Source organism: Rhinoderma darwinii, chromosome 4 (genome assembly GCF_050947455.1).
Source record: "Rhinoderma darwinii isolate aRhiDar2 chromosome 4, aRhiDar2.hap1, whole genome shotgun sequence".
Taxonomy (NCBI): Eukaryota; Metazoa; Chordata; class Amphibia; order Anura; family Rhinodermatidae; genus Rhinoderma; species Rhinoderma darwinii.
Window position 1 is genome coordinate 52697744 of NC_134690.1, and position 72089 is coordinate 52769832.

Here is a 72089-nt window from a genome sequence, read left to right on the forward strand (position 1 = left end):
GGTTTGGAATTTTACCTTTCAAGTGGGTTTCCTGTAGCAGCAGCACAGACAAATCCTTTTTTTCAAGGGAGTGTTTGACCTGGGAGCGTTCAGTAAGGGAGTTGAAGCCCTTGACATTCAATGTCGTAACCTGAATACGCGACATAAATGCACCAGTATGAAGAGAGAAAGAAAGAAAAGATGAGAAACACAGAAAAGAGAACAATAAGAAGTAAATTTTTTCAAATGCTGTAGTAAAGATATTTGCACTGATCCACAGTGCGGTATTAGTCAGTTAAGCACTGACTGACAGAGAGGCGTGGCGGCGGACAGAAGAGTGAACGAGTGAATAAGAATATGCACCCCTCATCCCGGCACCCAAACAACAAAAATTCAAGGCAGACTGTAGCTAAACATTTTTAAAGCACAGATTTTAAACCACCTAAAGAGAAAAAGTTAAGACATTAAACCCGTACACAAACATATCTCTAGACAGACATAGAATGGATGCAAATAAAACACAATCCTAAGCAGGGCCGCAAGTCTGTCATGGAGGATTATTTGCTGGTCTCTTCTTAGTCGGACGGGGTCTGGGATTCAGCCAGACATCAGGCTTAGGCAGAGAGGGAAAAGAGGCTACATCTGTGTAAGGTTGCCAAAAGGGGATGGCGGTATGGTTGAGGTCTAGTGGAGGGCAAGCATTCTCTAGGTCTTCCGTTGAATGAACAATGGACAACCGACCTTGGAAATGATAGGATAGTCCAAAAGGGAAGAGCCATTTGTACGGTATTTTTAGAGATCGGAGACGATCCGTGACGATCCCCAGAGACCTACGTTTGGATAGGGTGGTTGGGGAAAAAAAGTCAGTTTATGACCCTCAAACATAAGGTCAGGTATATCGCGTGTCTTGCGGAGCACCGCTTCTTTGACAGGAAAAGACAGTAGCTTGCATACAATATCCCTTGGTGGTTCACCTTCTTTGGGTTTTGGACTAGAGCCCTATGAGCTCTTTCAATCTGTAGGTCTGGGGGTGAATCAGGGCTGAGGACAAAGTCCAGGATTTTCTTAGTCATGGACATGGTCTCAAGTGGAGGGAAGTTTTCCGGCATTCCCCTTATCCGCAGATTATTGCGCCTCCCCCTATTATCCTGATCTTCCACATAGGTGTGAAGAGAATTCAGATGAGTTTGACAAGCCTGAAGTGCCGAGGAGGTCGCATCTCCGTGAGTAAGAAGAGCAGTTTGGGTTTCTTCAAGTAGCTCAAATGTGGTGGACTTCCTGCTTAATATCGTAAAGTTCTCGCATTACAGGTTGTAGGGCTTTCTCGATAATCTTTTGCAAGCCTTTAGTAGAAATGGAGATCATAGAAGGTGGGTCAGGTGCCACTTCTTCCTGCATGTAACTTTCAGCATTAGAAGTGTCACGATGATCGTTAGGCAGCAATGACCGTTTAGTGGAAGATGTAGATCTTTGGGGTGAGCGTCTTTTCAGGAATTTATCCATGTCCGGTTGGGATTTCTTTTGTTTGGGAGTAGTAGGCGGGTCTCCATGTTTAGCCTGACCAATTTTCACTATCTTGCTTTGTATATGTGTCTGAGGGAGCCGGGGATGGGAAGGCCACGCTCCAATCACATTTGCTAGCAAAGATTCAACAAATACGTGGAAGTGAGATCAGCCTGAGCGAAGCAATGATCTAAGCGGTGGGAGGGTACCCCAGTGTCTAGAAGGCAAGGCAGCCATGTAGCGTATGAAGGCCTGCGTAGAGACTAGATGCGGCACTCAAGCAGGTCTAGGCAGGAAAAGATACTCCTGTGGGCAGGAAAGGGCAGGGGTTTCCCACTGTAAGGAATGCCAAGCCGAGCAGGCGTGTTAACAAGGGTCCTCTTGGGGTACCCCCCAGTTGGGAAAACGGGTGCAGTTAAACTTACCACCTAACATGCAGGACTAGAAAGCTGCACGCTGGAGGCAGGGATGGGGAGGCTGGTGTGGTACCCCTGCCACCTGGATCCCAGAAGCAGGTGAAGCCTCCTGGCTAGTGTTGAGGTCTGAAGCAGCAGTTCAGTATAGTGAGGCAATCCCCTCCAACTGCTTTTTTGTGTTGCTATGTTATGAGAGCCATAACTTTTTTATTTTTCCATCAATTTAACAATGTGAGGGCTTGTTATTTGCGGAGCGAGCTACAGTTTTTATTGAAACCATTGTAGGGTACATAAATCTTTTGATCACTTTTTGATCACTTTTTATTCCATTTTTTTGTGGGAGATGATTTGTGGATCGTTTGCATTATATAGTGCAATAATAACAACGTCTTGCAGTAAAACTGGATTTTCATAGGATTCTATTAAACGCTGTTGCAGGCAGAGCTTAATATGAGTACAAAGATGGCAGACCTGGAGGCCTTCATTTGGCCCCCAGGCTGCCATGATGACGATCTGCACCCGATGGGCTGTCAGAGGGGGCCGCCTCTCTCTTTCTAACAGCTTAGATGATGGAGCCGTGAGCCTGCTCCATACTCCCGCTTCCCGTCTATGACATAAGTGTAGGTCAAATGTCGATGGAGCCGGTTCGGATCTGAAACATGTTGCATGTTACGATATTAACAGCGCCTTCGTAAAGGGTAATTTTTCACCGTCTTGCACTCAAAATATCTTATCGCATCTCAGCATTCGATACTGATTATTCTCTGCCTGGAACACTAGTGGCTAGTAGTCCCCCGAACCAGCACTTGGACTATATAGACATCTTTTTGACTACCAGGTTGTCGTGTCCCCCAGCACAATACCGCCAGGGGAGTGTACACCTCTCACTTTCCTGCCCCTCCTATTTATCATGAGATGATTCCCGCTGTTGCGCCAATGAGGGCTTTTCTTTAAAATAATTAAGAAGTATTGGTCATGTTGCTAAAACAGTCCGTTCCCATTTATTAAAAAGTGTTTTATTAGATGTTACAGGTTTAGGACTTGCTTTATATTTTTATTCGATCGCACCTGATTTAACGGTAGGTTTATGAGAAAATACAAATGCAACAATGAACTAATGACATCTGCAAAAGTGGGAGTGATTTTCTATAAGGCACATAATTGCCATTGTAGCAGTTTTCTACTAGGGTATGCCCTTTAATGACCAGCAAATTTAATAGTGACAAATATCAAAATGCTGCTCAGATTTTGTATGACTGTGAAAATGGTGAGAAAATGCAATAACTAGAATTTGGAGGATCGGCACGTTCTCGCATTATACCGAAAGCCCATAGTTTTGAAGTGTGTAATTCATTGCCTTAAAGGGTAACTTAAACGTTTGACAAACTTCTGACATGTCATAGTGACATGTCAGAAGTTTTGATTGCTGGGTGTCCGAGCACTGAGACCCCCTCCAATCGCTAGAACGAAGCAGCTGAAGCGCTTGTGTGAGCGCTCAGACGCTTCATGTCTGTTCGGCTTTTTCCAGAAATAAATGTATCAGTGTACGGACTCAATAAAAAGTCTATGAGCCCGTACTCCGATACATCGGCTTTCCGGAAAAAGCCGAGCAGACACGAAGCAGCTGAGCGCTCACACGAGGGCTTCTGCGCCTTTGTTCTAGCGATTGGTGGGGGTCTCAGTGCTCGAACCCCCACCAATCAAAACTTCTGACATGTCACTATGACATGTCAGAAGTTTTTCAAACGTTTAGTTACCCTTTAACCCTGTGGTGGCACTGCAGCAAAATAAAGCCTTTCATAGATTACATCTGATCGCTGGGGTTCTCAGCAACATCGACAACCTCTTCATGTTCCTTCCAATCTCTTCCATTTTCGCTGGCAGACGGCTGAGGGGTGTGGCTTAGTAAGGGATGGGGGAAAATGGCTGATCTAGGACCCACACAAAAGAATTTCTCAGGCAAAACAGGAGCAAGTGGGTTGTTTTGATTTTTATATATTTAGTACCTTTAGGCTACATGTGGAAAACACACAGCAAAACCTCAGGAAAAAAAACACCTGAAGGTGATACGTTTTTCGGTGCGTTTTCTCCCATTTGATTATTTTTTCGGTGCCTTTTCATGCTGAGAAATTTTGGTGCGATTTTCCTCTGCACTAGACAAATAGAATTTGCAAGCGGAAACGCAAGATAAAATGACATGCTGCGGATTCTAAACAATACACCACAGGTCAATTTCAGTCCCGAAAAATACCGTACCGTGTACATGAGATTTCCTGGAATCTCATTGAATATGCTGGTACTGCATTACTCTGCAGAGGTACTGCATGCATATCCGCTCTGCAAAAACGCACGTAATACGCATCGTGTGCATCGATCCTTAGTGTTCCTTTATAGTAGTAGCATTTATATGGATCATATGATGTATTTCTCTTCTGTATGTGTATATTATCCAATGCTTCATGGAATCAACCATATTGGATTATCAGCAGCAAAATAACCATAATACCCTCCCATAATATATACTAATACCTGACAGCTATATAATATTGAGAAATGATGAGGAGACAGAGCTTTCGTTTTTAAACACAATTTATTTAAATAAAATTCCTAACTAAAGCTATTGATCCAGAAGAAGGCAAAAACCCTGTGCACGTTTAGCCAATTTGTGCCACAGGGGAAAATTCCTTGTTGACCCCGAGAAAAGGCGATCAGTCCGAGAACCCAGGATCAGAGCTTGTAATGCAACTAACTAACATCTTACTGATAGCTACGACATTATATGGAATAGTAAGTTATAAGAAGGTGTCCAATCCCAGATGTTCTCCACGACGTCCTGGTATCATGCAGGTCGCTCCTCCACTGATCGGACTACGGAGATCACAGCTCGGCTATGGTCACCTCTGCTAGTGAAAGAGAAAGAAAACACTGCCCTCCTATGTCACAGGAGAAGGCCAGTTCCATTATACCAGGTCCCTGATGTGGTGTAAAGCAAATGGCCGACTCCAGGAGGGCAGGGATTAGGCCTTTGGTCTGAAAGCCACTTTTTACACAATCAACTTCTTAGACTCACAATTGATGTCCTCCCTCTTTGAGTTTTTCTCCTCCTAATGGCCACATGTAACATGCAATTACCTCCTTCCCAGCTTGTATTTGCCTCACTGGTGAACATAGCATATAGCAGGTGTCTTCTGCTTGAACTATGGGAAACCATCGTTCCCTGTTATCCCACCAAAAAATAGTCATGGACCACTGAGAACTGTTCAGCCTCTATGCAGACCAAACAAGGTCCAGGGTCTAGGAGGACACAACCATGAGAGGCTATGGGATAACGTGTAAGGAATCTTAGCATGTGTGACACGGAGGAGTTATAGGAGGACATTAAACATGGGTCTTGCTAAAGTCATAATACATTCCATGTATTTACCTTGACCTGTATAATCAGTGTTTTATGACATCGGAAAGCACCAAATATAGAATTATAAATAGAATTGTCACGTTACATACAATTTTGATCAATCTCACAGTTCTCATCTTCGTCTCCTTGGAGACCACGCCCACTTTTAGTCACTTTTTAAATTTGTCAAGTGAAAAGAAAAGATACATTTTACACCAAATTTGTTGCATGTCACCGTTTGCAACTTTATTTGGTTAAGCTTACAAAATAAACTGACGTAAACTGCTCAGTAAATATGGGCCATAATGTATAACAAACCCCAAATTCTCAAATATCCCACATTTTCAGATTAAATGAACATATATATCATGTACATACCTTCAATGTTTGGAGATTGCTGGCATCATTTTCCTCCACATTACTGTTTTTCTTCTTGGTCCCAAAACCTGAAAGTAAATGACTGAACGTATCACTGTGTATATAAGCCAAAGCCGCCGGTTTTCCTGTTGTTCTTCCCCTGCCATGCGGCTCGTGCATGAAGTTCTCCTTTTCCAGTGTTCCGGATTCCGACTGGTGACTTCACAAACATCAGAAGCTTCCGCTATTCTCTGTGAGATCCTCATGGTGAAGTATCTTGTGTCTGCTTATCTTCATATCCTGGACTGAGCAGTCGCCCCCCCTAAACCCCAGTTCTTATAGAGTCACAGTCATTATGGCATCATGCAGTGAGGTAACAATGGCCTCCTGTACTTTATCTGATGATGTCACAAATATGACCAGAAGTGACATCTCCTGTTATAGTGTTAGTAATAAGTATTTACAATGTCACAGTGCAGATTGGTTAGCATTGCTGCCTTGCAGTACAGAGTCCTTAATAGTGATGAGCGAATTTACTTTTAAATCGGCCGTTCGTTTCGGACCAAATTCGTTTTGCGAATCGCAGGTCCCCCGATAGGCCTATCAGACTATTTAACGTCTTCTAGGACTGAATCTAAGTTGGTTACAGTCCTTGAAGACATCAGAGGGTCAAACAAGGCAATCAGGGTACATGGGATTTCACAAAAATAAGAACAATCACACTCAACACATACGCTGTACTACAGTAGCGACACGTCGCTACCGGCAGGTGAGATGACGTAGCTGTCCCATGTGATCACTGTGGCCTGGGATTGGCTGCAGCGATCACAGCTACGTCATCTCAATTTCCGGCAGGGACACGTCAGGAGACCAGGGAAGGTGGTGAGTATGTTTAGTTTTTTTGTTTTTTTTAATCCTCTTCTCCCCTCTTTTTTTTATATAATTGGCAAATTGGCGAAGAGCGCTCACCGGTGGCCACCATTTTGACAATTCTTGCACTGCGAACACCAAAACTTTCACATTTTGACGAATTTTAAGCTTTTGGGAAATTTGGACCTAATGTGATATGTGTCTAATAGGTTTGCTCATCTCAAGTCCTTTATTCTTTCATTAAACAGTTATTTTGGCCTTTAACTCCTTAGTGACCAGCCTATTTAGGCCTTAATTTCCAAGCTATTTTTTTCGTTTTTCCATCGTCGCATTTGAAGAGCTATAACATTTTTATTTTTGCATCGACATAGCCGAGGACTTTTTTTTGTGGAATTAGTTGTATTTTTTAATAATTAAATAATTAATTAATTATTTAACGATGGAGCAAACAAGTCATTTGTAATTTTTAATGGCACCATTTCGGATACATATAATTTTTTGATTAACTTTTATTGGAGGGGAATAGAAAAAAAAAACAGCAATTCCACCATAGTTCTATGCTGTTTAGCGTGCGGCGTAAATAATATGTTACCTTTATTCTATGGGTCAGTACGATTACGGTGATACCACATATGTATAGGTTTTTTATGTTTTATGACTTTTGCACAATAAAAACACATTTGAACTGAAATTATTTGTTTTTGCATCGTCACTTTTTAATTTTCCGTCAATTTAGTAATATGTGGGTATGTTTTTTGTGGTACTTTTTGGGGGTACATGCAGGGGCGTAGCTAGGGGGGGCAGGCGGGGCATGTGCCCCGGACGCAACTAAGGGGGAAAGTGGGGGGGTTGCCAGGACTTCACTATCCATGACAGCGCCCTACTACCTCTCTAAGAGGGGTGGCGGCGCCAATGTCACCAGCATCCCCTCCTGCACTGTAGGAGATGAATGGATGGGTACGTTCTGTGCCCGGCTATTCAGCGCCTTTCAACGACTCAAGCGATGTGGTTACTTCTTTGCACCGCTTGCATTGTTGAAAGGCGCTGATTGACAGGGCAAGTCATAGTGCCCTGCCAATCACGGCCTTTCATAGACGCAAGCGGCGCGATGCTTGCGTCCATGAAAGCCACTGATTGGCAGAGCAGAATGACTTACCATGTCAATCAGCGCCTTTCAACGACGCAAGCAGCGCGAGGATGTAACTCCAGCAGACCTGCTCAGAAGATAGCAGGTCTACATTGCCACTGGACGGCGTGGGAGCGGGAGTGTGTCAAGTTTTTTTTTTTATTCTAATAAAAATGTGAGTGATATTATCTACAGGGGGGGGCTTTATCTACAGAGGTCAGCTCTATCTACAGGGGGGCTATATACAGGGGTCAGCTCTATCTACAGAGGGGGCTATATACAGGGGTGGGCTATATGCGGAGCACTATATGGGGAGCTATATGTGAGGCACTATATACAGGGGTTGGCCATATGCAGGGGTGGGCTATATGTGGAGCACTATATGGGGAGCTGTTAGTGAGGCACTATATACGGGGGTGGGCTATATGTGGAGCACTATAGGGGAGCTGTATGTTTGGCACTATATACAGGGGTGGGCTGTATGTGGAGCACTATTTATAAGGGGAGATATATGTAGGGCACTATCTACAGGGATGGGCTATATGTTGGACACTATATGCAGGGGTAGGCTATATGTGGAGCACTATCTACAGGGAAGCTATATATGGGGCACTATCTACAAGGGGGGCTACATGTGGGGCACTATTTTCAGAGGGGGCTATATGTGGGGCAATATCTACAGTGGTGGCTATATATGGGACACTACAGGGGGGCTATATGTGGGCACTATCTACAGGGGGCTGTATGTGGGGCACTATGTACAGGGGCTCTACGGGATCACTATCTACAGGAAGTTCTATGTAGGGCACTATCTACAGGGGGCTCTATGGAGGGCACTATCTACAGGGGGCACGGTGTGTGTGTGTGTGTGTGTGTGTGTGTGTGTGTGTGTGTGTGTGTGTGTGCGTGTGCGTGTGTGGGACACAATGTATGGTGCTATTATAATTAGAGGTGCAGTGTATGGTGCTATTATATTTAGGTGTGCAGTGTCTGGCACCATGATAACTTTATCTTTGTTTATGGGTGCAGAAATGTTTGAACAGTAAGAAGCTGGAGACATGGAGTTGCAAACTGCAGAAATGGGCTGTGGCCGGGAGAAGTCATCATAGAGGTCTGGACCAGATGGGGAATAAAAGTGAAAAAGAACAACTAGAATCTGAGATCGTCACTGGTGAGTTACTTAATGTAAATGTTTATTCTGCCTCTAATCTACTGTAGTCACTGTATGATCTGCTGCAAGATGATGGGTGGTATGATTTTTTGTGTGAAACAGCCACTCCCAGCATATCGTTAACATTGTTTGGGCCAAGCTGGGAGCTGTATACAATTTAGTGCAAACCTATACTGCAGGGGTTGCAATTAATTGAGCTGTATTTGTGCTGGTGTTGTATTTATGTACTAAGCTTTGTTCTGGCACTGTATATATGTACTGAGCTTGGTTCTGGCACTGTATATATTTACTGAGCTTGGTTCTGATGCTGTATATATGTACTGAGCTTGGTTCTGGCACTGTATTTATGTACTGAGCTTGGTTCTGACACTTTATATATGTACTGATCTTGATTCTGATGCTGTATAAATGCACTGAGCTTTGTTCTGGTGCTGTATATATGTAATGAGCTTTGTTCTGGTGCTGTATATATGTAATGAGCTTTGTTCTGGTGCTGTATATATGCACTGAGCTTTGTTTTGGTGCTGTATATATGTAATGAGCTTGGTTCTGGTGTTGTATATATGTAATGAGCTTGTTCTGGTGCTGTATATATGTAATGAGCTTTGTTTTGGTGTTGTATATATGTAATGAACTTTGGTTCTGGTGTTGTATATAGAACAGTATTGCTTGTAAAATGTACAAATGGCTTTATGCTCGAGTTACATAAAAAAAATGTGACACCTCATTGATTGTTAGGGGAAACAAACATTGCGAGGGAGAAGGATATGTCGGGAAAGTGGTTCGGTGGGGGGGGCAAACTGAATCTTTGCCCCGGGTGCTAGAGAAACTAGCTACGCTTCTGGGTAAATGGGACTTATCTTTTCTTATCACCTTTTTGGGGGCCATTGGAAAAAAATAGCAATTCCGCCATCATTTTCTCTGGGTTTTTTTTACGGTGTTCCCCTTGCAGTTTAAATTTCATGTTAACTTTATTGTTTGGGTCATTACGGTCGTGGCGATCCAATATATGTGTACTTTTATTTCTTTTTTACATTTTTAATTGATAAAACCCCTTTTAAATGGAAAAAATGGTTTGTTGTTTTATTTACTGTAATCTTTATTAATAATTGTTATTTAACATTTATTACTTATTTTTTTTAGTCCCACTAGATTTTTTGATCGCAGATATAATGCTTTGGTATAGTCAGTATTGCATTTGTGGGCCGACGATGGGTGACAGAGGGAGCACCCTCCCTCTGTAAATGACTTGAATGCTGTGGTCGCTATTAACCGCAGCATTTAAGGGGTTAAACGGCCCCGATCTAAGTAAACTTCGATGGCTACCATTGGAGCAAGATCCCGGCAGTCATCAGGACTTAGACTAGGCTGCCATGAAAAAGCGGCGGCGGCCTAGTCTAAGACCCCTTAGTAGCCGCCATGAAAAGGCGTATTGGCGGTCACTAAGAGGGATGCAGTAATTATTTTATTTTTTTATCACTACGTTCCGTGGGCCATAACTTTTTAGTTTTTCTGTTGACGTAGCCATATAAGGGCTTGTTTTTTGCAAAACAAATTGTATTTTTTTATTTTATTTTTTTTATTTATTCTTTACGATATTCTTTGTGCGACAAAAATAACTATATTTTGCGGCTTGTTATAAGTATAGCGATAATTAATTTGTGTATTTTTATTTATTTTTTAATCTCTGTTGCATATTACAACATTTTAAACCTGCGCCATTCACCCTGCTGCATAAATAATATGTTACCTTTATTCTATGGGCCAGTAAGATTACGGCGATACCAAATATGTATTTTTTTCTACTATTGCAAATAAACCCCTTCCCGCCACAGCCATTTATCGGATTTTCATTTGTGCTTTTTCCTTTCCCTCCTTCCTTAATTTTCACCATATAATGTACTAGAAATGGAATGGAAAAAAAACAGTGATTCCTCCGCTGTTTTTTGGGTTTAGTTTTTACGGTGTTCACTATGCAATAAAAACGACATGTTAACTTTATTTTGTGGTACAATTACAGCAATAGCAAACCTATGTAGTTTTTTATGTTTTTCTACTTGGATAAAGAAAAAACGTATTGTTAAGAAAAAAAAATTTTGTGTTGCTATGTTATGAGAGCCATAACTTTTTTATTTTTCCATCAATGAAACAATGTGAGGGCTTGTTATTTGCGGAGCGAGCTATAGTTTTTATTGGGACCATTGTAGGGTACATAAATCTTTTGATCACTTTTTTTCCATTTTTTTGTGGGACATGAGGTGACCAAAACCAGTTATTCTGGCATTTTTGTCTTTTTACAGCGTTCACCCTGTGGATTAATTAACGTGAAATTGAAAGGACATGACCAGACGTGGCGGAATTGCTCTGGAATTCCGCTGCGGACACTCCGCAGCGGAAATCCGCAGCGTACACGTTTCTCCATTGCCTTCCACAGCTCTTCAGTAAGGTTCGTTTACACATTGCGGACAATTCCGCTGCGGAGCATAGGCTGCGGTGCGGAATTTGGTGTCCGCAGAATTTCCCCAATGACTTCAATGGAGAGTAAAAATTCCGCAATAAAGTCTGCAGATGTTATGTGTGCTGCTGAGCGTATTGGCTTTACTAACATGACATTTCTTCATTCTATCTGGACCTATGTATTTCTAGGTCTACAGCCAGACTGAGGAAGTCAATGGGGCTCCCGTAATTACGGGTGACTACGTGTGTGCACCCGTAATTACGGGAGCGTTGCTAGGCGACGTCAGTAAATAGTCACTGTCCAGGGTGCTGAAAGAGTTAAACAATCGGCAGTAACTGTTTCAGCACCCTGGACAGTGACTTCCGATCACAATATACATCAACCTGTAAAAAAAATAGAAGTTCATACTTACCGAGAACTCCCTGCTTCTTCCTCCAGTCCGGCCTCCCTGGATGACGTTTCAGTCCAAGTGACGGCTGCAGCCAATCACAGGCTGCAGCGGTCACATGGCCTGCCGCGTCATCCAGGGAGGTCGGGCTGGATGGCGAAAGAGGGACGCATCACCATGACAACGGCCGGGTAAGTATGAATTTCTTTTTACTTTTACTAGGGAAAGGACTGTAACTTCTCTCTATCCTGCACTGATAGAGAGAAGGGAAGCCCTCTTCCCCTCAATACGCAACGGCTAGTCCGCATCAACTTAATGCCCATTTTAAGCAAAGCCGCAACAGAATCTGCAACGCAGATTCTGTGCGGCATTGATGCGGACAGAGGCGGAAGAGATACGCCACGCCTGGGCATGCCCTAACAGTTCTGACTTTTACAGATGGTGGTAATACCAGCTGTGTTTTTATAATTTATTTTTTACATGGCTTTTTTTAACTTTTAATAATTTTTTATACATAAAAAAACGTTAACTGTTTTTTTACTTTTTTTTATTAGTCCCCGTAGGGGACTTGAACCAGTGATCATTGGATCGTTTGCATTATATAGTGCAATAATAACCAGGGGCGTAACTAGGAAAGACTGGGCCCCATAGCAAACTTTTGACTGGGGCCCCCCTCCCCTGGGTGTCACACAACCCCCCCCTTGTAGATAGTGCCTTTTTTACAGTCCCCCCTGTAGATAATGCCATAAAGCGCCCCCTTGTAGATAACGCCATACAGCCCCCCCTGTAGATAACGCCATACAGCCCCCCCTGTAGACTGTATGGCATTATCTACAGGGGGGACTGTGTGGTGTTATCTACAGGGGGGACTGTATGGCGTTATCTACAGGGGGGACTGTGTGGCATTATCTACAGGGGGACTGTATGGCGTTATCTACAGGGGGACTGTGTGGCGTTATCTACAGGGGGGACTGTATGGCGTTATCTACAGGGGGACTGTGTGGCGTTATCTATAGGGGGACTGTGTGGCGTTATCTACAGGGGGACTGTGTGGCGTTATCTACAGGGGGGACTGTGTGGCGTTATCTACAGGGGGACTGTGTGGCGTTATCTACAGGGGGGACTGTATGGCGTTATCTACAGGGGGGACTGTATGGCGTTATCTACAGGGGGACTGTGTGGCGTTATCTCCGGGGGGGACTGTATGGCGTTATCTACAGGGAGGACTGTGTGGCTTTATCTACAGGGGGGACTGTGTGGCGTTATCTACAGGGGGACTGTGTGGCGTTATCTACAGGGGGACTGTATGGCGTTATCCACAGGGGGGACTGTGTGGCGTTATCTACAGTGGGGACTGTGTGGCGTTATCTACAGGGGGGACTGTGTGGCTTTATCTACAGGGGGACTGTATGGCGTTATCCACAGAGGGGGCTGTATGGTGCTAACGCCATACAGCCCCCACTGTAGAGAACGCCATAGAGCCCCCCTGTAGAGAACGCCATACAGCCCCCCCCTGTAGGGAACGCCAAACAGCCCCCCCCTGTAGGTAACGCCATACAGTGCCCCCCCTGTAGGGAACGCCATACAGCGCCCCCCTGTAGGGAACGCCATACAGCGACCCCCCTGCAGGGAATGCCATACAGCGCCCCCCCCTGCCTGGACCGCCATACAGCGCCCCCCCCTGCAGGGAACACCATACAGCGCCCCCCCCCCCCTGCAGGGAACGCCATACAGCGGCCCCCCCTGCAGGGAATGCCATACAGCGCCCCCCCCTGCAGGGAACGCCATACAGCGCCCCCCCTGCAGGGAACGCCATACAGCGCCCCCCCTGCAGGGAACACCATACAGCGTCCCCCCCCTGTAGGGAACGCCATACAGCCCCCCCCCCAAAAAAATGCGACCTATAGTGTGTCCTACAAATAACATGCATCCCCTATCCACAGGATAGGGGATACTTGTGTGATCGGTGGCAGCGATAGGGAGAACGGGGGACTGAAAGTCCCCTGAAGTTCTCCATGACTAACCTCCGACTTCCGGCGTCCGTGTCGGCAGCTCAGTAAAAATGAAAGGAGCGCTGGTCACGCATGCGCACAAGCGCGACCGGCGCTCCATTCATTTCTACGGAGCTGCAGACACAGACCCCGGAAGTCCGAGGTTTGTGATGGAGAACTTCAGGGGACTTTCAGTCCCCCCGTTCTCCCTATCAATGCCAGCGATCACACATGTATCCCCTATCCTGTGGAGAGGGGATACATGTCTGTTGTTTAATGGCAGAGCGGGGAGATACCTCCCTGCTCTGCCGTAGTGTTCAGTGGCGTCCCGCTGTAGCAGCCATAGCGGCTGCTAGCGGAGCCTGCGGCCATGGTGGGGGCCCGTGCCGGCGGGCGACATGGGCCCCCTCATGTAGCGGGCCCCGTAGTAGTCGCTACGGCTGCTACGGTGGTAGTTACGCCACTGATAATAACGTATTGCAGTAAAATATGATTTTCATAGGATTCTATTAAACGCTGTCGCAGGCAGAGCTTAATAGAAGTACAAAGATGGCAGACCTGGAGGCCTTCATTTGGCCCCCAGGCTGCCATGATGACGATCTGCACCCGATGGGCTGTCAGAGGGGGCCGCCTCTCTCTTTCTAACAGCTTAGATGATGGAGCCGTGAGCCTGCTCCATACTCCCGCTTCCCGTCTATGACATAAGTATAAGTCAAATGTCGATGAAGGAGCCGGTTTGGCTCTGAAGCATGTTGCATGTTACGATATTAATAAAAGGTTAACATTTGCATGACTCCAGAGGATCATCCTTAATATCGCTAAGGAAACAGCGCCTTCGTAAAGGGTAATTTTGAACCGTCTTGCACTCAGAATATCCTAGTGCATCTCAGCATTCGATACTGATTATTCTCTGCCTGGGACACTAGTGGCTAGTAGTCCCCCGAACCAGCACTTGGACTATATAGACATCTTTTTGACTACCAGGTTGTCGTGTCCCCAGCATATACCGCCAGGGAGTGTACACCTCTCACTTTCCTGCCTCTCCTATTTATCGTGAGATGATTCCCGCTGTTGCGCCAATGTGGGCTTTTCTTTAAAGTAATTAAGAAGTATTGGTCATGTTGCTTAAACAGTCCGTTCCCTTTTATTAAAAAGTGTTTTATTAGATGTTACAGGTTTAGGACTTGCTTTATATTTTTATTCGGTCGCACCTGATTTAACGGTAGGTTTATGAGAAAATACTAATGCAACAATGAACTAATGACATCTGCAAAAGTGGGAGTGATTTTCTATAAGGAACATAATTCCCATTGTGGCAGTTATCTACTAGGGTATGGCCCTTTAACCCCTTAAGGACGCAGCCTAGTTTTGGCCTTAAGGCTCAGAGCCCATTTTTCAAATCTGACATATTTCACTTTATGTGGAAATAACGTCGGAATGCTTAAACCTATCCAAGCGATTCTGAGATTGTTTTCTCGTGAGACATTGGGCTTTATGTTAGTGGTAAAATTTGGTCGATATATTCAGTGTTTATTTGTGAAAAATTGCAAAAGTTAGAGAAAAATTTGAAAAAATAGCATTTTTCCGAATTTAAATGCATGTGCTTGTAAAACAAATGGTTATACCAGCCAAAATAGTTACTAGTTCACATTTCCCATATGTCTACTTTAGATCTGCATAGTTTTTAGAGCATTATTTTATTTTTCTAGGACGTTACAAGGCTTAGAACATGAACAGCAATTTCTCATATTTTTAAGAAAATTTCAAAAGCCTTTTTTTTAAGGTACCTGTTCAGTTCTGAAGAGGCTTTGAGGGGCCTATGCATTAGAAACCCCCATAAAACACCCCATTTTAAAAACTAGACCCCTCAAAGTATTCAAAACAGCATTTAGAACGTTTTTTAACCCTTCAGGCATTTCACAGGAATTAAAGCAAAGTGGAGGTGAAATTTGCAAATTTCATTTTTCTTGCTGAATTTCAATTTTATTCTATTTTTTTTCTGTAACAAAGAAGGTTTTACCAGAGAAACACTACTAAATATGTATTGTCCAGATTCTGCAGTTTTTAGAAATGTCCCACATGTGGCTCTAGTGCGCTCGTGGACTAAAACACAAGCCCCAGAAGCAAAGAAGCACCTAGTGCATTTTGGTGCTTCTTTTTTATTAGCATATATTTTAGGCAGCATGCCAGGTTTGGAGAGGTGTTGAGGTGCCAAAACAGTAGGAATCCCACAAAACTGACCCCATTTTGGAAACTGCACCCCTCAAGGAATTCATTTATGATTATTGTTACCATTTTGACCCCGTAGTTTTTTCACAGCGTGTATTTGAATTGGGCTGTGAAATTAAAAGAATGACAATTTTTCCAATAAGATGTCATTTTTGAAAAGAATTTCTTATTTTCACAGGGAACAAAATGCCCCATTTTGTTGCCCAATTTTTCCTGAGTGCGGCAATACCCCATTTGTGGTGATAAACTGCCGTTTGGGCCCATGGGAGGCCTCAGAAGGAAAGGAGCGCTGTGTGTTCTTAGGAGTCCAGATTTTGCTGGATTGGTTTTCGGGTGCCATGTCGCATTTGCAGAGCCTCAGAGGTATCAAAGCAATGGAAACCCACCAAAAGTGACCCCATTTTGGAAATAAAACCCCTCAAGGAATTTATTTATGGGTGTCGTGACCATTTAGACCCCACAGTTTTTTCACAGAACTTATTTGAATTGGGCTGTGAATTTAAAAAAAATACTTTTTCCCAATAAGATGTAGTTTTGGCTCAAAATGTCTTATTTTCACAACGAATAAAATACCCCATTTTGTTGCCAAGTTTGTCCTGAGTGCGGCAATACCCTATTTGTGGTGATAAACTGCCGTTTGGGCCCATGGGAGGTATTAGAAGGAAAGGAGCGCTATGTGTTCTTTGGAGCCCAGATTTTGCTGGATTGGTTTTCGGGTGCCATGTCGCATTTGCAGAGCCCCAAAGGTATCAAAGCAATGGAAACCCACCAGAAGTGACCCCATTTTGGAAACTACACCCCTCAAGGAATTCATTTATGGGTGTTGTGACCATTTAGACTCCACAGTTTTTTCACAGAATTTATTTGAATTGGGCTGTGAATTCAAAAAAATGTAATTTTTTCCAATAAGAGGTAGTTTTGGCTCAAAATTTCTTATTTTCACAAGGAATAAAATACCCCAATTTGTTGCCCAATTTGTCCTGAGTTCGGTAATACCCCATTTGTGGTGATAAACTGCCGTTTGGGCCCATGGGAGGCCTCAGAAGGAAAGGAGCGCTATGTGTTCTTTGGAGCACAGATTTTGCTGGATTGGTTTTCGGGTGCCATGTTGCATTTGCAGAGCGCCAGAGGTATCAAAGCAATGGAAACCCACCAGAAGTCACCCCATTTTGGAAACTACACCCCTCAAAGAATTTATTTATGGGTGTTGTGACCATTTAGACCCCACAGTTTTTTCACAGAATTTATTTGAATTGGGCTGTGAATTAAAAAAAATGTAATTTTTTCCAATAAGAGGTAGTTTTGGCTCAAAATTTCTTATTTTCACAAGGAATAAAATACCCCAATTTGTTGCCCAATTTGTCCTGAGTTCGGTAATACCCCATTTGTGGTGATAAACTGCCGTTTGGGCCCATGGGAGGCCTCAGAAGGAAAGGAGCGCTACGTGTTCTTTGGAGCCCAGATTTTGCTGGATTGGTTTTCGGGTGCCATGTTGCATTTGCAGAGCCCCAGAGGTATCAAAGCAATGGAAACCCACCAGAAGTCACCCCATTTTGGAAACTACACCCCTCAAAGAATTTATTTATGGGTGTTGTGACCATTTAGACCCCACAGTTTTTTCACAGAATTTATTTGAATTGGGCTGTGAATTAAAAAAAAAATATTTTTTCCAATAAGAGGTAGTTTTGGCTCAAAATTTCTTATTTTTACAAGGAATAAAATACCGCATTTTGTTGCCCAATTTGTCCTGAGTGTGGCAATACCCTATTTGTGGTGATAAACTGCCGTTTGGGCCCATGGGAGGGCTCAGAAGGAAAGGACCACCATGTGGCCTACTGGGAATTTTCTGGTGCTAAGTCATGTGTGCAGAAGCCCCTGAGGTATCAGTACAGTTGAAACCCCCGAGAAGTGACCCCATTTTAAAAACGACACCCCTTAAGGAATTCATCTAGAGGTGTAGTGAGCATTTTAACCCCACAGGTATTGTGTAAAAGATAATGCGCAGCAGATGGTGCAGATTTTCTATATATATGCCATGTCAGTGTCCGATATATTGTGCCCAGCATGTGCCACCAAAGACATACACCCCATAAACTGTAATGTGGGCTCTCCCGGGTACGGCAATACCCTACATGTGGCTGCTATTAGCTGCCTGGGCACACAGCAGGGCTCAGAGGGGAAAGATGAGGAGGGGTAAGCTGTGCGAAGTGGATCAGAGCGAATAAAACTGGGGTAAATTAAAAATAAAGGGATGGATGATAAATTTTAAAACACTCTTTCATACAGAGCTCTGGTTTTTCGGGACACGCGTCACATTGATATATTGTGTCATCCCTTATCGCCCTCTTATAGCAGACTCTGCACCTCTTTTGACTTTTTCCCTTCTTGCCAGTTTGAGGAACTTTTCCTAAAAAGTGTTGCCCTGGTACGATGCCTGTGGCCCCGCTTCCAGAAGTACTGTAAGGCTTCAGGACTTGATCTGACAAGTCCACCCGTCCCATGTACCTATTGTAGTCCAGGATGCAGTCTGGTTTGGGGGTCCCTGTACTGGTACCTCGTACAGGTACATGGGTACTGGTGTGGCATCTCCCTGGTCTTGTACTTGACACACAATTTGTTGCTGCTAGATTGTGCCCTGCTCTCACCCCTTCTGAGCGTTTGCCCTGCAGAGTCTTAGGGAGGCCTCTCAGATTTCTTCGAGCAGTGCCGCATGCCGCAGGACTTCTGGAAGCGAGGCAGTTGAAGAGTGGGACGCTGGTATAAAAATTATCCAGGTAGAGGTGGTGACCCTGGTCCAGCAGTGGGTGCACCAAATCCCACACAATTTTTGCATTAACTCCCAGTAAGGGGGGACATTCTGGGGGCTGAATACTGGTGTCCTTCCCTTTATATATCCTAAATCTGTAGGTATACCCTGATGCACTCTCGCACAGCTTATACATCTTCACGCCATACCTTGCCCTCCTACCCGGCAGGTACTGGCGGAATTGAAGCCTCCCTTTAAAATGTACCAGGGACTCATCAATAGAAATACACTTCTCGGGGGTGAATGCTAGGAAAACCGGGCACTGAAACGGTCTAATAGGGGTCTCCGTTTATACAAACGGTCAAAACTGGGGTCATCTCGGGGTGGGCACGGCTCATTATGAGTATAATGTAAGAAGCGAAGTATTGCCTCATTTATATTTTATTTTTTAATTTCCAGCTCAGTTCTGAAGTTGCTTTGAGGGGCCCATATATTAGACACCCTTATAAAACACCCCATTTCAGAAACTAGACCCCTCAAAGTATTCACAACAGCATTTAGAAAGTTTATTAACCCTTTAGGTGTTTCACAGGAATTTAGAGCAAAGTAGAGGTGACATTTAATTAATTAATTTAATTTATTAGGCACCATGTCCGGTTTGAAGAGGTCTTGTGGTGCTAAATCAGTGGAAACCCCCAAAAGTGACCCCTTTTTGGAAACTAGAGACCTTGAGGAATCCATTGTAGTTTTCTTGGGGTGCATGCGGCTTTTTGTTCAGTTTTTATTCTAATTTTAGGTGGCGTGGTGACTAAAAAAACAGCAATTTTACTATTGTTTTTTATTCTATTTTTTTTACAGCGTTCACCGTGCGCTATAAATGACATATTCACTTTATTCTGCAGGGCGATCCGATTACGGCGATACCAGATGTTTATAGTTTTTTTTTATGTCTTATGGCACTTACACAATACCTTATTCTAAGAGCCATAACTGTTTTATTTTTCCATCAATAAAGCCGTGCGAGGACTTATTTTTTGTGTAACGAACTGTAGTTTCGATCAGGACCATTTTTCGGTACATGCGACTTTTTGATCTCTTTTTATTCCATTTTTTGGGAGGTGAAGTGACCAAACAATTGTGATTCTGGTACGGTTTATTATTATTTTCTTTTACGGCGTTCACCGAGCGGGATAAATAACGACATCGTTTTGTAGTTCAGGCCGTTACGGACGCGACAATACCAATTATGTATAGTTTATTTGTATATTTATATGTTTTTATTAATAATAAATGACTGAAGGGAAAAAGGGATATTTTTACTTTTATTACTTTTAAATCTTTTATTTTCTTATTTTTACACAACTTTTTTTTAGTTTTTCCCACTTTTTTTACTTTGTCCCACTAGGGGACATGAGGGCAGGAGGCTCTGATCGCTATTCTAATACACTGCACTACATACGTAGTGCAGTGTATTAGAGCTGTCAGCTGTTCGCTGACAGCAAGCATAGTGGGTCCTGACTTTGTCGGGACCCACTAGGCTTCCGTCGATGGCGTAGCCAGAGTCCATTGTTAGGATTCTGGTTGCCATAGTAGCCATCGCGGCCCGCTATCGTGTAGCAGGCCGGCGATGGCAGCATAACCCCTAAGAAGCCGCGATCGCTATTGAATGCGGCTTCTAAGGGGTTAATCGGCGGCGACCACCGCGATCGGTCCCTGCACACTAAGCTGTGATAGCCTGCTGTCGGAAACAGCAGGTATCACAGCTCAGACACGCGCCTGGGAAAGATGGCGCCGTGTTTACTCAGGTCAGTACTATTACTGACCTGAGCGCGAACGATGTACTTAGCGCGACGTAATAGTACTGACCTGAGCGCGAAGGGGTTAATGACCAGCAAATTCAATAGTGACAAATATCAAAATGCTGCTCAGATTTTGTATGGCTGTGAAAGGGTCCAAGCACTGAGACCCCCACCAATCGCTTAAACGAAGCAGCAGAAGTGCTCATGTGAGCGCTTAGCCGATTCGTATCTGTTCGACTTTTTCCGGAAATGAATGTATCGGAGTACAGACTCGAGAAAAATGTCTATGAGCCCATACTTCGATACATCGGCATTCCGGAGAAATCCGAACAGACACAAAGCAGCTGAGCACTCACACGAGGGCTTCTGCTGCTTCATTTGAGCAATTGGGGCAGATCTCAGTGCTCGGACCCCCACCAATTTAAACTTCTGACATGTCACTAAGACAGAAGTTTTTCAAACGTTTAGTTACCCTTTAACCCTGTGGTGGCACTGCAGCGAAATAAAGCCTTTCATAGATTACATCTGATCGCTGGGTTTCTCAGCAACATCGACAACCTCTTCATGTTCCTTCCAATCTCTTCTATTTTCGCGGGCCGACGGCTGAGGGGTGTGGCTTAGTAAGGGATGGGGGAAAATGGCTGATCTAGGACCCACACAGAAGAATTTCTCAGGCAAAACAGGAGCAAGTGGATTGTTTTGATTTTTATGTATTTTTTATCTTTAGGCTACATGCACACGTTGTGTATTTTACTGTGGGAAACACACAGCAAAACCTCTGGAAAAAAACACACCTGAAGGTGATGCGGTTTTCGGTGCGTTTTCTCCCATTTGATTCGTTTTTCGGTGCCTTTTCATGCTGAGAAATTTTGGTGGGATTTTCCTCTGCACTAGACAAATAGAATTTGCAAGCGGAAACGCAAGATAAAATGACATGCTGCGGATTCTAAACAATACACCACAGGTCAATTTCAGTCCCGAAAAATACCGTACCGTGTACATGAGATTTCTTGGAATCTCATTGAATATGCTGGTACTGTATTACTCTGCAGAGGTGCTGCACGCATATCTGCTCTCCAAAAAGGCACGTAATACGCATCGCGTGCCATCGATCCTTAGTGTTCCTTTATAGTAGTAGCATTTATATGGATCATATGATGTATTTCTCTTCTGTATGTGTATATTATCCAATACTTCATGGAATCAACCATATTGGATTATCAGCAGCAAAATAAACATAATAACCTCCCATAATATAAACTAATACCTGACTGCTATATAATATTGAGAAATGACGAGGAGACAGAGCTTTCATTTTTAAACACAATTTATTTAAATAAAATTCCTAACTAAAGCTATTGATCCAGAAGAAGGCAAAAACCCTGTGCACGTTTAGCCAATTTGTGCCACAGGGGAAAATTCCTTGTTGACCCCGAGAAAAGGCGATCAGTCCGAGAACCCAGGATCAGAGCTTGTAATGCAACTAACTAGCTAACTAACTAACTAACTAACTAACTAACTAACATCTTACTGATAGCTACGACATTATATGGAATAATAAGTTATAAGATGTCCAATCCCAGATGTTCTCCACGACGTCCCGGTATCATGCAGGTCGCTCCTCCACTGATCGGACTATGGAGATCACAGCTCGGCTATGGTCATCTCTGCTGGTGAAAGAGAAAGAAAACACTGCCCTCCAATGTCACAGGAGAAGGCCAGTTCCATTATACCAGGTCCCTGATGTGGTGTAAAGCAAATGGCCGACTCCAGGAGGGCAGGGATTAGGCCTTTGGTTTGAAAGCCATTTTTTACACAATCAACTTCTTAGACTCACAATTGATGTCCTCCCTCTTTGAGTTTTTCTCCTTCTAATGGCCACAAGTAACATGCAATTACCTCCTTCCCAGCTTGGATTTGCCTCACTGGTGAACATAGCATATAGCAAGTGTCTTCTGCTTGAACTGTGGGAAACCATCGTTCCCTGTTATACCACCAAAAAATAGTCATGGACCACTGAGAACTGTTCAGCCTCTATGCAGACCAAACAAAGTCCAGGGTCTAGGAGGACACAACCATGAGAGGCTATGGGATAACGTGTAAGGAATCTTGGCATGTGTGACACGGAGGAGTTATAGGAGGACATCAAACATGGGTCTTGCTAAAGTCAAAATACATTCCATGTAGAGATGAGCGAACTTATGAAAAGTTCGGTTCGGCTGGTTCGCCGAATTTCACGAAAAAGTTCGATTCGGACCGAACTAGTTCTGACCGAACCTGTAATTTCCGTGCGCCGAGCATGGTACTGTCCAGGGTGCTGAAAGAGTTAATGGGCTGCACTAACTCTTTCAGCAACCTTGACAGAACCATGCTCGGCGCGCGGAAAATACAATTTTAATGTAATAAAAAATAAATAAAAATACGTGCATACTTACATTCATCCTGTCCGGCCTCCAGCGATGACGTTTCATCCATGTCACCGCTGCAGCCAATCACATACTGTAGTGGCGGTCACGCACGTCACGTGACCGCCTCTGCAGCCAATCACAGGCTGCCGCTGCAGCCAATCACAGGCCAATAAAAAAAAAAAATGTCTCTCTTCAGGAAACATACAGAAGTTAGGTTCATGTTTAAAGGTGGGTCATGAGAAATTCATGACCTTGTGGCTAACGCAGTATAGAAAAATGTACATATACACCAGGGGTCTCAAGCACACGGCCCGCGGGCCACATGCGGCCCTTGGGGCTGTCATCTGTGGCCCGCGTGTAGGAGGAACTACCGCTGTCGATACGACTTCTTTTATACTTCTTTACTTCAGCGAGCAGATAAAAGTAAATCTTCTTCTATGGAGCAGACAGAAATCCTGAGGTTGAGGACTTCGATCCCGCTGGAAGTCCCCCGGAGAGAGGTTGTGCCTGACCCCACGTTGCCGGCTTGGCTAGGGACACGCCGCGGTCAGTCACGGCGGGAGCTACCCGCTACTGGCAGCCTACCCTAGGGTAAGAGTCACACTCTCGGCCCACGGGTCGCGTCGTGGGAATCAGCGACTAACGTACCTACTAGCACCGTCACGGGTCCTTGCGGAGCTATCCGCTACCTTTCATGACAACCCTCTCTCTCCTCAGTCGGTGGTCCGAACGGTGGACCCCCTAGGACACAACTGAACTGGCGGGCTGACGCTAAGGTTTACACGAAGTCCAGCTAATAGTCCGATAAAGTTCCGTCAACCCGGCCGTTCCTTCTGCCTGCTCCTGTTCCAGCAAGATTCATCAACAACAATTCCATGCAAGTATTACAGGCGGTACTTTGTCAACAACAGTTCCATGCAAGGGTTGCATGCGGTGCTTTATCAACAACAGTTCCATGCAAGGGTTACATGCGGTGCTTTATCAACAACAGTTCCATGCAAGGGTTACGTGCAGTGCTTTACTCTGGAGGACACGCAGGGACACTGGCGCGGTTAATAAGCTAGCAAGTCCGCCCTGCCTTTGGGCCTAGCTCAGGATGAGTTGTTTGTCCCTTTTGGGACTAGTCTTCTGGGCGTACGGTGGCGGTAGTTAGCAAGGGACGTCACTCCAGGAAACAGTCACTGAGACGGACAAGGGCACTTTCTTTAAGACGGGACTCTAGCTCTTGGTCAGGGGTCTTAAGGTCTGGGCACGGTACCTGTGGCTATTGGCACACTCCTTGTGCTCCGGCCAGCCCTGTGGTCTTCTGAAGGGTTGTAGCAGCAACACCCGTGCTGTTCTTTTGTCCTCTGTCTCCAAGGCTGCAGTGGGGAGTCCACGTGCTGTCAGGCTCCTGCCTCCTCTCTCCCTGCGACCTTCCTTGCAGCTCACTTTCCCTGTCCGGACCCCTGTTCGGCGGTCTCTCTCTCCGGTCTGGACACCTGCTCTCTTAAACCTCTCCTCTTGTCTCTCGTCACCTCTCCGTCCTACTCCTTTTTCGTGCCACTCGCTTGCTCCGCCTCCCTCGCTTGCCGCGCTCCCTGTCATCCGGCCGTGTCCCTCCTCTTCTCTCCTCCTCCAAGTCCCGCATCGCGAGACTTCGCCCTGTTTGCCGTTGGGCGCATGCGTCATGGCTGACGGCAGTGCGGCCGTTGCCATGACGCCCAAGACGCTCCTTCGTCTGGAGCCGACTTCTGACCCGCCCGACAAGCTCGTATTCCTGCGTTGGCCCCCCAGGGAGAGGTAAGTACGAGTGCACCCTTACACTTCCCCCTTGGTTATCAAGTGCAGTCCTCTGCACTAAACTTCATAGTCTTGCAAATAGGCCGGTTGTCGGTTGCGAGTACACCTCTGGGGGTAACGCAGTCCACGATTCACTTCCGTTGCAGGTGTTTCCACGCACTCCGTTGGCTTCTCTGACCCTGTCGGTCGTGACGCCCAGGGTACGCTAAGGTCGTCTGATGGAACCACCAACCACCAATCTTCGTCAATATTTGTCGGCGGAGCACTCTGCGGTTGTTCTTGCCTTTATGACGTGACGGATTCTGGTGTCAGAAAGGTACATGGCCGCAACAGGTTGTGATGCAGCCTTCTGCTCGGTCCCTGGTCACCCTCTGGTTTCACTTCATACACAGGAAGCCCGGGGTCAGTGCGTTTTACCACCACATATGGTTTCCTCTCCCATCGGGGTTCCAGCTTATGGCCACGTGCCGCCCTGCAATTCCGCACAAGCACCCGATCCCCTGTATGAAATGCTCACTGGCGTTCTTCCATGAGGGGCAAGCTCTCCGTGGGCCGAGCTCTCTCCATTTCGCCCTTCGCGGCGCTCAACCGTCATTGATGTTCCTGTACCCATTGTGACGGTGATCGATTGACTTCCACCTCCGGCGTCTCTAACAGAAGATCCAAAGGAACTCTTGGCTTGGTCGGCCGAACATTAATTGATATGGTATATACCCGGTAGTTCGATGCACAGTGTTGTTATAGACCCATACCAGGTTGTCCACATATTCAGGCCACCGTTCCTGTCGTTCATCCCCGATGGTCTTTAGTAGGCCGAGTAAGGTGCGTTTGAATCGTTCGCAAGCCCCATTCCCTTGGGGGTGATATGGGGTCGTTCTGGATTTCCGAATTCCATGTAAGATACACAGCTCCTGGAAGAGATCAGACTCAAAATTCTGTCCTTGATCCGACAAGATGCGTCTGGGGCACCCATACGGACGGATGACATGCTTCCACAGTGCAGCCGCGGTAGTCGTCGCAGTCTGGTCCCCCGTAAGAATCACCACGGCAAATTTCGAAAAATGGTCCAAGCATACTAACGCATATCGGTGCCCTGAAGTAACTTCTTGGACTGTTAAAAAGTCTATCATCAGAAGTTCTAGGGGCTCACCCGTCACGATGGGCATGGGCCTCTCCGGCTGTTCCGTCACTTTGTGCAGGACACACTCCGTGCATTCCTTGTAGACATCTTCCATTATTCTTTCCAAGTTTGGAGCATAGAAGTGATTCCGGATGATCTGTACAGTCTTTTCCACAGCGAAATGACCTCGGTTCTCGTGCATCCACTTGCACACGGGTTTGACATCGGCGATGGGCAATACCAACTGCTATTTGTCGCGAGATTCCCGTGGGGCCCACACTCTTCTGTACAATACTCCATCATGGTGTTCCAGTCGCTCCAACTGCCGAACCAATGCTTTAGCTGGTGCTGACAACCTTCTTCACTCCGCTGCCGTGGGCCTTCCCTGCCGACGCACCCACTTGTCGATGGTTTGGATGTCCTGGTCTTGCTGCTGCCGCTTCTTCCACTCGGCCCTATCATACATCTCAGTAAGATCCTCAATCCCTTGTATTGCTGTCACTATCTGCTGCTGCTGCTGCAGTGGGGGATGAACCACACGGGGTCTCACACGGCTGTCGGGAGAGTGCATCTGCGTTGGTATGGTTCTTACAGGGCTTGTGACGAATGGTATAGTTGAATCGAGCCAGTCGGGCTATCCATCGTTGTTCCATCGCTCCCAGTTTTGCCGTTCCAAGATACGCCAGGGTATTGTTATCTGTGTAAATTTCCACTTGACTTACGACCAGGTATTCGGCAAACCGAACGGTAACAGCTCACACGATGGCCAATAACTCCAATAACTCAAGCCTGAACGAGCTGTAATTGGTTGGATTGCGTTCTGACGGTCGCAGACTACGACTACCATAGGCGATGACGCGTTCAACGTCCCCTTGCTGCTGGGCCAGGACCGCTACCAGTCCCTTCAGGCTGGCATCAGTGTACAGCCGGAATGGTTGGGCGAAGTCTGCAAAAGCGAGGATGGGTGCGGTCACCAGTCGTGCCTTCAATGCTTCGAATGCCGCTTGTTGTGGCTCCTGCCATTGTTCCACTACACTGGGGCTTCGGCTCCCCTTCTTTTGGGTGGGTTGTCCACAGAGGAGCTGATTCAGAGGACTTGCAATTTTGGAGAAGTCTCGGATGTACCTCCGATAGTAACCGACCAACCCGAGATAGGCTCGTACTTCCGTGGTGTTCTGCGGAATGGCCCACTTCTGTATGGCTTTAATCTTATCTGGGTCAGGTGCAATTCCTGTTGCATTCACGACAAGGCCTAAGTATTTGATCTGCTGGCGGCCCAGTCGGCATTTGCTGGGTTTTAGTTTGAGTCCATACCTTCCCAATCGTTCCAACACGACCTGTAGATGCCGCAGGTGTTCTGGGAAGGTCTTTGAAAAACTGACAATATCGTCCAAATAGATCAAGACTGACTCATAATTTAGATCTCCCAGACAATGCTCCATTAGCCGTTGGAAAGTACTGGGTGCATTTGTTAGCCCGAACGGCATCCGGTTGAATTCGAACAAGCCTGAGGGAGTGATGAACGCCGTCTTCTCCTTATCTGCTTCCTTCATGGGTACCTGCCAGTACCCACTTGCTAAATCGAGCATCGTGTAGTACCGAGCCTCCTGCATGGCGGTTAATGATTCTTTCACTCGGGGCAGTGGGTAGGCAACCCTATGAGTACAGGCGTTCAACTTGCGGTAATCCACACAAAACCGGAGCGACCCATCCTTCTTCCTTACCAGCACAATCGGGGCTGCCCATGGGCTCTGACTCTCTCGAATTACCTGTCTGTCTAACATCTTCTGGAGGAGCTCTTTTACCTCTCGATACAGCGCGGGGGGTTTATTGCGATATCGCTCTCTGATGGGCGGTGCCTCCCCGTGTGAATCCCGTGTTCGATGGTAGTGGTGCACCCAAAGTCCTCTTCATGCTGAGCGAAAACCCAGCCGAAGCATTGCAGAAGCGTCCTCAGTTGCTCCTCTGACTTGGTATCCGGGGCTATTCCGTCCAGTTCGAGTTGGCGCCACAGTCGATCAGTCTGCTCGTTCACGTCGGCCTCACTCCCTTCATCTCTCGACGATGTCTCTTTTAACGTTTCGGCCATGGCCGGGTCCGTCACGTCCTCGGGCCTCACCATCTCAACATTAGCTAGCACTGTGCCGGCCGGTATCTCAATCACCCCTTGGGTCGGATACAGCACTCTGACGGTCGCCATTCCTTTGGTTATCCGACACACCGTTCTTCCTACCACCCAGGGTGGCGTACTCTTGAGACTTCGCATGGGTTCCACCATGACCATGGCATCCTTTAAGCGATGATGAGTCCCTACGGAGAGGGGAATGGCGACTTCCTGTAGAGGTGGTACTTCCAGCACCGCCTTATCTGGGGCCCTCACCGACCCCACTCGACCCTGTAGCGTCTTCAAGTCAGCCTGTCGTTGGCAGATTTGATGCACCTGAAACAAAGCTTGCCGGGCGGTCCGATCGGTTGCCAGCTCCTCCCACCGGGCACCGCTCGTCTCGTTGAACATCATACCATGTATTTCCTGCAACACATTCATGCCAATTATAACAGGTATACCCGGCCTTGCAGAATTATGTACTACCACAATACCAGCACGGGGAAAATTACGATTAAATACTTCTAATTCTAACCACGTAACACCGGCAATGGGAATTGGCAGGCTATTAGCCGCCGTAAGTTCAATCCAAGGGGCTTCTAGAGTCTGTCGACCTTGGAACTGTTCATGGAACAACTGATAAGTCATGGTGGTTACCTCCGACCCAGTGTCGATAAGCCAAGGAACGTTAACCCCCCTGATCATGGCTGTAACTACGGGGCATTTTCCTGTCAAAAGTTCCACCCTTTCTTTTGGGCCCGTCGATGGAATGCCCGCAGCTTGGCCCTCAGCGGCGGGGTACCTTAGTTTAAAGGTGGCTGTTCCCGTCTTGGGTAGCGTCTCATCCTGCAATCTCTGGCGAAATGGCCCGGCTGATCACACTGCCAACAGCGTCGAGGCCCTCCTTGTGTCGATCGGGGTGGACGAGAAAGATATTCCGGTCAATCGGCCATTACTCTTAATTGAGCGACATCGGTCTTCTATTCCCGAATAGCCTTCTTGACATCCCGGGCGAATTCTGTGAACACCGCTTCTGGCCGTCCGGCCTCCCTTGCAGATGGCTCAGGTGCACCCACTTTTTGCAGGGCCATACTCGCTTCTCCCAACTCCTCTCGATGAACTTCGAGCGCTTCTCGTAACACCTCACTCATTGTGGCGGCGGGGGTTACCCGGACGAGGTCTCATGCGGCGCACCTCAGGGTCCGGCTGTCTAGCCCGGATACAAACTGGTCTCGCACTATTCGGTCCGGCTCTGTTTAGGCTGCGCACCCCGCGGGATCTTTCCGTACTAGTCGACTCCACATTCCTTGTAATCCTACAGCGAATTGCTGGAGTGATTCCCCATTCCTCTGTACCCTGGTATAAAATTTCTTCCGGAGGTCGGCGGCTGAAGTGACATCTCCATAGAGGGATTCCAATTGGCTGATGATTGCTTCTAGCGTGTCACGGTGTTCTAGCGGTAAAACCAAGACAGCTTGTCTCGCGTCCCCTTCGAGTGAGTTGAAGGCCAGGTCGGCTTGGTGGGTCACCGGTACCTGGAATAACCGGGCCGCAGTACGAACTCGTTCCGTCCAGTCCGCGATCGATACACTCTTCCCGTCAAACTTGGGAATGTTCATTAGGGCGGCCCCCATGGGATCCTGAGGTTGAGGACTTCGATCCCGCTGGAAGTCCCCCGGAGAGAGGTTGTGCCTGACCCCACGTTGCCAGCTTGGCTAGGGACACGCCGCGGTCAGTCACGGTGGGAGCTACCCGCTACTGGCAGCCTACCCTAGGGTAAGAGTCACACTCTCGGCCCACGGGTCGCGTTGTGGGAATCAGCGACTAACGTACCTACTAGCAGCACCATCACGGGTCCTTGCGGAGCTATCCGCTACCTTTCATGACAACCCTCTCTCTCCTCAGTCTGTGGTCCGAACGGTGGACCCCCTAGGACGCAACTGAACTGGCGGGCTGACGCTAAGGTTTACACGAAGTCCAGCTAATAGTCCGATAAAGTTCCGTCAACCCGGCCGTTCCTTCTGCCTGCTCCTGTTCCAGCAAGATTCATCAACAACAATTCCATGCAAGTATTACAGGCGGTACTTTGTCAACAACAGTTCCATGCAAGGGTTACATACGGTGCTTTATCAACAACAGTTCCATGCAAGGGTTACATGCGGTGCTTTATCAACAACAGTTCCATGCAAGGATTACATGCAGTGCTTTATTCTGGAGGACACGCAGGGACACTGGCATGGTTAATAAGCTAGCAAGTCTGCCTTGCCTTTGGGCCTTGCTCAGGATGAGTTGTTTGTCCCTTTTGGGACTAGTCTTCTGGGCGTACGGTGGCGGTAGTTAGCGAGGGACGTCACTCCAGGAAACAGTCACTGACTAGGACAAGGGCACTTTCTTTAAGACGGGACTCTAGCTCTTGGCCAGGGGTCTTAAGGTCTGGGCACGGTACCTGTGGCTGTTGGCACACTCCTTGTGCTCCGGCCAGTCCTCTGTTCTTCTGAAGGGTTGTAGCAGCAACACCCGTGCTGCTCTTTTGTCCTCTGTCTCCAAGGCTGCAGTGGGGAGTCCACGTGCTGTCAGGCTCCTGCCTCCTCTCTCCCGGCGACCTTCCTTGCAGCTCACTTTCCCTGTCCGGACCCCTGTTCGGCGGTCTCTCTCTCCGGTCCGGACACCTGCTCTCTTAAACCTCTCCTCTTGTCTCTCGTCACCTCTCCGTCCTACTCCTTTTTCGCCCCACTCGCTTGCTCCGCCCCCCTCGCTTGCCACGCTCCCTGTCATCCGGCCGTGTCCCTCCTCTTCTCTCCTCCTCCAAGTCCCGCAGCGCGAGACTTCGCCCTGTTTGCCGTTGGGCGCATGCGTCATGGCTGTCGGCAGTGCGGCCGTTGCCATGACGCCAAAGACGCTCCTTCGTCCGGAGCCGACTTCTGAGCGGGCCGACAAGCCCGTATTCCTGCGTTGGCCCCCCAGGGAGAGGTAAGTACGAGAGCACCCTTACACGCGGGACACAGAGCCGCTAGTATCGGCTCTGCTCTGAGACTCTGGAATTCCCTGACATCGTTGTCCACATACAAACAGCGATGTCTAGGGCTCCCCCAGAGCCGGAGTCCCGGGCAGAGCGCTAGTACAGGCTCTGCTCCGGGACTCGGTGGATTTCCCTGACATAGCTGCCCATATAAGGACAGTTTGTCAGGGTCTTCCCCAGAGCGGAGTCCCGGGCAGAGCGCTAGTATCGGCTCTGCTCCGGGACGATGCAGTATTCCCTGACATCGCTGTCCACATATGAACAGCGATGTCTGGGGCTTCGCCAGAGCCGGAGTCCCGGACAGAGCGCTAGTACAGGCTCTGCTCCGGGACTCTGTGGAATTCCCTGACATCGCTGCCCATATATGGACAGTGTGTCAGGGGCTTCCCCAGAGCAGGAGTCCCAGGCATGTCAGGAGCCCAGCCGGAGTACCAGGTTGAGCCTACTAGCGCTCTGCCCGGGACTCCGGCTCTGGGGAAGCCCCAGACACACTGTCCATATATGGGCAGCTATGTCAGGGAATTCCGTAGCGTCCCGGAGCAGAGCCGATACTAGTGCTCTGGCTGAGACTTCGCTCTGGGGAAGACCCTAAAACACTGTCCATATATGGGCAGCTATGTCAGGGAATTCCGCAGCGTCCCAGAGCAGAGCCGATACTAGTGCTCTGCCCGGGACTCCGGCTCTGGGGAAGCCCCAGACATCGCTGTTCGTATGTGGACAACGATGTCAGGGAATTCCAGAGTCTCGGATCAGAGCCAATACTAGCGGCTCTGTGTCCCGCGGGCCGCAGATGACAGCCCCAGGGGCCGCATGCGGCCCACGGGCCGCGTGCTTGAGACCCCTGATTTAAATGCTGAGAAGGAGAGAAATGGGTGCACAACACCAAAGCCATTCGTACTCACGCCAAACTCCCGCCAATTACAGGCTGCCGCGACCTCTGCAGCCAATCACAGGCTGCCGCGTCAGGAAAGAAGGACGGACTGGAGGAAGAAGAGGGACTCGTAACCAAGACAACGACCGGGTATGTATGAAATGCTTTTTATTTTATTTTTAATCAGCAGCCTCTTTTCTCTATCAGTGATTGATAGAGACAAGTGGCTGCCGATTAGTATAATATTTTTGTAATATTTTTTTCTGCCCGCCCGAGTTCGGTCAAAACGTGTTCGACCGAACCCGGTGAAGTTCGGATTTGCTGCGAACCGAACTTTTCGCGATGTTCGGACCGAAAACGGGTTCGGTTCTCCCGGTTCGCTCATCTCTAATTCCATGTATTTGCCTTGACCTGTATAATCAGTGTATTATGACATCGGAAGGCACCAAATATAGAATTATAAATAGAATTGTCACGTTACATATGATTTTGATCAATCTCACTGTTCTCATCTTCAGCCGCTCGTCCAGATCTCCTCCCTGCAATAAAATAATAAGGGCAAAATTTGTGCCATTTTAACATAGTTTACTTTAATAAATGGCACTTTTTTTGTCACTTTTTAAATTTGTCAAGTGACGAGAAAAGATAAATTTGACACCAAATTTGTTGCATGTCACCGTTTGCAACTTTATTTGGTGAAGCTTACAAAATAAACTGACATAAACTACCCAGTAAATATGGGCCATAATGTATAACAAACCCCCAAATTCTCAAATATCCCACATTTTCAGATTAAATTAACATATATATCATGTACATACCTTCAATGTTTGGAGATTGCTGGCATCATGGCGGCAGATTTTCCTCCACATTACTGTTTTTCTTCTTGGTCCTAAAACCTGAAAGTTAATGACTGAACCTCCTATCACCGTGTATATAAGCCAAAGCCGCCTGTTTTCCTGTTGTTCTTCCCCTGCCATGCGGCTCGTGCATGAAGTTCTCCTCTTCCAGTGTTCCGGATTCCGACTGGTGACTTCACACACATCAGAAGCTTCCGCTATTCTCTGTGAGATCCTCATGGTGAAGTATCTTGTGTCTGCTTATCTTCATATCCTGGACTGAGCAGTCGCCCCTCCTAAACCCCAGTTCATATAGAGTCACAGTCATTATGACATCATGCAGTGAGGTAACAATGGCCTCCTGTACTTTATCTGATGATGTCACAAATATGACCAGAAGTGACATCTCCTGATATAGTGTTAATAATAAGTATTTACAATGTCACAGTGCAGATTGGTTAGCATTGCTGCCTTGCAGTGCAGAGTCCTTAATAGCGATGAGCGAATTTTCTTTTAAATCGGCCGTTCGTTTCGGTCCAAATTCGTTTTGCGAATCGCAAGTCCCCCGATAGGCCTATCGGACTATTTAACGTCTTCTAGGACTGAATCTAAGTTTGTTACAGTCCTTGAAGACATTAGAGGGTCAAACAAGGCAATCAGGGTACATGCGATTTCACAAAAATAAAAAAAAACACAATCAACACATACGCTGTACTACAGTAGCGACACGTCGCTACCGGCAGGTGAGATGACGTAGCTGTCCCATGTGATCACTGTGGCCTGGGATTGGCCGCAGCGATCACAGCTACGTCATCTCACTTTCCGGCAGAGACACGTCAGGAGACCAGGGAAGGTGGTGAGTATGTTTAGTTTATTTAATTTTTTTTAATAATCCTTCTCTCTCCTCTTTTATTTATATAATTGGCCAATTGGTGGACAGCGCTCACCAGTGGCCACCATTTTGACAATTCTTGCGCTGCGAACACCAAAACTTTCACATTTTGACGAATTTTAAGCTTTTGGGAAATTTGGACCTAATGTGATATGTGTCTAATAGGTTTGCTCATCTCAAGTCCTTTATTCTTTCATTAAACAGTTATTTTGGGCTTTAACTCCTTAGTGACCAGCCTATTTAGGCCTTAATTTCCAAGCTATTTTTTTCGTTTTTCCATCGTCGCATTTGAAGAGCTATAACATTTTTATTTTTGCATCGACATAGCCGAGGACTTTTTTTTTTGTGGAATTAGTTGTATTTTTTAATAATGAAATAATTAATTATTTAACCATGGAGCAAACAAGACATTTGTAATTTTTAATGGCACCATTTCGGGTACATATAATTTTTTGATTAACTTTTATTGGAGGGGAATAGAAAAAAAAAACAGCAATTCCACCATTGTTCTATGCTGTTTACCGTGCGGCGTAAATAACATGTTACCTTTATTCTATGGGTCGGTACGATTACGGTGATACCACATATGTATAGGTTTTTTATGTTTTACGACTTTTGCACAATAAAAAAAACATTTGAACCGAAATTATTTGTTTTTGCATCGTCACTTTTTAATTTTTCCGTCAATTTAGTAATATGTGGGCTTGTTTTTTGTGGTACTTTTTTGGGGTACATGCAGGGGCGTAGCTAGGGGGGGCAGGCGGGGCGGGGGAAGAACTAATGTCAAATAATGGAACAAATGATAAATGGGAGATTTTCAAATCTACTTTGAGTTATTATAGTGCAAAATGTATTCCTATAGGTAACAAGTATAAACGACTCAAATTAAACCCCACATGGCTTACACCTTGTGTGAAAGGGGCAATACATGACAAAAAAAGGGCATTTAAAAAATACAAATCTGAGGGTACAGCTGTAGCCTTTGTAAAATATAAAGAGCTTAATAAAATCTGTAAAAATGTAATAAAATTAGCAAAAATACAAAATGAAAGGCAGGTGGCCAAGGATAGTAAAACAAATCCTAAAAAATTCTTCAAGCATATAAATGCAAAAAAGCCCAGGTCTGAACATGTAGGACCCCTAGATAATGGTAATGGGGAGTTGATCACAGGGGATCAAGAGAAGGCAGAGTTACTAAATGGGTTCTTTAGCTCTGTATATACAACTGAAGAAGGAGCAGCTGATGTAGCCGGTGCCAGTGCTGTTAATATATCAGTTGATATACTGAATTGGATGAATGTAGAGATGGTCCAAGCTAAAATAAATAAAATAAATGTGCACAAGGCCCCAGGACCAGATGGGTTACACCCTAGAATTCTTAAAGAGCTTAGTTCAGTTATTTCTGTCCCCCTTTTCATAATATTCAGAGAATCTCTAGTGACTGGTATAGTGCCAAGGGACTGGCGCAGGGCAAATGTGGTGCCTATTTTCAAAAAGGGCTCTAGGTCTTCACCAGGTAATTATAGACCAGTAAGCTTAACATCCATCGTGGGGAAAATGTTTGAGGGGCTATTGAGGGACTATATACAGGATTATGTGACAATAAATAGCATTATAAGTGACAGCCAGCACGGTTTTACTAAGGACAGAAGTTGTCAAACTAACCTAATCTGTTTTTATGAAGAGGTGAGCAGAAGTCTAGACAGAGGGGCCGCTGTGGATTTAGTGTTTTTGGACTTTGCAAAGGCATTTGACACTGTCCCCCATAGACGCCTAATGGGTAAATTAAGGACTATAGGTTTAGAAAATATAGTCTGTAATTGGATTGAGAATTGGCTCAAGGACCGTATCCAGAGAGTTGTGGTCAATGATTCCTACTCTGAATGGTCCCCGGTAATAAGTGGTGTACCCCAGGGTTCAGTGCTGGGACCACTATTATTCAACTTATTTATTAATGATATAGAGGATGGGATTAATAGCACTATTTCTATTTTTGCAGATGACACCAAGCTATGTAATATAGTTCAGACTATGGAAGATGTTCATGAATTACAGGCAGATTTAAACAAACTAAGTGTTTGGGCATCCACTTGGCAGATGAAGTTTGTTAGATAAATGTAAAGTTATGCATCTGGGTACCAACAACCTGCATGCATCATATGTCCTAGGGGGAGTTACACTGGCGGATTCACTTGTTGAGAAGGATCTGGGTGTACTTGTAAATCATAAACTCAATAACAGCATGCAGTGTCAATCAGCTGCTTCAAAGGCCAGCAAGATAATGTCGTGTATTAAAAGAGGCATGGACTCGCGGGACAGGGATGTAATATTACCACTTTACAAAGCATTAGTGAGGCCTCATCTAGAATATGCAGTCCAGTTCTGGGCTCCAGTTCATAGAAAGGATGCCCTGGAGTTGGAAAAAATACAAAGAAGAGCAACGAAGCTAATTAGGGGCATGGAGAATTTAAGTTATGAGGAAAGATTGAAAGAATTAAACCTATTTAGCCTTGAAAAAAGACGACTAAGGGGGGATATGAACTTATATAAATATATTAATGGCACATACAAAAAATATGGTGAAATCCTGTTCCTTGTAAAACCCCCTCAAAAAACAAGGGGGCACTCCCTCCGTCTGGAGAAAAAAAGGTTCAAGCTGCAGAGGCGACAAGGCTTCTTTACAGTGAGAACTGTGAATCTATGGAATAGTCTACCGCAGGAGCTGGTCACAGCAGGGACAGTAGATGGCTTTAAAAAAGGGTTAGATAATTTCCTAGAACAAAAAAATATTCGCTCCTATGTGTAGAAATTTTTCCTTCCCTTTTCCCTTCCCTTGGTTGAACTTGATGGACATGTGTCTTTTTTCAGCCGTACTAACTATGTAACTATGTAACTATGTAACTATGTAACTATGTAACTAAGGGGGAAAGTGGGGGGGTTGCCAGGACTTCACCGTCCATGACTGCGCCCTACTACCTCTCTAAGAGGGGTGGCGGCGCCAATGCCAACACCAGCCACCGCCACCCCTCCTGCACTGTATTAGATGAATGGATGGGTACGTTCTGTGCCCGGCCATTCAGCGCCTTTCAACGACTCAAGCGATGTGGTTACTTCCTTGCACCGCTTGCATTGTTGAAAGGCACTGATTGACAGGGCAAGTCATGGTCCCCTGCCAATCACTGCCTTTCATAGACACAAGCGGCGCGATGCTTGAGTCTATGAAAGCCGCTGATTGGCAGAGCAGAATGACTTACCATGTCAATCGGCGCCTTTCAACGACGCAAGAAGCGCGAGGATGTAACTCCAGCAGACCTGCTCAGAAGATAGCAGGTCTACATTGCCACTGGACGGCGTGGGAGCGGGAGTGTGTCAAGTTTTTTTTTTTATTCTAATAAAAATGTGAGTGATATTATCTACAGGGGGGGGCTTTATCTACAGAGGTCAGCTCTATCTACAGGGGGGCTATATACAGGGGTGGGCTATATGTGGAGCACTATATGGGGAGCTATATGTGAGGCACTATATACGGGGGTGGGTTATATGTGGAGCACTATAGGGGAGCTATATGTGTGGCACTATATACAGGGGTGGGCTATATGTGGAGCACTATTTATAAGGGGAGATATATGTAGGGCACTATCTACAGGGATGGGCTATATGTTGGACACTATATGCAGGGGTGGGCTATATGTGGAGCACTATCTACAGGGAAGCTATATATGGGGAACTATCTACAAGGGGGGCTACGTGTGGGACACTATCTACAGGGGGCTGTATGTGGGGCACTATTAGCAGGGGCTCTACGGGATCACTATCTACAGGAAGTTCTATGTAGGGCACTATCTACAGGGGTCTCTATGGAGGGCACTATCTACAGGGGGCACGGTGTGTGTGTGTGTGTGTGTGACACAGTGTATGGTGCTATTATAATTAGAGGTGCAGTGTATGGTGCTATCATAATCAGGGACAGTGTATGTTGCTATTATAATTAGAGGTGCAGTGTATGGTGCTATTATATTTAGGTGTGCAGTGTCTGGCACCATGATAACTTTATCTTTGTTTATAGGTGCAGAAATGTTTGAACAGTGAGAAGCTGGAGACATGGAGTTGCAAGCTGGAGACATGGAGTTGCAAACTGCAGAAATGGGCTGTGGCCGGGAGAAGTCACCAGATGGGAAAAAAAAGTGAAAAAGAACAACTAGAATCGGAGATCGTCACTGGTGAGTCACTTAATGTAAATGTTTATTCTGCCTCTAATCTACTGTAGTCACTGTATGATCTGCTGCAAGATGATGGGTGGTATGATTTTTTGTGTGAAACAGCCACTCCCAGCATATCGTTAACATTGTTTGGGCCAAGCTGGGAGCTGTATACAATTTAGTGCAAACCTATTCTACAGGGGTTGCAATTAATTGAGCTGTATTTGTGCTGGTATTGTATTTATGTACTAAGCTAGGTTCTGGCACTGTATATATGTACTGAGCTTGGTTCTGGCACTTTATTTATGTACTGAGCTTGGTTCTGACACTTTATATATGTACTGATCTTGATTCTGATGCTGTATATATGCACTGAGCTTTGTTCTGGTGCTGTATATATGTAATGAGGTTTGTTCTGGTGCTGTATATATGCACTGAGCTTTGTTTTGGTGCTGTATATATGTAATGAGCTTGGTTCTGGTGTTGTATATATGTAATAAGCTTGTTCTGGTGTTGTATATATGTAATGAGCTTGTTCTGGAGCTGTATATATGTAATGAGCTTTGTTCTGGTGTTGTATATAGAACTTTTGGGGGGCAATGGAAAAAAATAGCAATTCTGCCATAATTTTTTGCGTTTTTTTTTACGGTGTTCCCCTTGCAGTTTAAATTTCATATTAACTTTATTGTTTGGGTCATTACGGTCGTGGCGATCCAATATATGTGTACTTTTATTTCTTTTTTTCATTTTTAATAGATAAAACCCCTTTTAAATGGAAAAAATGGTTTATTGTTTTATTTACTGTAATCTTTATTAATCATTTTTATTTAACATTTATTACTTATTTTTTTTAGTCCCACTAGATCTTTTGATCGCAGATATAATGCTTTGGTATACTCAGTATTGCATTTGTGGGCCGACGATGGGTGACAGAGGGAGCTCCCTCCCTCTGTAAATGACTTGAATGCCGTGGTCGCTATTGACCGCAGCATTTAAGGGGTTAAACGGCCCCGATCTAAGTAAACTTCTATGGCTACCATTGGAGCAAGATCCGGCAGTCATCAGGACTTAGACTAGGCTGCCGTGAAAAAGCGGCGGCGGCCTAGCCTAAGACCCCTTAGTAACCGCCATGAAAAGGCGTATTGGCGGTCACTAAGAGGGATGCAGTAATTATTTTATTTTTTTATCACTACGTTCCGTGGGCCATAACTTTTTACATTTTCTGTCGACGTAGCCATATAAGGGCTTGTTTTTTGCAAAACAAATTGTATTTTTTAATTTTATTTTTTTGATTTATTCTTTACGATATTCTTTGTGCGACAAAAATAACTCTATTTTGCGGGTCGTTATGAGTATAGCGATAATTAGTTTGTGTAGTTTTTTTTTTATCTCTGTTGCACATTACAACATTTTAAACCTGCGCCATTCACCCTGCTGCATAAATAATATGTTACCTTTATTCTATGGGCCAGTAGGATTACGGCGATACCAAATATGTATTTTTTTTCTACTATTGCACATAAACCCCTTCCCGCGACAGCCATTTATCGGATTTTCATTTGTGCTTTTTCCTTTACCTCCTTCCTTAATTTTCACAATATAATGTACTTGAAATCTAGAAAAAAATTCTTTGTGGGTTGGAATGGAAAAAAAACAGTGATTCCTCCGCTGTTTTTTGGGTTTAGTTTTTACGGTGTTCACTATGCAATAAAAACGACATGTTAACTTTATTTTGTAGTACAATTACAGCAATAGCAAACCTATGTCGTTTTTTATGTTTTTCTACTTGGATAAAGAAAAAACGTATTAAGAAAAACATTTTTTGTGTTGCAATGTTATGAGAGCCATAACTTTTTTATTTTTCCATCAATTAAACAATGTGAGGGCTTGTTATTTGCGGAGCGAGCTATAGTTTTTATTGGGACCATTGTAGGGTACATAAATCTTTTGATCACTTTTTCTTCCATTTTCTTGTGGGACATGAGGTGACCAAAACCAGCTATTCTGGCATTTTTATCTTTTTACAGCGTTCACCCTGCGGATTAAGTAACGTGAAATTGTAAGGGCATGACCAGACGTGGCGGAATTGCTCTGGAATTCCGCTGCGGACAGTCCGCAGCGGAAATTCGCAGCGTACACGTTTCTCCATTGTCTTCCACAGCTTTTTAGTTGTGTTCGTTTATACGTTGCGGACAATTCCGCTGTGGAGAATAGGCTGCGGTGTGGAATTTGTTTACCGCAGCATACAATGGTTGTTGCGGACGTGTCGCAGACTTGTTGCGGACTCATTACGGAATTTCCCCATTGACTTCAATGGAGAGTAAAAATTCCGCAATGAAGTCCGCAGATGTTATGTGTGCTGCGGAGCGTATTGGTTTTACTAACATGACATTTCTTCATTCTAGCTGGACCTATGTATTTCTAGGTCTACAGCCAGACTGAGGAAGTCAATGGGGCTCCCGTAATTACGGGTGACTACGTGTGTGCACCCGTAATTGAGAGAGATACGCCACGCCTGGGCATGCCCTAATAGTTCTGACTTTTACAGATGGTGGTAATACCAGCTGTGTTTTTATAATTTATTTTTTACATGGCTTTTTTTTAACTTTTATTAATTTTTTGTACATAAAAAAACTTTAACCGTTTTTTACTTTTTTTTTATTAGTCCCCGTAGGGGACTTGAACCAGTGACCATTGGATCGTTTGCATGATATAGTGCAATAAAAAAGTATTGCAGTAAAACATGATTTTCATAGGATTTTAATAAACGCTGTCGCTGGCAGAGCTTAATATGAGTACAAAGATGGCAGACCTGGAGGCCTTCATTTGGCCCCCAGGCTGCCATTATGACGATCTGCACCCGATGGGCTGTCAGAGGGGGCCGCCTCTCCCTTTCTAACAGCTTAGATGATGGAGCCGTGAGCCTGCTCCATACTCCCGCTTCCCGTCTATGACATAAGTATAGGTCAAATGTCGATGAAGGAGCCGGTTTGGCTCTGAAACATGTTGCATGTTACGATATTAATAAAAGATTAACATTTGCATGAATCCAGAGGATCATCCTTAATATCGCAAAGGAAACAGCGCCTTTGTAAAGGGTAATTTTTCACCGTCTTGCACTCAAAATATCCTAGTGCATCTCAGCATTCGATACTGATTATTCTCTGCCTGGGACACTAGTGGCTAGTAGTCCCCCAAACTAGCACTTGGACTACATTGACATCTTTTTGACTACCAGGTTGTCGTGTCCCCAGCATATACCGCCAGGGGAGTGTACACCTCTCACTTTCCTGCCTCTCCTATTTATCGTGAGATGATTCCCGCTGTTGCGCCAATTAGGGCTTTTCTTTAAAGTAATTAAGAAGTATTGGTCATGTTGTGAAAACAGTCAGTTCCCTTTTATTAAAAAGTGTTTTATTAGATGTTATAGGTTTAGGACTTGCTTTATATTTTTATTCGGTCGCACCTGATTTAACGGTAGGTTTATGAGAATATACAAATGCAACAATGAACTAATGACATCTGCAAAAGTGGGAGTGATTTTCTATAAGGCACATAATTGCCATTGTAGCAGTTATCTACTAGGGTATGGCCCTTTAATGACCAGCAAATTCAATAGTGACAAATATCAAAATGCTGCTCAGATTTTGTATGGCTGTGAAAGGGTCCAAGCACTGAGACCCCCTCCAATCGCTTAAACGAAGCAGCAGAAGTGCTCATGTGAGCGCTCAGCCGATTCGTATCTGTTCGGCTTTTTCCGGAAATGAATGTATCGGAGTACAGACTCGAGAAAAATGTCTATGAGCCCGTACTTCGATACATCGGCTTTCCGGAGAAATCCGAACAGACACAAAGCAGCTGAGCACTCACACGAGGGCTTCTGCTGCTTCATTTGAGCAATTGGTGCAGATCTCAGTGCTCGGACCCCAACCAATTTAAACTTCTGACATGTCACTATGACAGAAGTTTTTCAAACGTTTAGTTACCCTTTAACCCTGTGGTGGCACTGCAGCGAAATAAAGCCTTTCATAGATTACATCTGATCGCTGGGTTTCTCAGCAACATCGACAACCTCTTCATGTTCCTTCCAATCTCTTCCATTTCCGCTGGCCGACGGCTGAGGGGTGTGGCTTAGTAAGGGATGGGGGAAAATGGCTACTCTAGGACCCACACAGAAAAATTTCTCAGGCAAAACAGGAGCAAGTGGATTGTTTTGATTTATATGTATTTTTTACCTTTAGGCTACATGCACATGTTGTGTATTTTACTGTGGGAAACACACAGCAAAACCTCTGGAAAAAAACACACCTGAAGGTGATGCGTTTTTCGGTGCGTTTTCTCCCATTTGATTCGTTTTTCGGTGCCTTTTCATGCTGAGAAATTTTGGTTGGATTTTCCTCTGCACTAGACAAATAGAATTTGCAAGCGGAAACGCAAGATAAAATTACATGCTGCGGATTCTAAACAATACACCACAGGTCAATTTCAGTCCCGAAAAATACCGTACCGTGTACATGAGATTTCTTGGAATCTCATTGAATATGCTGGTACTGTATTACTCTGCAGAGGTGCTGCACGCATATCCGCTCTCCAAAAAGGCACGTAATACGCATCGTGTGCATCGATCCTTAGTGTTCCTTTATAGTAGTAGCATTTATATGGATCATATGATGTATTTCTCTTCTGTATGTGTATATTATCCAATGCTTCATGGAATCAACCATATTGGATTATCAGCAGCAAAATAACCATAATAACCTCCCATAATATAAACTAATACCTGACTGCTATATAATATTGAGAAATGACGAGGAGACAGATCTTTCATTTTTAAACACAATTTATTTAAATAAAATTCCTAACTAAAGCTATTGATCCAGAAGAAGGCAAAAACCCTGCGCACGTTTAGCCAATTTGTGCCACAGGGGAAAATTCCTTGTTGACCCCGAGAAAAGGCGATCAGTCCGAGAACCCAGGATCAGAGCTTGTAATGCAACTAACTAACATCTTACTGATAGCTATGACATTATATGGAATAGTAAGTTATAAGAAGGTGTCCAATCCCAGATGTTCTCCACGACGTCCTGGTATCATGCAGGTCGCTCCTCCACTGATCGGACTACGGACATCACTGCTCGGCTATGGTCATCTCTGCTGGTGAAAGAGAAAGAAAACACTGCCCTCCTATGTCACAGGACAAGGCCAGTTCCATTATACGAGGTCACTGATGTGGTGTAAAGCAAATGGCCGACTCCAGGAGGGCAGGGATTAGGCCTTTGGTCTGAAAGCCACTTTTTACACAATCAACTTCTTAGACTCACAATTGATGTCCTCCGTCTTTGAGTTTTTCTCCTCCTAATGGCCACAAGTAACATGCAATTACCTCCTTCCCAGCTTGGATTTGCCTCACTGGTGAACATAGCATATAGCAGGTGTCTTCTGCTTGAACTATGGGAAACCATCGTTCCCTGTTATCCCACCAAAAAATAGTCATGGACCACTGAGAACTGTTTAGCCTCTATGCAGACCAAACAAGGTCCAGGGTCTAGTAGGACACAACCATGAGAGGCTATGGGATAACGTGTAAGGAATCTTAGCATGTGTAACACGGAGGAGTTATAGGAGGACATCAAACATGGTTCTTGCTAAAGTCATAATACATTCCATGTATTTACCTTGACCTGTATAATCAGTGTATTATGACATCGGAAGGCACCAAATATAGAATTATAAGTAGAATTGTCACGTTACATACGATTTTGATCAATCTCACAGTTCTCATCTTCGTCTCCTTGGAGACCACGCCCACTTTTTAGTCACTTTTTAAATTTGTCAAGTGACGAGAAAAGATACATTTTACACCAAATTTGTTGCATGTCACCGTTTGCAACTTTATTTGGTTAAGCTTACAAAATAAACTGACATAAACTGCTCAGTAAATATGGGCCATAATGTATAACAAACCCCCAAATTCTCAAATATCCCACATTTTCAGATTAAATGAACATATATATTATGTACATACCTTCAATGTTTGGAGATTGCTGGCATCATGGCGGCAGATTTTCCTCCACATTACTGTTTTTCTTCTTGGTCCCAAAACCTGAAAGTAAATGACTGAACCTCCTATCACCGTGTATATAAGCTAAAGCCCCCGGTTTTCCTGTTCTTCCCCTGCCATGCAGCTCGTGCATGAAGTTCTCCTCTTCTATTGTTCCGGATCCCGACTGCGGACTTCACAAACATCAGAAGCTTCCGCTATTCTCTGTGAGATCCTCATGGTGAAGTATCTTGTGTCTGTTTATCTTCATATCCTAAAGTCGCTCCACCTAAACCCCTGTTCTTATAGAGTCACAGTCATTATGACATCATGCAGTGAGGTAACAATGGCCTCCTGTATTTTATCTGATGTCACAAATATGACCAGAAGTGACATCTCCTGCTATAGTGTTAATAATAAGTATTTACAATGTCACAGTGCAGATTGGTTAGCATTGCTGCCTTGCAGTGCAGAGTCCTTAATAGAGATGAGCAAATTTTCTTTTAAATCGGCCGTTCGTTTCGGTCCAAATTCGTTTTGCGAATCGCAAGTCACCCGATAGGCCTATCAGACTATTTAACATCTTCTAGGACTGAATCTAAGTTGGTTACAGTCCTTGAAGACATCAGAGGGTCAAACAAGGCAATCAGGGTACATGCGATTTCACAAAAATAAAAACAAACACACTCAACACATACGCTGTACTACAGTAGCGACACGTCGCTACCGGCAGGTGAGATGACGTAGCTGTCCCATGTGATCACTGTGGCCTGGGATTGGCTGCAGCGATCACAGCTATGTCATCTCACTTTCCGGCAGGGACACGTCAGGAGACCAGGGAAGGTGGTGAGTATGTTTAGTTTTTTTTAATCCTCTTCTCCCCTCTTTTTTTTTATATAATTGGCAGAGAGCGCTCACCGGTGGCCACCATTTTGACAATTCTTGCACTGCGAACACCAAAACTTTCACATTTCGACGAATTTTAAGCTTTTGGAAAATTTGGACCTAATTTGATATTTGTCTAATAGGTTTGCTCATCTCAAGTCCTTTATCCTTTCAGGAAATAGTTATTTTGGGCTTTAACTCCTTAGTGACCAGCCTATTTTAGGCCTTAATTTCCAAGCAATTTTTTTCGTTTTTCCATCGTCGCATTTAAAGAGCTATAACTTTTTTATTTTTGCATCGACATCGCCGAGGACGTTTTTTTTTGCGGCATTAGTTGTATTTTTTAATGGCATAATTTCGGATACATATAATTTTTTGATTAACTTTTATTGGAGGGGAATAGAAAAAAACACAGCAATTCCGCCATTGTTCTATGCTGTTTACCATGTGGCGTAAATAATAATTACCTTTATTCTGTGGGTTGGTACGATTACGGTAATACCACATATGTATAGTTTTTTTGGTTTTTTTGGGGGGGAAAATAACATTTTATTGAGGTTTTACAGAAAGGCAAAATGCGAATTACAATATGCATAAGCGCCACAGTACATACAATATACGAGTAATTGTTAGAATTCACAATAAGAAGACACGTAAGTACAATGCGTTATCTCAATATTAAACAGAACATATTATACAAACAGAACAATAAGGAAGTATGAGCTTCCTGGCGTATGTTCACACCACTTGCACCAACGTCAAGGGGAAGGGGGTAAAGGAGGGGATAGAAAAGGAGGGAAAAGAAACGTGCAAGGAGAGAGATCTCCAAGGACATCAGGCCTAGCGGGAAAGTTTAGAAAGTAGTCCCAAACTAGAATAACAATCGTCCTTATCCAATGCAGGGGGAGTCTGCACCCCAGAGGTGTTGAAAGGAGTCATTTTTGCAGAATTCAAACCAGGGTGCCCAGATCTTTCGGTACTTGGCATGAGAGTGATACTCAAGATGCGAGAGCTCCTCCATTCTCGCCAGCTGGGCTCCCTTCCTAAGCCAATGACTTATTCGTGGCACAACCTCGGTCTTCCAATACAACGGTAATAGAGATTTGGCCGCCGCGAAGAGATGTAACCATAGCTCCCTGGGGGCCCCCCCAGGGAATGTTGGCCACAGGTTTAGGAACACTACACGAGGGGAAATGACAATAGAGGAATGAGTTATAGTATTGAGGACAGTTTGTATCTCGGCCCAAAAGGGGGAGATTTTCTCACACACCCACCACAAATGTAAATATGTTCCCGGGTCTTTATGACACCTCCAACAATCTGGGGAAATTTCGTTACACATTTTATGCAATACCCAGGGAGTCTTGTACCACCCAGATGTCAGTTTGTATGAGGATTCTTGAGGTACCAAGGGAGTTTCGAAAAACTGCCCTGGTGTCCTCGTCAGAAAAAGTAGTCTTAAGTTCCAACTCCCAAGCTTTAAGAAAAGAGGGCTGTATGGATAAATTCATCTTAATGAGATTATTATAATATAGTGTAATAAGCTTCGAGGTGGTTGCAGAAGGAGGAGGGTTGCTTCCAACCAGGATAGCGGGCGGTCTATTGGTCCCTGCCTAAACGCTCCCAGGTAACACCTTTTGAGGTGAGTGTAAGTGAGAAAATTGATAGACGAGAAACCAGGTTGAGCCTGCAATTCAGTGAGGGTAGGAACAGCCCCGTTAGTCAATATGGAATCGTACGTGCTGCAGGATGCCTTTCCAGGCAGGGAAGAACAGTCTCGAAACCTCTCAGTCTGCGACTGCACAAGGTCATGAACCGTCATCAGGGAAGACGAAATTTTGTGCAGAGATTTCATCCCCTCACCTTTCATCCATGTTTGATATGAAGCAGAGGTAAGAGAGTTGTGTGACTTAAAAAGGGCTGCATTGGGTTTGTTAAGCCACAGAAGGGAGGTAAGGGACATGCCTATGGTGGCCTCCTCCACGAGAACCCCAAGTCTAATTGAGGCATTATCAAACCACTCAGTTATCCTGGCTAATTGTACGGAGTGGTATTCGGATTCAATATCTGGAAGCCCTCTCCCCCTGAGCGTTTTGGACGAATAAGAGTGTGAAATGCTATTCTGGGTTTAATATTATTCCAAATGTATTTAGAAAACTTTTGTCTAATGGTAGCAAAAAAGGCTCTAGGGAGGGGAATCGGGAGAGTTTGGAATAGATAAAGGAGTTTGGGGAGAATAATAATTTTAAGTAAGTTGGTTCTACCAATCCATGAAATATATGGGATATGCCAAGACAGGATAGTGGCTTTAATCTCGGAGAGTAAAGGTGTGTAATTGTATTGATACCAGTGTTCAAGTGAGGGAGTTAAATTAATTCCTAGGTATTTTATACTATCTGAACGCAGTAGGAAGGGGGAGCTGAGTTTCAGAGACTTTAATAGAGCCGGAGTGCAGGAGACACATAGTCCCTCGGATTTGCTAGAATTAATTTAGAAATTGGATAAGTCACCAAAATGGATAAACATCTCTTGAAGTCGGGGTAGGGCTGTGGAGGGGTTGGTGATGAAAATAAGCAAGTCATCGGCAAATGCCGCTGTGCAATGCACTCTGTCACCAATGGCGACCCCCGACAGAAGTGGCTCCTGACGCAGACTCTGGATCAAAGTCTCAATTGTGAGGACAAAAAGGAGGGGAGAGAGTGGACAACTCTGTCTTGTTCCATTCATGATCTGGACAGGCCTCGATAGGTGGCCATTTACTCAATCCTTAGCATGTGGGGAAGTGTACAGAGGCAGGATTTTGTGAACGAAGAGTTGTTGAAAGCCGAAACGGGAAAGCGCCTTGACCATAAAGGTCCAATCCACCCGGTCGAAAGCTTTCTCTGCATCAGTAGACAACTGAACCAAAGGGATATTTCTTGACCTGGTGTACTGGATCAGATGGAGAACTTGCGTAGTGTTGTGTTTACCTTCTCTCCCCTTAACAAAACCCGTCTGCACTGGGTCAATTAGGAATGAGAGTAAGGATTGCATCCTGTTAGCTATGATTTTGGCATATAATTTAACATCCACATTCAAAAGTGATATAGGGCGATAACTACCGCATAGCGAAGGGTAATACCGAAATATGTGCTTCAAGCGCTGAAGGAGAGAAATGTTGAGAAGCGTTAAGAGAGTTACATACTCTGAGGAAGAATGGCAGCAGGACGTCTCCAAACTGTTTATAGTATGAGGCCGGAAAACCGTCAGGACCTGGAGACTTACTAGAGGGCATACTGGAGAGCGCATCACGGATTTCTTTAAGTGTAAAAGGGGATTCTAGTTGCGTTTTTTGCATAGCAGTTAAGGTACGAAGAGAGAGGGAGTCAAGGAAAGATTCAATCAGCTCAGTTCTGTCCGCTCGCTCCTTGGGCATCTCTCCAGGATGTAGGTCATACAGTGTTTGATAGAAGGAGCAAAACTCAGCCGCAATGTCATTGGTGTCCTCAAGTACAGCTCCAGTAGGAGACCTGATTTTGGGGATATAGTTCTGCTGTCTTCTCTTTTTAGCTAGATAAGCCATGAGTTTGCTCCCCTTATCACCATGCATGTAGAGTTTGTGAGCAGCAGAGGTATATGCCTTTGCCGTGCCTCTGGAAAGTAGAAGCGAGGAGAGAACCCCTTGAGCCGCAGACCGTTTATGCTGGTTTTCAAGGTCAAATATTCGGGAAAGAAGGTCATAAATTTCCCGGTTCCTCTCTCTCTTCATAAACGAACCCATGATTATAAGTACTCCTCTGATCACTGGCTTATGGGCTTCTCAGATAGTGCTAGTGGAGACATCCTGCGTATCATTCTCAGCAAAGTAGGTCTTCAGCGCCGCCTCAACTCGCTGCTTATTGCGCGACGAGTAGAGCAGAGTTTCATTAAGTCTCCAGTTATATTGCCTAGGCAAAAGGCTGTGTATGTTGAGAAACATGGACATTGGGGCATGGTCAGACAGGAGAATGTTGCCTATAGAGGGGGAATCTATTAAAGGGAGTTGGCTATCCATGATGAGCAGGTAATCTAGTCTTTGGTAAGAATGATGGGGGTGGGAGTAGAAGGTATAGTCCCTATCCGTGGGGTGGAAGAATCTCCACACATCCATCAATCTTAAAGATGTGAGGAGTCTACGTATTTTCCTCAGAGCTGAGTAGCTGTGAGCAGAGGTTCCCGTGGAGGAGTCCAGAAGGGGCTCAAGCACAATGTTGAAGTCCCCTCCCAGAAGCGTTAGGCCCTCAGAGAACTGAGAAAACTTGTCTAGAGTCGCAGATAGCCAAGGAATCTGGCCCGAGTTCAGGCGTAAATATTCCCAATGGTAGTCAGGGTGTTCGCCACTTTACCTTTTATGAAACGAAAGCGGCCTGCGCCATCAGCAATCTGGGAGACAAATTCAAAGGGAATGTCAGACCGTAGAGCTATACTGACACAGTTACGTTTGCCACTATCATTGCATGAATGGAACCATGTAGTGTAAGGTGATTTAGGAAGGTTTGGAATTTTACCTTTCAAGTGGGTTTCCTGTAGCAGCAGCACAGACGAATCCATTTTTTTAAGGGAGTGTTTGACCTGGGAGCGTTCAGTAGGGAAGTTGAAGCCCTTGACATTCAATGTCGTAACCTGAATACGCGACATAAATGCACCAGTATGAAGAGACAAAGAAAGAAAAGATGAGAAACACAGAAAAGAGAACAATAAGAAGTAATTGTTTTCAAATTCTGTAGTAAAGATATTTGCACTGATCCACACTGCAGTATTAGTCAGTTAAGCACTGACTGACAGAGAGGCGTGGCGGCGGAGAGAAGAGTGAACGAGTGAATAAGAATATGCACCCCTCATCCCGGCACCCAAACAACAAAAATTCAAGGCAGACTGTAGCTAAACATTTTTAAAGCACAGATTTTAAACCACCTAAAGAGAAAAAGTTAAGACAATAAACCTGTACACAAACATATCTCTAGACAGACATAGAATGGATGCAAATAAAACACAATCCTAAGGAGGGCCGCAAGTCTGTCATGGAGGATTATTTGCTGGTCTCTTCTTAGTCGGACGGGGTCAGGGATTCAGCCAGACATCAGGCTTAGGCAGAGAGGGAAGAGAGGCTACATCTGTGTAAGGTTGCCAAAAGGGGATGGCGGTATGGTCGAGGTCTAGTGGAGGGCAAGCATTCTCTAGGTCTTCCGCTGAATGAACAATGGACAACCGACATTGGAAATGATAGGATAGTCCAAAAGGGAAGAGCCATTTCTACGGTATTTCTAGAGATCGGTGACGATCCCAAGAGACCTACGTTTGGATAGGGTGGTCGGGGAAATATCCTGAAAAAAAGTCAGTTTATGACCCTCAAACATAAGGTCAGGTATATCGCGTGTCTTGCGGAGTACCGCTTCTTTGACAGGAAAAGACAGTAGCTTGCATACAATATCCTTTGGTGGTTCACCTTCTTTGGGTTTTGGACTAGAGCCCTATGAGCTCTTTCAATCTGTAGGTCTGGGGGTGAATCAGGGCTTAGGACAAAGTCCAGGATTTTCTTAGTCATGGACATGGTCTCATGTGGAGGGAAGTTTTCCGGCATTCCCCTTATCCGCAGATTATTGCGCCTCCCCTATTATCCTGATCTTCCAGATAGGTGTGAAGAGAATTCAGATGAGTTTGACAAGCCTGAAGTGCCAAGGAGGTCGCATCTCCATGAGTAAGAAGAGCAGTTTGGGTTTCTTCAAATAACTCAACTCTAGCTCCAATGTGGTGGACTTCCTGCTTAATATCGTCATGTTCTCGCATTACAGGTTGTAGGGCTTTCTCGATAATCTTTTTCAAGCCTTTAGTAGAAATGGAGATCATAGAAGGTGGGTCAGGTGCCACTTCTTCCTCCATGTAACTTTCAGCATCAGAAGTGTCACGATGATCGTTAGGCAGCAATGACCGTTTAGTGGAAGATGTAGATCATTGGGGGTGAGCGTCTTTTCAGGAATTTATCCATGTCCGGTTGGGATTTATTTTGTTTGGGAGTAGTAGATGGGTCTCCATGTTTAGCCTGACCAATTTTCAACATCTTGCTTTGTATATGTCTCTGAGGGAGCCGGGGATGGGAAGGCCACGCTCCAATCACATTTGCTAGCAAAGATTCAACAAATACGTGGAAGTGAGATCAGCCTGAGCGAAGCAATGATCTAAGCGGTGGGAGGGTACCCCAGTGTCTAGAAGGCAAGGCAGCCGTGTAGCATATGAAGGACTGCGTAGAGACTAGATGCGGCACTCAAGCAGGTCTAGGCAGGAAAAGATACTCCTGTGGACAGGAAAGGGCAGGGGTTGCCCACTGTAAGGAATGCCAAGCCGAGCAGGCGTGTTAACAAGGGTCCTCTTGGGGTACCCCCCAGTTGGGAAAACGGGGGCAGTTACACTTACCCCCTAATATGCAGGACTAGAAAGCTGCACGCTGGAGGCAGGGATGGGGGAGGCTGGTGTGGTACGCCACCTGTATCCCAGAAGCAGGTGAAGCCTCCTGGCTAGTGTTGAGGTCTGAAGCAGCAGTTCAGTATAGTGAGCCAATCCTCCTCCAACTGCTTTTTTGTGTTGCTATTTTATGAGAGCCATAACTTTTTTATTTTTCCATCAATTAAACAATGTGAGGGCTTATTATTTGCAGAACGAGCTATAGTTTTAATTGGTACCATTGTAGGGTAGATAAATCTTTTGATCACTTTTTTTCCATTTTTTTGTGGAAGATGAGGTGACAAAAACCAGCTATTCTGGCATTTTTGTCTTTTTACAGCATTCACCCTGCGGATTAAGTAACGTGAAATTGTAATAGTTCGGACTTTTACAGATGGTGGTAATACCAGCTGTGTTTTTATAATTTATTTTTTACATGTCTTTTTTTAAATTTTTAATAACTTTTTTGTACATAAAAAAACTTTAACCGTTTTTTTACTTTAATCCCCCTAGGGGCTTGAACCAGTGATCATTGGATCGTTTGCATGATATAGTGCAATCATAACGTATTGCAGTAAAACTTGATTTTCATAGGATTTTATTAAACGCTGTTGCAGGCAGAGCTTAATATGAGTACAAAGATGGCAGACATGGAGGCCTTCATTTGGCCCCCAGGCCGCCATGATGACGATCTGCACCCGATGGGCTGTCAGAGGGGGCCGCCTCTCTCTTTCTAACAGCTTAGATGATGGAGCCGTGAGCCTGCTCCATACTCCCGCTTCCCGTCTATGACATAAGTATAGGTCAAATGTCGATGAAGGAGCCGGTTCGGCTCTGAAACATGTTGCATGTTACGATATTAATAAAAGGTTAACATTTGCATGACTCCAGAGGATCATCCTTAATACCGCAAAGGAAACAGCGCCTTCGAAAAGGGTAATTTTTCACCGTCTTGCAGTCAGAATATCCTAGTGCATCTCAGCATTCGATACTGATTATTCTCTGCCTGGGACACTAGTGGCTAGTAGTCCCCCGAACCAGCACTTGGACTATATAGACATCTTTTTGACTACCAGGTTGTCGCGTCCCCCAACACAATACCGCCAGGGGAGTGTACACCTCTCACTTTCCTGCCTCTCCTATTTATCGTGAGATGATTCCCTCTGTTGCGCCAATGAGGGCTTTTCTTTAAAATAATTAAGAAGTATTGGTCGTGTTGCTAAAACAGTCCGTTCCCATTTATTAAAAAGTGTTTTATTGGTTGTTACAGGTTTAGGACTTGCTTTATATTTTTATTCGGTCGCACCTGATTTAACGGTAGGTTTATGAGAATATACTAATGCAACAATGCACTAATGACATCTGCAAAAGTGGGAGTGATTTTCTATAAGGAACATAATTGCCATTGTAGCAGTTTTCTACTAGGGTATGCCCTTTAATGACCAGCAAATTTAATAGTGACAAATATCAAAATGCTGCACAGATATTGTATGGCTGTGAAAATGGTGAGAAAATGCAATAACTAGAATTTGAAGGATCGGCACGTTCTCGCATTATACGGAAAGCCCATAGTTTTGAACTGTGTAAGTCATTGCATTAAAGGGTAACTTAAACGTTTGACAAACTTCTGACATGTCATAGTGACATGTCAGAAGTTTTGATTGCTGGAGGTCCAAGCACTGAGACCCCCTCCAATCGCTAGAACGAAGCAGCTGAAGCGCTTGTGTGAGCGCTCAGACGCTTCATGTCTGTTCGGCTATTTCCTGAAATAAATGTATCGGTGTACGGACTCAATAAAAAGTCTATGAGCCCGTACTCCGATACATCGGCTTTCCCGGAAAAAGCCGCACAGTCACGAAGCAGCTGAGCGCTCACACGAGGGCTTCTGCTGCTTTGTTCTAGCAATTGGTGGGGGTCTCAGTGCTCGAACCCCCACCAATCAAAACTTCTGACATGTCACTATGACATGTCAGAAGTTTTTCAAACGTTTAGTTACCCTTTAACCCTGTGGTGGCACTGCAGCGAAATAAAGCCTTTCATAGATTACATCTGATCACTGGGGTTCTCAGCAACATCGACAACCTCTTCATGTTCTTTCCAATCTCTTCCATTTTCGCTGGCCGACGGCTGAGGGGTGTGGCTTAGTAAGGGATGGGGGAAAATGGCTGATCTAGGACCCACACAGAAGAATTTCTCAGGCAAAACAGGACCAAGTGGATTGTTTTGATTTTTATGTATTTTTTATCTTTAGGCTACATGCACATGTTGTGTATTTTACTGTGGGAAACACACAGCAAAACCTCAGGAAAAAAACACACCTGAAGGTGATGCGTTTTTCAGTGCGTTTTCTCCCATATGATTAGTTTTTCGGTGCCTTTTCATGCTGAGAAATTTTGGTGCGATTTTCCTCTGCACTAGACAGATAGAATTTGCAAGCGGAAACGCAAGATAAAATGACATGCTGCGGATTCTAAACAATACACCACAGGTCAATTTCAGTCCCGAAAAATACCGTACCGTATACATGAGATTTCTTGGAATCTCATTGAATATGCTGGTACTTTATTACTCTGCACGCATGTCCGCTCTCCAAAAACGCACGTAATACGCATCGTGTGCCATCGATCCTTAGTGTTCCTTTATAGTAGTAAAATGTATATGGCTCATATGATGTATTTCTCTTCTGTATGTGTATATTATCCAATGCTTCATGGAATCAACCATATTGGATTATCAGCAGCAAAATAACCATAATAACCTCCCATAATATAAACTAATACCTGACTGCTATATAATATTGAGAAATGACGAGGAGACAGAGCTTTCATTTTTAAACACAATTTATTTAAAAAAAATTCCTAACTAAAGCTATTGATCCAGAAGAAGGCAAAAACCCTGCGCACGTTTAGCCAATTTGTGCCACAGGGGAAAATTCCTTGTTGACCCCGAGAAAAGGCGATCAGTCCGAAAACCCAAGATCAGAGCTTGTAATGCAACTAACTAACTAACATCTTACTGATAGCTACGACATTATATGGAATAGTAAGTTATAAGAAGATGTCCAATCCCAGATGTTCTCCACGACCTCCCGGTATCATGCAGGTCGCTCCTCCACTGATCGGACTATGGAGATCACAGCTCGGCTATGGTCATCTCTGCTGGTGAAAGAGAAAGAAAACACTGCCCTCCTATGTCACAGGAGAAGGCCATTTTCATTATACCAGGTCCATGATGTGGTGTAAAGCAAATGGCCGACTCCAGGAGGGCAGGGATTAGGCCTTTGGTCTGAAAGCCATTTTTTACACAATCAACTTCTTAGACTCACAATTGATGTCCTCCCTCTTTGAGTTTTTCTCCTCCTAATGGCCACAAGTAACATGCAATTACCTCCTTCCCAGCTTGGATTTGCCTCACTGGTGAACATATCATATAGCAGGTGTCTTCTGCTTGAACTGTGGGAAACCATCGTTCCCTGTTATCCCACCAAAAAATAGTCATGGACCACTGAGAAATGTTCAGCCTCTATGCAGAACAAACAAGGTCCAGGGTCTAGGAGGACACAACCATGAGAGGCTATGGGATAACGTGTAAGGAATCTTGGCATGTGTGACACGGAGGAGTTATAGGAGGACATCAAACATGGGTCTTGCTAAAGTCATAATACATTCCATGTAGAGATGAGCGAACTTATGAAAAGTTCGGTTCGGCTGGTTCGCCGGATTTCACGAAAAAGTTTGATTCGGACCGAACTAGTTCTGACCGAACCTAAAATTTCTGTGCGCCGAGCATGGTACTGTCCAGGGTGCTGAAAGAGTTAATGGGCTGCACTAACTCTTTCAGCAACCTTGACAGTACCATGCTCGGCGCGCGGAAAATAAAATTTTAATGTGATAAAAAAAAATACGTTCATACTTACATTCCTCCTGTCCGGCCTCCAGCAATGACGTTTCATCCATGTCGCCGCTGCAGCCAATCACAGGCTGTAGTGGTGGTCACGCACGTCACGTGACCGCCTCTGCAGCCAATCACAGGCTGCCGTGGCCTCTGCAGCCAATCACAGGCTGCCGCGGCCGCTGCAGCCAATCAATAAAAAGCATGCCGCGGCTGCTGCAGTCAATCACAGGCTGCCGCTGCAGCCAATCACAGGCCGAAAAAAAAAAAAATGTCTCTCTTCAGGAAACATACAGAAGTTAGGTTCATGTTTAAAGGTGGGTCATGAGATATTCATGACCTTGTGGCTAACGCAGTATTGAAACATGTACATATACACCAGGGGTCCCAAGTACGCGGGCCGCATGCGGCCCCTGGGGCTGTCATCTGCGGCCTGCGTGTAGGAGGAACTACCGCTGTCGCTATGAAATGACAGAGACACACCTTCTGGCGGGCTGACACTAAGGTTTACACAAAGTCCAGCTAATAGTCCGATAAAGTTCCGTCAACTTGGCCGTTCCTTCTGCCTGCTCCTGTTCCAGCAAGATTCTTCAACAACAATGCCATGCAAGTATTACAGGCGGTACTTTGTCAACAACAGTTCCATGCAAGAGTTACATGCGGTGCTTTATCAACAACAGTTCCATGCAAGGGTTACATGCAGTGCTTTACTCTGGAGGACACGCAGGGACACTGGCGCGGTTAATAATCTAGCAAGTCCGCCCTGCCTTTGGGCCCAGCTCAGGATGAGTTGTTTGTTCCTATTGGGACTAGTCTTCTGGGCGTACGGTGGCGGTAGTTAGCGAGGGACGTCACTCCAGGAAACAGTCACTGACTAGGGCAAGGGCACTTTCTTTAAGACAGGACTCTAGCTCTTGGTCAGGGGTCTTAAGGTCTGGGCACGGTACCTGTGGCTGTTGGCACACTCCTTGTGCTCCGGCCGGTCCTCTGTCCTTCTGAAGGGTTGTAGCAGCAACACCCATGCTGTTCTTTTGTCCTCTGTCTCCAAGGCTGCAGTGGGGAGTCCACGTTCTGTCAGGCTCCTGCCTCCTCTCTCCCGGCGACCTTCCTTGCAGCTCACTTTCCCTGTCCGGACCCCTGTTCGGCGGTCTCTCTCTCCGGTCCGGACACCTGCTCTCTTAAACCTCTCCTCTTGTCTCTCGTCACCTCTCCGTCCTACTCCTTTTTCGCGCCACTCGCTTGCTCCGTCCCCCTCGCTTGCCGCGCTCCCTGTCATCCGGCCGTGTCCCTCTTCTTCTCTCCTCCTCCAAGTCCCGCAGCGCGAGACTTCGCCCTGTTTGCCGCTGGGCGCATGCGTCATGGCTGTCAGCAGTGCGGCCGTTACCATGACGCCCAAGACGCTCCTTTGTCCGGAGCCGACTTCTGAGCCGCCCGACAAGCCCGTATTCCTGCGTTGGCCCCCCAGGGAGAGGTGAGTACGAGTGCACCATTACACTTCCCCCTTGGTTATCAAGTGCAGTCCTCTGCACTAAACTTCATAGTCTTGCAAATAGGCCGGTTGTCGGTTGCGAGTACACCTCTGGGGGTAACGCAGTCCACGATTCACTTCCGTTGCAGGTGTTTCCACGCACTCCGTTGGGTTCTCTGTCCCTGTCGATCATGACGCCCAGGGTACGCTAGGGTTGTCTGATGGAATCACGAACCTCCAATCTCCGTCAACATTTGTCGGCGGAGCACTCTGCGGTTCTTCTTGCCTTGATGACGTGACAGATTCTGGTGTCAGAAAGGTACATGGGCGCAACAGGTTGCGATGCAGCCTTCTGCTCGGTCCCTGGTCACCCTCTGGTTTCACTTTATACACAGGAAGCCCGGGGTCAACGTGTTTTACCACCAAATATGGTTTCCTCTCCCATCGGAGTTCCAGCTTACGGCCACGTGCCGCCCTGCGATTCCGCACCAGCACCCGATCCCCTGTATGAAATGCTCGCTGGCGTTCTTCCACGAGGGGCAAGCTCTCTGTGGGCCGAGCTCTCTCCATTTCGCCCTTCGCGGCCCTCAACCATCATTGATGTTCCTGTACCCATTGTGACGGTGATCGATTGACTTCCACCTCCGGCATCTCTAACAGAAGATCCAAAGGAACTCGGCTTGGTCGGCCGAACATTAATTGATATGGTGTATACCCGGTAGTTCGATGCACAGTGTTGTTATAGACCCATACCAGGTCGTCCACATATTCAGGCCACTGTTCCTGTCGTTCATGCCCGATGGTCTTTAGTAGGCCGAGTAAGGTGCGATTGAATCGTTCGCAAGCCCCATTCCCTTGGGGGTGATATGGGGTCGTTCTGGATTTCCGAATTCCATGTAAGATACACAGCTCCTGGAAGAGATCAGACTCAAAATTCGGTCCTTGATCCGACAAGATGCGTCTGGGGCACCCAAACGGAAGGATGACATGCTTCCACAGTGCAGCCGCGGTTGTCGTCGCAGCCTGGTCCCCCGTAGGAATCACCATGGCAAATTTCGAAAAATGGTCCAAGCATACTAACGCATATCGGTGCCCTTAGGTAACTTCTTGGACTGTTAAAAAGTCTATCGTCAGCAGTTCTAGGGGCTCACCCGTCACGATGGTCATGGGCCTCTCCGGCTGTTCCGTCGCTTTGTGCAGGACACACTCCGTGCATTCCTTGTAGACATCTTCCATTATTCTTTCCAAGTTTGGAGCATAGAAGTGATTCCGGATGATCTGTACAGTCTTTTCCACCGTGAAATGACCTCGGTTCTCGTGCATTTACTTGCACACGGGTTTGACGTCGGCGATGGGCAATACCAACTGCCATATGTCGCGAGATTCCCGTGGGGCCCACACTCTTCTGTACAATGCTCCATCATGGTGTTCCAGTCGCTCTAACTGCCGAACCAATGCTTTAGCTGGTGCTGACAACCTGCTTCGCTCCGCTGCCGTGGGCCTTCCCTGCCGACGCACCCACTTGTCGATGGTTTGGATGTCCTGGTCTTGCTGCTGCCGCTTCTTCCACTCGGCCCTATCATACATCTCAGTAAGATCCTCAATCCCTTGTATTGCTGTCACTACCCGCTGCTGCTGCAGTGGGGGATGAACCACACGTAATGGGGGTATCTCTATTTCTTCTTGTTCCTCGTCCACCTCTCCGACCGGGGTCTCACATGGCTGTCGGGAGAGTGCATCTGCATTGGTATGGTTCTTACCGGGCTTGTAACGAATGGTATAGTTGAATCGAGCCAGTCGGGCTATCCATCGTTGTTCCATCGCTCCCAGTTTTGCCGTTCCAAGATACGCCAGGGGATTGTTATCCGTGTAAATTTCCACTTGACTACCGACCAGATATTCGGCAAACCGTTCGGTAACAGCCCACACGATGGCCAATAACTCGAACCTGAACGAGCTGTAATTGGTTGGATTGCGTTCTGACGGTCGCAGACTACGACTACCATAGGCGATGACGCGATCCACGTCCTCTTGCTGCTGGGCCAGGACCGCTCCCAGTCCCTTCAGGCTGGCGTCAGTGTACAGCCGGAATGGCTGGGCGAAGTCTGCAAAAGCGAGGATGGGTGCGGTCACCAGTCGTGCCTTCAATGCTTCGAATGCCGCTTGTTGTGGCTCCTGCCATTGTTCCACTACACTGGGGCTTCGGCTCCCCTTCTTTTGGGTGGGTTGTCCACAGAGGAGCTGATTCAGAGGACTTGCAATTTTGGAGAAGTCTCGGATGTACCTCCGATAATAACCGACCAACCCGAGATAGGCTCGTACTTCCGTGGTGTTCTGCGGAATGGCCCACTCCTGTATGGCTTTAATCTTATCTGGGTCAGGTGCAATTCCTGTTGCATTCACGACATGGCCTAAGTATTTGATCTGCTGGCGGCCCAGTCGGCATTTGCTGGGTTTTAGTTTGAGTCCATACCTTCCCAATCGTTCCAACACGACCTGTAGATGCCGCAGGTGTTCTGGGAAGGTCTTTGAAAAAATGACAATATCGTCCAAATAGATCAAGACTGACTCATAATTTAGATCTCCCAGACAATGCTCCATTAGCCGTTGGAAAGTACTGGGCGCATTTGTTAGCCCGAACGGCATCCGGTTGAATTCGAACAAGCCTGAGGGAGTGATGAACGCCGTCTTCTCCTTATCCGCTTCCTTCATGGGTACCTGCCAGTACCCACTTGATAAATCGAGCGTCGTGTAGTACCGAGCCTCCTGCATGGCGGTTAATGATTCTTCCACTCGGGGCAGTGGGTAGGCATCCCTATGAGTACAGGCGTTCAACTTGCGGTAATCCACACAAAACCGGAGCGACCCATCCTTCTTCCTTACCAGCACAATCGGGGCTGCCCATGGGCTCTGACTCTCTTGAATCACCTGTCCGTCTAACATCTTCTGGAGGAGCTCTTTTACCTCTCGATACAGCGCGGGGGGTATACTGCGATATCGCTCTCTGATGGGCGGCGCCGCCCCCGTGTGAATCCCATGTTCGATGGTAGTGGTGCACCCAAAGTCCTCTTCATGCTGAGCGAAAACCCAGCCGAAGCATTGCAGAAGCGTCCTCAGTTGCTCCTCTGACTTGGTATCCGGGGCTAGTCCGTCCAGTTCGAGTTGGCGCCACAGTCGATCAGTCTGCTCGTTCACGTCGGCCTCACTCCCTTCATCTCTCGACGGTGTCTCTTTTAACGTTTCGGCCATGGCCGAGTCCGTCACGTCCTCGGGCCTCACCATCTCAACATTAGCTAGCACTGTGCCGGCCGGTATCTCAATCACCCCTTGGGTCGGATTCAGCACTCTGACGGTCGCCATTCCTTTGGTTATCCGACACATGGTTCTTCCTACCACCCAGGGTGGCGTACTCTTGAGACTTCGCATGGGTTCCACCATGACCATGGCATCCTTTAAGCGATGATGAGTCCCTACGGAGAGGGGAATGGCGACTTCCTGTAGAGGTGGTACTTGCAGCACCGCCTAACCTGGGGCCCTCACCGACCCCACTCGGCCCTGTAGCGTCTTCAAGTCAGCCTGTCGTTGGCAGATTTGATGCACCTGAAATAAAGCTTGCCGGGCGGTCCGATCGGTTGCCAGCTCCTCCCACCGGGCACCGCTCGTCTGGTTGAACATCATACCATGTATTTCCTGCAACACATTCATGCCAATTATAACAGGTATACCCAGCCTTGCACAATTATGTACTACCACAATACCAGCACGGGGAAAATTACGATTAAATACTTCTAATTCTAACCACGTAACACCGGCAATGGGAATTGGCAGGCTATTAGCCGCCGTAAGTTCAATCCAAGGGGCTTCTAGAGTCTGTCGACCTTGGAACTGTTCATGGAACAACTGATAAGCCATGGTGGTTACCTCCGACCCAGTGTCGATAAGGCAAGGAACGTTAACCCCCCCCCCCCGATCATGGCTGTAACTATGGGGCATTTTCCTGTCAAAAGTTCCACCCTTTCTTTTGGGCCCGTCGATGGAATGCCCGCAGCTTAGCCCTCCGCGGCGGGGTGCCTTAGTTTAAAGGTGGCTGTTGGGTAGTGTCTCATCCTGCAATCTCTGGCGAAATGACCCGGCTTATCACACTGCCAACAGCGTCGAGGCCGTCCTTGTGTCGATCGGGGTGGACGAGAAAGATGTTCCGGTCGATCGGCCATTACTCTTAATTGAGCGACATCGGTCTTCAATTCCCGAATAGCCTCCTTGACATCCCGGGTGAATTCTGTGAACACCGCTTCTGGCCGTCCGGTCTCCCTTTCAGATGGCTCGGGTGCACCCACTTTTTGCAGGGCCATACGCGCTTCTCCCAACTCCTCTCGATGAACTTCGAGCGCTTCTCGTAACACCTCACTCATCGTGGCAGCGGGGGTTACCCGGACGAGGTCTCTCGCGGCGCGCCTCAGGGTCCGGCTGTCTAGCCCGGATACAAACTGGTCTCGCACTATTCGGTCCGGCTCTGTTTAGGCTGCGCACCCCGCGGGATCTTTCCGTACTAGTCGACTCCACATTCCTTGTAATCCTACAGCGAATTGCTGGAGTGATTCCCCATTCCTCTGTACCCTGGTATAAAATTTCTTCCGGAGGTCGGCGGCTGAAGTGACATCTCCATAGAGGGATTTCAATCGGCTGATGATTGCTTCTAGCGTGTCACTGTGTTCTAGCGGTAAAACCAAGACTGCTTGTCTCGCGTCCCCTTCAAGTGAGTTGAAGGCCAGGTCGGCTTGGTGGGTCACCGGTACCTGGAATAACCGGGCCGCAGTACGAACTTGTTCCGTCCAGTCCGCGATCGATATACTCTTCCCGTCAAACTTGGGAATGTTCATTAGGGCGGCCCTCATGGGTATCATGACAGTTGGGGTCGGCGGTAATGTCCCGCTGCTGGACGGTTCCATCGCGGCGAGGTTTCGGATCCTGTCGACTACGCCAATTTATGTAGGAGGAACTACCGCTGTCGCTACGAAATGACAGAGACACACCTTCTTCTTTTATACTTCTTTACTTCAGCAAGCAGATAACAGTAAATCTTCTTCTATGGAGCAGACAGGAATCCTGAGGTTGAGGACTTCGATCCCGCTGGAAGTCCCCCGGAGAGAGGTTGTGCCTGACCCCACGTTGCCGGCTTGGCTAGGGACACGCCGCGGTCAGTCACGGCGGGAGCTACCCGCTACTGGCAGCCTACCCTAGGGTAAGAGTCACACTCTCGGCTCAGCTAATAGTCCGATAAAGTTCCGTGAACCCGGTCGTTCCTTCTGCCTGCTCCTGTTCCAGCAAGATTCATCAACAACAATTCCATGCAAGTATTACAGGCGGTACTTTGTCAACAACAGTTCCATGCAAGGGTTACATGCGGTGCTTTATCAACAACAGTTTCATGCAAGGGTTACATGCAGTGCTTTACTCTGGAGGACACGCAGGGACACTGGCGCGGTTAATAAGCTAGCAAGTCCGCCCTGACTTTGGGCCTAGCTCAGGATGAGTTGTTTGTCCCTTTAGGGACTAGTCTTCTGGGCGTACGGTGGCAGTAGTTAGCGAGGGACGTCACTCCAGGAAACAGTCACTGACTAGGACAAGGGCACTTTCTTTAAGACGGGACTCTAGATCTTGGTCAGGGGTCTTAAGGTCTGGGCACGGTACTTGTGTCTGTTGGCACACTCCTTGTGCTCCGGCCGGTCCTCTGTCCTTCTGAAGGGTTGTATCAGCAACACCCGTGCTGTACTTTTGCCCTCTGTCTCCAAGGCTGCAGTGGGGAGTCCACGTGCTGTCAGGCTCCTGCCTCCTCTCTCCCGGCGACCTTCCTTGCAGCTCACTTTCCCTGTCCATACACCTGTTCGGTGGTCTCTCTCTCCGGTCCGGACACCTGCTCTCTTAACCCTCTCCTCTTGTCTCTCGTCACCTCTCCGTCCTACTCCTTTTTCGCGCCACTCGCTTGCTCCGCTCCCTCCCTTGCCGCTCTCCCTGTCATCCGGCCGTGTCCCTCCTTTCCTCTCCTCCTCCAAGTCCCGCATCGCGAGACTTCGCTCTGTTTGCCGTTGGGCGCATGCGTCATGGCTGTCGGCAGTGCGGCCGTTGCTATGACGCCCAAGACGCTCCTTCGTCCGGAGCCGACTTCTGAGCCGCCCGACAAGCCCGTATTCCTGCGTTGGCCCCCCAGGGAGAGGTAAGTACGAGTGCACCCTTACACGCGGGACACAGAGCCGCTAGTATCGGCTCTGCTCCGAGACTCTGGAATTCCCTGACATCGTTATCCACATATGAACAGCGATGTCTGGGGCTTCCCCAGAGCCGGAGTCCCGGTCAGAGCGCTAGTACAGGCTCTGCTCCGGGACTCGGTGGAATTCACTGACATAGTTGCCCATATATGGACAGTGTGTCAGGATCTTTCCCAGAGCGGAGTCCCAGGCAGAGCGCTAGTATCGGCTCTGCTCCGGGACGCTGCGGAATTCCCTGACATCGCTGTCCACATATGAACAGCGATGTCTGGGGCTTCCCCAGATCCGGAGTCACGGACAGAGCGCTAGTACAGGCTCTGTTCCGGGACTCTGTGGATTTCCCTGAGATCGCTGCCCATATATGGACAGTGTGTCCGGATCTTCGCCAGAGCGGAGTCCCGGGCAGAGCGCTATTATCGGCTCTGCTCCGGGACTCTGGGAAAGCCTCTGACATCGCTGTCCATACATCGACAATGATGTCAGGGGCTTCCCCAGAGCAGGAGTCCCAGGCATGTCAGGAGCCCAGCTGGAGTCCCAGGAAGAGCCTACTAGCGCTCTGCCCGGGACTCCGGCTCTGGGGAAGCCCGAGACATCGCTGTTCATATGTGAACAGCGATGTCAGGGAATTCCGCAGCGTCCCGGAGCAGAGCCGATACTAGCGCTCTGCCCGGGACTCCGCTCTGGGGAAGACCCTGACACACTGTCCATATATGGGCAGCTATGTCAGGGAATTCCACCGAGTCCCGGAGCAGAGCCTGTACTAGCGCTCTGCCCGGGACTCCGGCTCTGGGGAAGCCCCAAATATCGCTGTTCGTATGTGGACAACGATGTCAGGGAATTCCAGAGTGTCGGAGCAGAACCGATACTAGCGGCTCTGTGTCCCGCGGGCCGCAGATGACAGCCCCAGGGGCCGCATGCGGCCCGTGGGCCGCGTGCTTGAGACCCCTGATTTAAACGCTGAGAAGGAGAGAAATAGGTTCACAGCACCAAAGCCATTCGTACTCCCGCCAATCACAGGCTGCCACGGCCGCTACAGCCAATCACAGGCTGCCGCAGCCGCTGCAGCCATCGCAAGCTTGTGCGGCCGCTGCAGCCAATCACAGGCTGCCGTGGCAGGAAAGAAGGTCGGACTGGAGGAAGAAGAGGGACTCGTCACCAAGACAACGACCGGGTACGTATGAAATGCTTTTTATTTTATTTTTAATCAGCAGCCTCTTTTCTCTATCAGTGATTGATAGAGACAAGTGGCTGCCGATTAGTATAATATTTTTGTAATGTTTTTTCTGCCCGCCCGGGTTCGGTCAAAACGCGATGTTCGGACCGAAACCGGGTCGGGTTGTCCCGATTCGCTCATCTCTAATTCCATGTATTTGCCTTGACCTGTATAATCAGTGTATTATGACATCGGAAGGCACCAAATATAGAATTATAAATAGAATTGTCACGTTACATATGATTTTGATCAATCTCACTGTTCTCATCTTCATCTTCAGCCGCTCGTCCAGATCTCCTCCCTGCAATAAAATAATAGGGGGAAAATTTGTGCCATTTTAACATAGTTTACTTTAATAAATGGGACTTAATCTACGTCTCCTTGGAGACCACGCGCAATTTGTTGCATGTCACCGTTTGCAACTTTATTTGGTTAAGCTTACAAAATAAACTGACATAAACTACCCAGTAAATATGGGCCATAATGTATAACAAACCCCCAAATTCTCAAATATCCCACATTTTCAGATTAAATGAACATATATATTTTGTACATACCTTCAATGTTTAGAGATTGCTGGCACCATTCTCGCCAGCTGGGCTCCCTTCCTAAGCCAATGACTTATTCGTGGCACAACCTCGGTCTTCCAATACAAAGGTAATAGAGATTTGGCCGCCGCGAAGAGATGTAACCATAGCTCCCTGGGGGCCCCCACAGGGAATGTTGGCCACAGGTTTAGGAACACTACACGAGGGGAAATGACAATAGAGGAATGCGTTATAGTATTGAGGACAGTTTGTATCTCGGCCCAAAAGGGGGAGATTTTCTCACACTCCCACCACAAATGTAAATATGTTCCCGGGTCTTTATGACACCTCCAACAATCTGGGGAAATTTCGTTACACATTTTATGCAATACCCAGGGAGTCTTGTACCACCTAGAGTTCAGTTTGTATGAGGATTCTTGAGGTACCAAGGGAGTTTCGAAAAACTGCCCTGGTGTCCTCGTCAGAAAAAGTAGTCTTAAGTTCCAACTCCCAAGCTTTAAGAAAAGAGGGCTGTATGGATAAATTCATCTTAATGAGATTATTATAATATAGTGTAATAAGCTTCAAGGTGGTTGCCGAAGGAGGAGGGTTGCTTCCAACCAGGATAGCGGGCGGTCTATTGGTCCCTGCCTAAACGCTCCCAGGTAACACCTTTTGAGGTGAGTGTAAGTGAGAAAATTGATAGACGAGAAACCAGGTTGAGCCTGCAATTCAGTGAGGGTAGGAACAGCCCCGTTAGTCAATATGGAATCGTACGTGCTGCAGGATGCCTTTCCAGGCAGGGAAGAACAGTCTCGAAACCTCTCAGTCTGCGACTGCACAAGGTCATGAACCGTCATCATGGAAGACGAAATTTTGTTCAGAGATTTCATCCCCCCACCTTTCATCCATGTTTGATATGAAGCAGAGGTAAGAGAGTTGTGTGACTTAATAAGGGCTGCATTGGGTTTGTTAAGCCACAGAAGGGAGGTAAGGGACATGCCTATGGTGGCCTCCTCCACGAGAACCCCAAGTCTAATTGAGGCATTATCAAACCACTCAGTTATCCTGGCTAATTGTACGGAGTGGTAGTCGGATTCAATATCCGGAAGCCCTATCCCCACTGAGCGTTTAGGACTAATAAGAGTGTGAAATGCTGTTCTGGGTTTAATATTATTCCTGTTAAGGATCTGCCAGGCACAGCTCCTGTATCTACGCCCATAGGTAATCAGTCTGCACCTGCTTCTATGTCTGTGAGACTGACTCCATCTTCCACCACTCAGGGTGGCAGGCTTAGGAGTGGGAGAGCCTATCACAGCCTGGCCAGACGGAGCTAGCTCCCGCCCTCTGTCTATTTATACCTGCCTTTCCTGTTCCTCCTTGCTTGTGATTCTTCTCGTTTGGTTTCCTTGCCCTGCTGCAGCTTCTTGTACTATTTGACCCTGCTTCATATTGACCCTGGCTTACTGACTACTCTCCTGCTCTGCGTTTGGTACCTCGTACACTCCTGGTTTGACTCGACTTGTTCACTACTCTCCTGCTCTGCGTTTGGTAACTCGTACACTCCTGGTTTGACTCGGCTCGTTCACCACTCTTGTTGCTCACGGTGTTGCCGTGGGCAACTGCCCCTTTTCCCTGCTTCTGTGTTCCCCTGTCTGTTTGTCGGTCAAAACGCGATGTTCGGACCGAAACCGGGTCGGGTTGTCCCGATTCGCTCATCTCTAATTCCATGTATTTGCCTTGACCTGTATAATCAGTGTATTATGACATCGGAAGGCACCAAATATAGAATTATAAATAGAATTGTCACGTTACATATGATTTTGATCAATCTCACTGTTCTCATCTTCATCTTCAGCCGCTCGTCCAGATCTCCTCCCTGCAATAAAATAATAGGGGGAAAATTTGTGCCATTTTAACATAGTTTACTTTAATAAATGGGACTTAATCTACGTCTCCTTGGAGACCACGCGCAATTTGTTGCATGTCACCGTTTGCAACTTTATTTGGTTAAGCTTACAAAATAAACTGACATAAACTACCCAGTAAATATGGGCCATAATGTATAACAAACCCCCAAATTCTCAAATATCCCACATTTTCAGATTAAATGAACATATATATTTTGTACATACCTTCAATGTTTAGAGATTGCTGGCACCATTCTCGCCAGCTGGGCTCCCTTCCTAAGCCAATGACTTATTCGTGGCACAACCTCGGTCTTCCAATACAAAGGTAATAGAGATTTGGCCGCCGCGAAGAGATGTAACCATAGCTCCCTGGGGGCCCCCACAGGGAATGTTGGCCACAGGTTTAGGAACACTACACGAGGGGAAATGACAATAGAGGAATGCGTTATAGTATTGAGGACAGTTTGTATCTCGGCCCAAAAGGGGGAGATTTTCTCACACTCCCACCACAAATGTAAATATGTTCCCGGGTCTTTATGACACCTCCAACAATCTGGGGAAATTTCGTTACACATTTTATGCAATACCCAGGGAGTCTTGTACCACCTAGAGTTCAGTTTGTATGAGGATTCTTGAGGTACCAAGGGAGTTTCGAAAAACTGCCCTGGTGTCCTCGTCAGAAAAAGTAGTCTTAAGTTCCAACTCCCAAGCTTTAAGAAAAGAGGGCTGTATGGATAAATTCATCTTAATGAGATTATTATAATATAGTGTAATAAGCTTCAAGGTGGTTGCCGAAGGAGGAGGGTTGCTTCCAACCAGGATAGCGGGCGGTCTATTGGTCCCTGCCTAAACGCTCCCAGGTAACACCTTTTGAGGTGAGTGTAAGTGAGAAAATTGATAGACGAGAAACCAGGTTGAGCCTGCAATTCAGTGAGGGTAGGAACAGCCCCGTTAGTCAATATGGAATCGTACGTGCTGCAGGATGCCTTTCCAGGCAGGGAAGAACAGTCTCGAAACCTCTCAGTCTGCGACTGCACAAGGTCATGAACCGTCATCATGGAAGACGAAATTTTGTGCAGAGATTTCATCCCCCCACCTTTCATCCATATTTGATATGAAGCAGAGGTAAGAGAGTTGTGTGACTTAATAAGGGCTGCATTGGGTTTGTTAAGCCACAGAAGGGAGGTAAGGGACATGCCTATGGTGGCCTCCTCCACGAGAACCCCAAGTCTAATTGAGGCATTATCAAACCACTCAGTTATCCTGGCTAATTGTACGGAGTGGTAGTCGGATTCAATATCCGGAAGCCCTATCCCCACTGAGCGTTTAGGACTAATAAGAGTGTGAAATGCTGTTCTGGGTTTAATATTATTCCTGTTAAGGATCTGCCAGGCACAGCTCCTGTATCTACGCCCATAGGTAATCAGTCTGCACCTGCTTCTATGTCTGTGAGACTGACTCCATCTTCCACCACTCAGGGTGGCAGGCTTAGGAGTGGGAGAGCCTATCACAGCCTGGCCAGACGGAGCTAGCTCCCGCCCTCTGTCTATTTATACCTGCCTTTCCTGTTCCTCCTTGCTTGTGATTCTTCTCGTTTGGTTTCCTTGCCCTGCTGCAGCTTCTTGTACTATTTGACCCTGCTTCATATTGACCCTGGCTTACTGACTACTCTCCTGCTCTGCGTTTGGTACCTCGTACACTCCTGGTTTGACTCGACTTGTTCACTACTCTCCTGCTCTGCGTTTGGTAACTCGTACACTCCTGGTTTGACTCGGCTCGTTCACCACTCTTGTTGCTCACGGTGTTGCCGTGGGCAACTGCCCCTTTTCCCTGCTTCTGTGTTCCCCTGTCTGTTTGTCGGTCAAAACGCGATGTTCGGACCGAAACCGGGTCGGGTTGTCCCGATTCGCTCATCTCTAATTCCATGTATTTGCCTTGACCTGTATAATCAGTGTATTATGACATCGGAAGGCACCAAATATAGAATTATAAATAGAATTGTCACGTTACATATGATTTTGATCAATCTCACTGTTCTCATCTTCATCTTCAGCCGCTCGTCCAGATCTCCTCCCTGCAATAAAATAATAGGGGGAAAATTTGTGCCATTTTAACATAGTTTACTTTAATAAATGGGACTTAATCTACGTCTCCTTGGAGACCACGCGCAATTTGTTGCATGTCACCGTTTGCAACTTTATTTGGTTAAGCTTACAAAATAAACTGACATAAACTACCCAGTAAATATGGGCCATAATGTATAACAAACCCCCAAATTCTCAAATATCCCACATTTTCAGATTAAATGAACATATATATTATGTACATACCTTCAATGTTTAGAGATTGCTGGCATCATGGCGGCAGATTTTCCTCCACATTACTGTTTTTCTTCTTGGTCCCAAAACCTGAAAGTTAATGACTGAACCTCCTATCACTGTGTATATAAGCCAAAGCCCCCGGTTTTCCTGTTGTTCTTCCCCTGCCATGCGGCTCGTGCATGAAGTTCTCATCTTCCAGTGTTCCGCATTCCTAATGGTGACTTCACAAACATCAGAAGCTTCCGCTATTCTCTGTGAGATCCTCATGGTGAAGTATCTTGTGTCTGCTTATCTTCATATCCTGGACTAAGCAGTCGCCCCCCTACACCCCAGTTCTTATAGAGTCACAGTCATTATGACATCATGCAGTGAGGTAACAATGGCCTCCTGTACTTTATCTGATGATGTCACAAATATGACCAGAAGTGACATCTCCTGCTATAGTGCTAATAATAAGTATTAACAATGTCACAGTGCAGATTGGTTAGCATTGCTGGCTTGCAGTACAGAGTCCTTAATAGTGATGAGCAAATTTTCTTTTAAATCGGACGTTCGTTTCAGTCCAAATTCGTTTTGAGAATCGCAAGTCCCCCGATAGGCCTATCAGACTATTTAACGTCTTCTAGGACTGAATCTAAGTTGGTTACAGTCCTTGAAGACATCAGAGGGTCAAACAAAGGCAAATAGGGTACATGCGATTTCACAAAAATAAAAACAAACACACTCAACACATACGCTGTACTACAGTAGCGACACGTCGCTACCGGCAGGTGAGATGACGTAGCTGTCCCATGTGATCACTGTGGCCTGGGATTCGCTGCAGCGATCACAGCTACGTCATCTCAATTTCCGGCAGGGACACGTCAGGAGACCAGGGAAGGTGGTGAGTATGTTTAGTTTTTTTGTTTTTTTTAATCCTCTTCTCCCCTCTTTTTTTTATATAATTGGCAAATTGGCGTAGAGCGCTCACCGGTGGCCACCATTTTGACAATTCTTGCACTGCGAACACCAAAACTTTCACATTTTGACGAATTTTACATTTTGGGAAATTTGGACCTAATTTGATATGTGTCTAATAGGTTTGCTCATCTCAAGTCCTTTATCCTTTCAGGAAACAGTTATTTTGGGCTTTAACTCCTTAGTGACCAGCCTATCTTAGGCCTTAATTTCCAAGCAATTTTTTTAGTTTTTCCACCGTCGCATTTAAAGAGCTATAACTTTTTTATTTTTGCATCGACATAGCCGAGGACTTTTTTTTGCGCCATTAGTTGTATTTTTTAATGGCATCATTTCGGGTACATATCATTTTTTGATTAACTTTTACTGGAGGGGAATCGAAAAAACCCCAGCAATTCCGCCATTGTTCTATGCTGTTTACCATGCGGCGTAAATAATAATTACCTTTATTCTATGGTTTGGTACAATTACGGTAATACCACATATGTATAGTTTTTTTTGTTTGTTTTTTTTGGGAAAATAACATTTTATTGAGGTTTTACAGAGAGGCAAAATGCGAATTACAATATGCATAAGCGTCACAGTACATACAATATACGAGTAATTGTTAGAATTCACAATAAGACACGTATGTACAATGCGTTATCTCAATATTAAACCGAACATATTATACAAACAGAACAATAAGGAAGTATGAGCTTCCTGGCGTATGTTCACACCACTTGCACCAACGTCAAGGGGAAGGGGGTAAAGAAGGAGGAGATAGAAAAGGAGGGAAAAGAAACGTGCAAGGAGAGAGGTCTCCAAGGACATCAGGCCTAGTGGGAAAGTTTAGAAAGTAGTTCCAAACTAGAATAACAATCGTCCTTATCCAATGCAGGGGGAGTCTGCACCCCAGAGGTGTTGAAAGGAGTCATTTTTGCAGAATTCAAACCAGGGTGCCCAGATCTTTCGGTACTTGGCATGAGAGTGATACTCAAGATGCGAGAGCTCCTCCATTCTCGCCAGCTGGGCTCCCTTCCTAAGCCAATGACTTATTCGTGGCACAACCTCGGTCTTCCAATACAAAGGTAATAGAGATTTGGCCGCCGCGAAGAGATGTAACCATAGCTCCCTGGGGGCCCCCACAGGGAATGTTGGCCACAGGTTTAGGAACACTACACGAGGGGAAATGACAATAGAGGAATGAGTTATAGTATTGAGGACAGTTTGTATCTCGGCCCAAAAGGGGGAGATTTTCTCACACTCCCACCACAAATGTAAATATGTTCCCGGGTCTTTATGACACCTCCAACAATCTGGGGAAATTTCGTTACACATTTTATGCAATACCCAGGGAGTCTTGTACCACCTAGAGTTCAGTTTGTATGAGGATTCTTGAGGTACCAAGGGAGTTTCGAAAAACTGCCCTGGTGTCCTCGTCAGAAAAAGTAGTCTTAAGTTCCAACTCCCAAGCTTTAAGAAAAGAGGGCTGTATGGATAAATTCATCTTAATGAGATTATTATAATATAGTGTAATAAGCTTCAAGGTGGTTGCCGAAGGAGGAGGGTTGCTTCCAACCAGGATAGCGGGCGGTCTATTGGTCCCTGCCTAAACGCTCCCAGGTAACACCTTTTGAGGTGAGTGTAAGTGAGAAAATTGATAGACGAGAAACCAGGTTGAGCCTGCAATTCAGTGAGGGTAGGAACAGCCCCGTTAGTCAATATGGAATCGTACGTGCTGCAGGATGCCTTTCCAGGCAGGGAAGAACAGTCTCGAAACCTCTCAGTCTGCGACTGCACAAGGTCATGAACCGTCATCATGGAAGACGAAATTTTGTGCAGAGATTTCATCCCCCCACCTTTCATCCATGTTTGATATGAAGCAGAGGTAAGAGAGTTGCGTGACTTAATAAGGGCTGCATTGGGTTTGTTAAGCCACAGAAGGGAGGTAAGGGACATGCCTATGGTGGCCTCCTCCACGAGAACCCCAAGTCTAATTGAGGCATTATCAAACCACTCAGTTATCCTGGCTAATTGTACGGAGTGGTAGTCGGATTCAATATCCGGAAGCCCTATCCCCACTGAGCGTTTAGGACTAATAAGAGTGTGAAATGCTATTCTGGGTTTAATATTATTCCTGTTAAGGATCTGCCAGGCACAGCTCCTGTATCTACGCCCATAGGTAATCAGTCTGCACCTGCTTCTATGTCTGTGAGACTGACTCCATCTTCCACCACTCAGGGTGGCAGGCTTAGGAGTGGGAGAGCCTATCACAGCCTGGCCAGACGGAGCTAGCTCCCGCCCTCTGTCTATTTATACCTGCCTTTCCTGTTCCTCCTTGCTTGTGATTCTTCTCGTTTGGTTTCCTTGCCCTGCTGCAGCTTCTTGTACTATTTGACCCTGCTTCATATTGACCCTGGCTTACTGACTACTCTCCTGCTCTGCGTTTGGTACCTCGTACACTCCTGGTTTGACTCGACTTGTTCACTACTCTCCTGCTCTGCATTTGGTA